This window comes from Paroedura picta, chromosome 4 (assembly GCF_049243985.1).
Source record: "Paroedura picta isolate Pp20150507F chromosome 4, Ppicta_v3.0, whole genome shotgun sequence".
NCBI classification, from domain to species: Eukaryota; Metazoa; Chordata; class Lepidosauria; order Squamata; family Gekkonidae; genus Paroedura; species Paroedura picta.
The window spans coordinates 13137932-13202472 of NC_135372.1; the positions used below are offsets into that span (position 1 = coordinate 13137932).

Sequence of the window (64541 nt, forward strand, 5' to 3'; positions counted from 1 at the left end):
GGCTGGCATTGCCAAGGAGCTCCTGCTCGGCCAAGGTGAACAGGCCCGGAACAAACGCAGGTCCCGAGTGCTCCGCTCAGAGGAGGCACGCAGGGCCAAGATCAAGGATTGGCAGGGGGAGGGGGTCACGCAGAGGTAGCGAAGCAGAACCCGGTCAAGAGCTGAGCTTGGCAGCTCGGCATCCGGTGGAGCCAAACAGCCCGGGGAGAGATTTAAATCCTGCCATGCCTTTGTGCTCTGCTTGTACCAGGCTCTCGCTGGCTGCAAGCGGGAGGGCGGGAGGGGTGCGGGCTTGCCGCCAAGGGGCGTGTGTTGTGTGTTAGTCCACACACAAGTTTAATGATTGTAGGCGCCTAGTAATGATTAATCCTCCAGCTGCCATTTTAAACGGGAACAACAAAGAGTCTGTGTGGCAAAGGTGTGCAGGGGTGTGTGTGTGTGCGGGGGGGGGACCTCAGGTAGCCCGCATCTTTGGATTGCTACATGGGAATCAGGTGCCCGCTCCAAAGTGGATCAGGAAGTGGATTCCTTCGGCCTCTGAAAGTAATGACTGCCTGCAAAATGAAGCTGGGGGTGAGGAGATAAGAACTGCTCCCGATCCAGGTAAGAGCTCTTTGTTTTCTCTTTTGACATGGGAGAAGTTTAAGAACATTCCTGGGACGCCAATTCCTGGGAGGCAGAATCTCTGGTTTTCTTAAAGGCAGGGAAGCATGTCCTTGTGCCAGGGTCAAGGACAGGAAATTAAGCCCCAAAGAGCCCCCTCCAATTTAGGGTCTGGATTCAAGTGGCCAGATAAGATATCCATGGTACACCTGGAATGGCCGCCTTCGGACAGGAGATATTCCTGTGAAGACCTGCAGCAATAAAAAGTGATGGAGCACACAGGTGTGGCGCTACATCTGGGGAATCTGGAGGACGTAGGTTGTAATCCCCACTTGGCCATAAAGGCTTGATGGGTGGCATCAAGCAGGCTACTTCCCTTCTCTCGGTTTAGCCTACCTTGCAGGGATGTTGTGATGGCAAAATGAAAAGGCGAGGCCGTAAGGTCGGTTGTCCGAGTTAGGGTGGGACACGAGCGGATGGCAGGCTGGTCGTGTTTCCTTCCGTGCCCTGAAGTAGCATCGCAGGCTGGGCCTTTGTTAGGGCAGAAGAGCTGATCTGGCTGGTGTTTTTGTTCCCTGATCAGTTGGCAATCCTATTTTTATGTATTTATTTTTAAATGTAAAGGCCGCCCCTCTCCAGGCAGTCTCGGGTGGGGGGGCTTACCACACATCGGCAGTTAAAGCGTGTACAATAAATAGTTTACTAAAGATTAAAAAATCATCAATCTAGAAAAATCAAAGCTCGCTCTGTCAAATACATTTGCCTATCGTGCCCGGAAACCAAACAGGTATTTCCCCCCTCCCTGCCCTGCAGAGAAATAGCCATTATTGCTGGTCCTCTCCTCTGCTGCCACAGGAACCTTCCCCTCTCCTTCTCTAAGTGACAACCTTTCAGATACTTCAAGAGAACCATCCTGTCCCCTCTCAACAGCCTCTTCTCCAGGCTGAACATTCCCAAGTCTAAACTCTCCCTGAACCAATGAAAGAATCAGCCCTTCCAAACTGGTGTAAACTGCTGTTACATTATACTGAGACCCTGAGACAAGCAAAGTTTGTTTAAATGCCTTCCTCAGTGGTAAAATTCAAAGGGAAGGATTGTTACCCAGTTTGCATTCTTAGGTGCAAATAAGGATTCCTTTGATGTGTTCTTAGCTTAATAAAAGGCTTGTTTCAGAATTCTGAAGGCTATTCTGTCTTTTCATTGTTGCATGAGGAAGTCGGTGTGTCTATAAAAATCTGTATCATGGCGGCAATTTCCTCTCGTCTTTAATATCTGTGGAAAAGGTAAATTTCTTTTAAAGATGAGAAGGATGGAAACTATCACCCGCTTAAAAAAAATAGAGTTTGCCTCCGTGGGTTTGCTGAAAACATCAATATCTAATTCCATACAATAGTTTTCAACATTTTTATTAATGATTTGGGTCTGGGTGAAGGGGTGGAGAGACGATTCATTCAATTTGCAGATGACACCAAATTGGGAGGACTGGCAAACACCCCAGAAGGGAAGAGTTCAATGAGATCTGAACATGCTGGGAAAGTGGGCAAATGAGAACAAGATGCAATTCAGGAAGGAGAAATAGAGTTCTACATCTGGGCCACACAGATCAGAACCAGGCATACTGGATGGGAGAGACATTTTTGGGTAGTGTGTGTGAGTGAGATATTGGAGGTAAATATAAGTAGGAAATGTAAAAAAAAGATGAATGCAGTCTTGGGCTGTATCAACACAGCCCAAGGGATCACATCAAAATTGCAAGATGTCCTAGTTCTGCTGTCTACCACAGTGGTCAGATCGCACCTGGAGTCCTGGGTGCATTTCTGGAGGCCTCATTTTAAAAAGGATGTGGACAAAATTGAGAGGGTTCAGAGGAGAGTGGCGAGGATGATCCAGGGCCTGGGGACCAAGGCGTATGGGGAAAAGATGAGGGACTTTGGAATGTCCAGGCTGGAGAAGAGGAGGTTGAGAGGGGACAGGATGGCTCTCTTGAAGTATCTGAAAGGCTGTTGCTTGGAGGAGGGCAGGAAGAGGTTCCTGCTGGCAGCAGAGGAGAGAACCCGCAATAATGGGTTTAAACTATGTATAGGATAGCTATATATCGGGGGGGGGGGACATTCAGTTTGGTGTAATGGTTAGGAGCACAGACTTCTAATCTGGAGAGCTGGATTTGACTCCCCACTCCCCCCACATGCAGCCAGCTGGGTGACCTTGGGCTCGCCACGGCACTGATAAAACTGTTCTGACCAAGCAGTGATATCAGGGCTCTCTCAGCGTCACCCACCTCACAGTGTGTCTGTTGTGGGGAGAGGAAAGGGAAGGCGACTGTAAGCCGCTTTGAGCCTCCTTCGGGTAGAGAAAAGCGGCATATGAGAACCAACTCTTCTTCTTCTTCAGTAATATCAGGGCTCTCTCAGCCTCACCTCCCTCACAGGGTGTCTGTTGTGGGGAGAGGAAAGGGAAGGCGACTGTAAGCCGCTTTGAGCCTCCTTCGGGCAGGGAAAAACAGCATATAAGAACCAACTCTTCTTCTTCTCCAGTAATCTCATGGCTCTCTCAGCCTCCCCCACCTCACAGGGTGTCTGTTGTGGGGAGAGGAAAGAGAAGGCGACTGTAAGCCGCTTTGAGACTACTTCGGGTAGAGAAAAGCGGCATATGAGAACCAACTCTTCTTCTTCTTCAGTAATATCAGGGCTCTCACAGCCTCACCTCCCTCACAGGGTGTCTGTTGTGGGGAGAGGAAAGGGAAGGCGAGTGGACTAGGCTGTGGACTAGGCTGCCTAAGGAGATGGTGAGCTCTCCCTCACTAGTGGTCTTCAAGCAGAGGCACGTATGTGGGCACTGACACTAGGTAAACTGACATGCAAAAGAAGAATTCTAAGCCAGCCAACCACTGGCAAGATTGAGGCTCTGGAAATGCACCAATTTTTGGCTCCATTAAGGCCCCATCGGGTGACTTGGTGGGCTGCCTGAATTGCACAGAAGTTTGGGGGGGGGGGTTCTATAGTTGGTCTCTGCTTGGTCTCTCTTGTTGGAGTCGGTGTTCAATAAAGAGAGGAGGGTTTCGAAGAAACTGCGCTAACCCACAGGTTTAATGTTGGCAACGGGGATGGGGTCGCTGAGCTAGGCAGCCTGCCCTGGCAAGTGACTGGTCCTGCCATTCTCGGGAGAACCTCCCCTTGCACTCAGTGCCCTGCCTGCCCAGCACAGACCGTCCAATCAAGCGCCATCTTACTCTGCCTCCTGAGGAGAGTCTATGCAGTGCCCTTTACAAGACAGGGAGCGCCGTCCCCCACTGTCTGAGAGGGATCTTCTGATTGGCTGTGGTGCCCTCCCCCCCAAGAGACCGGGCCCAGCCTGCTGGAATCACTCGGTATCCTATCACCACAGGGACCGACCCTGTACTTCCTTCTGAGGGGAACAAACTGGCTGGCTGCAGCAGCACCCCAGGTGACCGGGCCCAGTCACTGCTGAGTTCACGCTGGAGCCCTGTCGCCACAGGGACCACCGGATTGGCTAGAGCAGGGGTAGTCGAGCTGTGTTCCTCCAGATGCTCATGGACTACAGTTGGCAGGGGCTCATGGGAATTGTAGTCCATGGACATCTGGAGGAACACAGCTCGACTACCCCTGGGCTAGAGTGTCCCTGTCTGCGGAAACTCCACCAAAACATATCACTATGGCCATGATGGCCAAATTCAGAGCGTTTGACACTAGCAATCAAGCTGGCTGGGATTCCTACATGATGCCCTTGGAGGGCTACTTCGACGGCAACGACATCAAGGATCCTGTCAAGAAGGGCAGCATTCGGCTCAGTGTCTGGAGCTGACCTATGGTTGAGCTTGCCCGGGATCTCCCTACCTACCACCAGGCTCAGGGAATGCACTTACGACAGCATCATTTGTGCCCTCCGACACCGTTTGGGGATGCTCCTTTTACAGATGCAGCCGGCAAGAGTGTGAATCGGTCATCACATTGGTTGCGGCACTCCGTTTAGCAGCTTGCCATTACAACTTTGTCCACCTCGAAAGGAGCCTGTGGACTCCATGATGAGTGCCTGCAGTGTATCATAGAATCATAGAGTTGGAAGGGACCTCCTGGGTCATCTAGTCCAACCCCCTGCACTATGCAGGACACTCACATCCCTATTGCTCATCCACTGTCACCTGCCACCCCCTTGAGCCTTCACAGAATCAGCCTCTCCGTCAGATGGCTATATAGCCTCTGTTAATCTCCAAAGATGGAGAACCCACCACCTCCCGAGGAAGCCTGCTCCACTGAGAAACTGCTCTGTCAGGAACTTCTTCCTGATGTTTAGACGGAATTCCTTTTGAGTTACTTTCATCCCATTGGTTCTGGTCCATCCCTCCGGGGCAAGAGAGAACAACTCTGCTCCATCCACTACATGGCAGCCTTTTACATATTTGAAGATGGTGATCAGATCTCCTCTCAGTCGTCTCCTCTCCAGGCTAAACAGACCAAGCTCCCCCAACCTTTCTTCATATGTCTCCAAACCCCTCACCATCTTTGTTGCCCTCCTCTGGACATGCTCCCGTTTGTCTACATCCCTCTTCAACTGGGGTGCCCAAAACTGAACACAGCACTCCAAGTGAGGCCGAACCAGAGCAGAGTAAAGCGGCACCATCACCTCCCGTGATCTGGACACATGAGGCTCTTGCCGCAGAAGCCCCCACTCACAACACAAAGGAAGTGCACTAGGCCGGAGACTCCACATCAGCAAAAACTAAGTCAATAGTGAGGGCATCATAAGCAAAGTGGGGGATTCAGATGAAGAAGTCGAGAAAATTGGTTTGTCCAACCACCATGCACAGACCATCAGAATGCACAGAGGGGTCTTATTTATGGACACGTGCAGTTTGGGGTCAGTGTGGCCCTGGTTCTTCTACTAATAGCGCATGTTCTCCTCAATTCTGGGACCTTCCCTTCACATACAAAACCATGCCTCCATAGCCCCAAACTCTAGCACCCCCATTATAAAGAATAGATTTTTGCAGATTCCATCTCAGGGGAGATACTATTTGCATGGGTGTAATGTCCCTGACACACTACACCACTTAGTCTTGGAATGTCCTAAATTTGTGCTACACCGCCGTCCTTTAGCTGAACATCTGAAGACATTTGAGGTCTATCTGCGTTGACGAGAAACGTTGGATAAACAATATACTAAACGGGAAGGCCTCAACAACAATTCTAAAAGTAGCTACGTTTCTCTAGGCCAGGGGTAGTCAAACTGCGGCCCTACAGATGTCCACGGACTACAATTCCCACGAGTCCCTGCCAGCGAATGCTGGCAGGGGCTTGTGGGAATTGTAGTCCGTGGACATCTGGAGGGCCGCAGTTTGACTACCCCTGCTCTAGGCGATTTAAATCAAAATCGTTCCATTAGGGTATTTGTAACTATAATTCCCTAAAATTTTAGCGTCTATGCTTTGCCATTCTCATGCCAATAAAGGTACTCTCATTCAAAGAGGAACTGGCTGCTCATCTTGACTCCGTACTCTCCAGTTTCCAGTCCGCCGGCCTCCCTGTTAGGAGAGAAAATTGCCAGCTGGGAGTGTCATCAGTTCTCAGGTTCTTTGTCGGTGCCAAGGGCATACACCCGACCCCGCCCAAAGTCCAGGCTATCTAGGAAGCCCTGAGTCCAAAGACCAAGTCAGAATGGCAAGCTTTCCTGGCCTCCTGAAGTTTATCGTGTATCTCTGTTCAACAAAGCCAGCATAGCTGAGCTGCAGCACCACCTCCATGACCAAAGGTCCCCACAGTCTTGGCCGTCACTGCAGTCAAACAGCGTCCTGGTGCACTTCAGTGAGTGCTTTCTGATTGACCTGGCCTCTGACGCCTGCCCTCACAGCATTGGTGCCATCCTGAGCCCCTGGCTGCTAGACAGCCGGGAGGCTCCCGTCACGTTTTACGCTCGCACCTTGGCTGAGAGGAACTATGCACAAATCGACAAAGAGGCCCTAGCCATCATCGCTGGCATTAAAGAGTTTCAGGGCTTTCTCTACGGTCGGCCCTTTATGGGCCACAAACTGTTGCTGGGCCTTTCTGCTCCAGATAGACAGACTTCTCAGATTCTGGCCCCGCACATGCTCTGGTGGTCTATTATTTTGAATGGGTACTCCTACTTGCTCTTCCACCGTCCAAGCAAAGCTATGGGAAACAACAATGCCCTCGGCCACGGGCCACAGTTGTCCAGCGATGCTGACCCATCACCGGCCCAACACAACCTCCTCCTTAAGGATCTGCCTGAACCCTCACTGGACACCTCCGATATTGCTGCTGCATCATCCAAGGACAGGCTCCTTGCCCAAGTTTTGAACTGGGGCTGAAGGGGGTGGCCACAGGATCGGCCAGAAGCTGAATCCAGCCCTTTCTACTGAACCACCAATGGACTCTGTGCCAACCCCACCGGACCCCCACGAACCTTTGCCACCTCCAGCACTGACTCTGGCCCCGCTGCCTATGTCTCCAGCCTTGCTGCCAGAACTAAGGTGTTCTGGGTGCACATGGACTCCTCCCAAATACTCCCTTTCTTAGGGAGGAGGCACATGTCAGGTACTCCTTCTGTAGAGAGCCAGTTTGGTGTAGTGGTTAGGAGTGCGGACTTCTAATCTGGCATGCCAGGTTCGATTCTGCGCTCCCCCACATGCAGCCAGCTGGGTGACCTTGGACTCGCCACGGCACTGATCAAGCTGTTCTGACCGAGCAGTGTTATCAGGGCTCTCTCAGCCTCACCTACCTCACAGGGTGTCTGTTGCGGGGAGAGGAATGGGAAGGCGATTGTAAGCCGCTTTGAGCCTCCTTCGAGTAGGGAAAAGCGGCATATAAGAACCAACTCTTCTTCTTCTTCTTCTTCTTCTTCTTCTTCTTCTTCTTCTTCTTCTTCTTCTGTTCCCTCTGATCCCCTTAGGTTGCCATCCCTGCCTTTCAACTCTCCCCCTCCTCTTTTTGGATGTGAGAATTTGTGTACTCTCCTCGTGCACCTTTGAAATGTAAACTAGTAGATTTATGTAGCTCCAATGCAGCCATCTGACCAGGCTTGCTGGCAGAGGCTCACGGGAATTGTAGTCCATGGGCATCAGGAGGGCTGCAGTTTGATTACCCCTGACTAAAGTGACGTGCAAATGAAGAATTGTACAACAGCCAATTACTGACAGTTTAGAGACTCTAGAAATGGGCCAATTGTTGGGCTCCGTCAAGGGTCAATCCGGTTACCTGGCAGGCTGCCTGAACTGTGCATAAGGTTGCAGGGTTCTGTGGTTTGCTGTTTGGTATCTTTTCCTGGAGTCGGCGTTCTATAAAGAGCTGATTGTTTTGAAGAAACTGCATCTGCGTGTGCCGAACACACAGACTTAACAGGCTGGGCAGATCCTTATCCTGGATGTTTGAGGCTGATCCTGCGCTGAGCAGGGGGTTGGACGAGATGGCCTCCTTGGCCCCTTCCAACTTTAGGATTCTATGATTCATGCCTTCTTTCTTAATCAAAACATCAAAACGTTATCCTAGAAGGTTCATGTACCATTTCAAATGTAATACTCTTATGCATAGTGTTAATATACTACCCAAACTGGATAAGGAGCTCCTCTGAACCTTTCCAAATGCTGAAAATATCATCCAAATATCTTTTATATTGGATGAAGCTGTTCCTATAGATCAGTGATTCCCAAAGTGGGCGCTACCACCCCCTGGTGGGTGGTGCAGTGATCCAGCGGGGAGGCGATGGGCCACAGGTGCATTTAGGGGCGATGAATAACTATTAAAATTTTAAAAAATTAATTTCTAGAGCGCTGAGTAATATTTTTTTCTGGAAAGGCGGCGGTAGGCCAGATAAGTTTGGGAACCACTGATATAGATCAAGCTTTCTCAACCAGGGTTCCCTGAAACCCTTGAGTTTCTTCAGGGTTCCGGAAGGGTTTCCTGAGTGGGTGGGAGTTAATTATTTTGTATATATATATTTTTTAAATTTGTTAAACACATATTGAGGGATATGACTGTATATGTTCATGTAGACCTCCCCTCCCAAAATGATGGGCCTGGAGGGCATGGGGAAGGGGAGGGGCCCTGGGTGGGCTATGCTTCCCAACTATATTCTGGGGATCTGTAGCACCTGAGCCAATTTAAGGATTTGCAGAGCCCGAGCAGAAGCATCAAGACTGGGGGCAGAGGGAACCCCGCAGAGAGAAAGGGGGGAGGAGGAGAGAGGCGACAGCCCTAATCCATGCGGGGGAAAGGCACCGGAAGTTCGGGGCCCATAGCACATGCCACATGTATCACTGGCCCTGCCCCTGCGACAAAGTTGGTTAGTCTTTCAGGTGCTCCTGGACTCTTGCTCTTTTTTTGTTGCTACCCACAGACTTACCCACGTTACTCTACTTCACAGGGGGGGTTGTGTAGATAGAGTGGAAGAATGGAGAACAATGTAAGCCCCTTTACGTCCCTGCTGGGGGAAAGGCAGGGTATAAATGAAGTAAAAAATAACCATATGCTCCAGCTTGTTAAGGCAGAAACACCTCCCACACTGATAACCTTACACACCTTGGATTAATCAATGCTATGCAGTGCAATAAATTGAGAATCTACCTGGCAGCCCGCCCTGCCCTGACTAGCCCAGGCTTGCCCGGTGTTGTCAGGCCTCAGAGCTAGAGAATAATAGCAACCCACTTTCCACGAAATCCAGCAGAGAAAGGAAAGCAAAGCGCTATGCAAGCAAAAAAAAATTATTTTCTGATTCCTCCCTGTGTGGCTTCTTATGAGTTCAAAAATATAAATTCAAAAAAGGTCTACATTTCTTTCACTATTCATAATAAAGCATATCTTCAAATGAGAAAGTAATACAATCTTTAACACTTAGCCGTATAAATATTTGTGCAGAGCCCTCCTGGGCGGAGCCAGTCCAGCCTCAACTTCTGGTCCCTGGAATGTTACAGGCTAATCAGGAAGCACACAGCAAAGCTGCGTGCATCCTGATTAGGCTGGCCCTGCTCACATCCACCCCCAACAAACTGGGTGAGGAGTACTCTGGCCTGGGACCGCAGTGGGCCTCAGCCAAGACCATGGCATGGGAGGGAAGGGAGGTAAGCTCAGGATTTACTGGTTGTGTGGGGGTGTGAGGAAGGGCGCAACTCCTACCAGCATTTCCCCTGGGCCCAAAAAGGCTCTGCTGCAGCCTCTCCATGCCTTGGCAAGCCTTCCTTATACCCCTGAGTGCCAGTAAGTCATGAGCTCACCTCCCTCCCCATCCATGCCGTGGTCTTGGCTGCAGTCCTAGGCCCTCTGCGGTCCCAGGCCAGAGTACTCCTCACAGTTTATTGGGGGCAAGTGCGAGTGGGGCAGGCCCAATCAGGATGCCCTGATTAGCCCATAACATTCCAGGGTCTAGAAGCAGAGGCTTGACTGGCTCTGCCCAGGAGGGCTCTGGGCAAATAGTGTTAAAGATTGTATTACTTTCTCATTTGAAGATATATCTATTATGGATGATGGAAGAAATGTAGGCATCTTTTGAACTTGTATTTTTGAACTCATAAGAAACCACACTGAGAGGAATGTTGAGGTTCTTGATCGCTGTTCTCTATTACTGCTTGTTACTCTTGTTAAATGTCTGACATGGTTACTGAGTTATACTGTACTAGATTTAAAGCCCATTGTATGTTTAAATACAATGGGCACTAGAAAGGGAAGATTAGAGAGTGCCCGTGGTGGCAGGGTGTTAGTGGTGTTTGGGCAGAATGGATGGGAGAGTTTAAGAAAGTAAGTTTCGGAAAGCTGTCTTCCTTGTTCTCTCTCTCTTGTATGTCTCCGGCTGTGTCACTGTGCCTTTATCTCTCAATCTCCCTCGCTCTCTGTGTGTCTTTGTGTCCTCCTTCCTTCTATCCGTGCACCCATCTATCCAGGCTCCCCTGATCTCCTGTCTGTTTCCCAGCCAGCCCTGTCGCCGGTAACTAGATGGTTTTCTGTCCTGCCTTCCGCGCCTCGTTCCTGTGTATGTCTCTGGTCTTTCTTTTTCTCTCTGGCTGGATCGCTCCACCTGTGTTTCTGTCTCTGCCTTTCTGACCCCCGTGCGTCGATCTCTCCAGCCAGCCTTCCAAATAGGTCTTTATGTCCTGTCTGTCTGCCAGCCAGAACTGTGTCCTCGAGCTGTCTCACTGTCGGTATATCGGGGGGAAGGGGGAGGGAGGGGTGGGAGGGGCGAGGCATGGATTTCTGGGGCCGAGGGCTCGTTTCCTGGAGGCGCGTGGTCTCGGCGTTGTTCTTGCACGGCAAGTGGAGGCGGGCATTTTGCGAGCGGCTTGGGAAGGGGGCGGGGAAGCGTCACAGAGCTGTCTGCTGGTCAGCGGCTCCTGATTGGGCCATGCGGCCAGTGACTGTAAGTTAAAGTTATGAGGTGGCGTGAAGCTGCTCCCGACCCCACCACCCTCAGCTGTCGCCTCCGCTGCCGGCAGTCTCAAGGCAAAAGGGCAGTGAGTGGAATTTACAGTTTTAAGGCGGCTCCCTTGCCCCGCGGGCGAGGAGGAAGGGGGGCAGACAGCAAGGGTCCAATTCGCACCTGCGAATTAGTCAGTCCGAGGGCAAGGGACCAATTCGTGCCTGCCGATTGCTTCCTCCGATTGTCAGTCCGGGGGAAGGGGCCTATGAGCACCCTTCCTCATCACGGACAGGGCCCACCTTTGGTGCCCTTAACGAATTATTTTATCCGCTCCGCTAGGAGCGGTTAAAGATTGTTCCCATGTCCCTGTCCACCTGCGTTCCATGTAAACTGCCCTGAGCCCCAGGGGAGGGTGGTATAGAAGTGCAATAGATAAATATATAAATAAAATTTCATATTGGGGAGGAGCACCCTCATCTTTTCAGTGCTCTGAGTGTCTTAATCGGCCTTGGCCAGCCTCAGGCACTGGATTCTTGCAGCTGAAGGTACAGGAAGTCGCCTGACCGGTTCTCCCCCCACCCCCCTGGCTGCCTCACTTGCTCCAGGGGCATCTCCCTCTGCTAGCATTTCCGCCTCAGCCAGGGTTCCTCCCAAGCAGGGGGAGGAAATAATCCAGAGGCTGGATTATTTGTGGCAAGGTCATGCTCAAGGGTGAAGTGGGCTTGGGGAGGGGAGGAGTTTAACCCCCTCACACCCACAAGAGATTAAATAAAAGAAATACTATAAAAAGCTATTCACTGAATCAACGAACGAACTATTAACAATGGTAAGAGATAGGAAAATAATAGGAAAAGGAGTTTGAAAATGGAAGGAAAAGTGAGAAAGAACTAATGAAGAAGTTTGATGAAGGAGTTTGCAGTCGTGGTTAAGAGCAGCAGCTTCTAATGCTGGCGAGCCGAGTTTGATTCCCTGCTCTGCCACATGGAGCCAGCTGGATGACCTTGGGCTAATCACCATCCTGTTAGAGCTGTTAGAACAGAGCAGTTCTGTTAGAGCTCTCTCGGCCCCACCTACCTCATAGGGTGTCTGTTGTGGAGTGAGGATGGGAAGGTGTTTGTAAAGCCACTTTGAGACTCCTTTGCTTAAAGAAAAGTGGGATATAAAACTCTTCTTCTGGAATTTATTGTAAACCCCCTCCCCAAGGCTGTGCACATGGGGGAGGGGGAACCTCCGAAACTTTAAATAAATAGTACAAAAAGCCACTCATTGAATCAACAAATGGCAAGAGATAGAAAAACAGGAAAAGAGGTAACAAACTCAAGAAAAAGTGAGAAATAACCCAATAACGTTTCAGGAAGGTTCTGCAATTTATTGCACCCCCCCCCCCAAAAAGAAAAAGCCATGCACAAGTGGAGTTGGGGGGTGTTAACCCCCCCCTAAAAGAAATAATACAAAAAGCCTCTCGCGGAATCAATTCAAACCTTCTAACAATGAGCCCAGCGAGGAAAAATAAGGGGGGAAAGAAGTTAAAAAATTATACACAGGATCATAAACAAACCAAGAAAGAGAAAGAAAAAAGTGAGGCAGACCCAACTGAAGGCCCTATATCTCGCCCTATATCAGCCATCCTGCGCCCGTCTGGGCGGGTGGGCGGCGACTTTGCCCGGGCAAGGAGGGCGCTTCTGCGTCCTGCTGCGCCGCCGCTCCGGGCAGCCGTCGAGGGGAGGGACCGTGGCCGAGGGGGCCGGCGAGAGGCGTCTGCGGCGGACTCCTGCCGCTTTGGCCTCCAGCGCAGCCTCGACGCCGGCCGATTCCAGACGAGGAGCGGCAGGAACCGGGGAAAACGGACGGCCGGCGTCGGAGAAAGACAGCGGCCAGGCTGCCGAGGGGGTCCCGCCTCTGGGCGCCTTTGGAGCATCCCGTTTGCACCAGCTGCGCTTGCCTGGAAGCCCCCCGCCCCCAAACTGAAGGTCAGTCCCTGATAAGAAGATGGGGGTTGCTGAGGGTGGGGGGGGGGGTGCAGGGGTCCAAGGGCACCCACCCACACCCCTCCGCTTTCTTTCCACCTGAAGACAAATAGGATAGCAATGCCAGAATCTTTCGGAACTAGGGACCAACAGCGGAGTATTCATGGGCTCATGGCATCCCAGAGAGGGAAGGAACCTCCAGGGTCATCTAGTCCAACCCCCTGCAGAATGCAGGGAATTCACAACTACCTGCCCACCCACCGGGACCCCAATTCCATGCCCCAGTGATCCCCCCGATCAAAAATCTCCAGAATCCAGCCTGGCCTGGAGGAAATTGACCTCCCATCCCACAGTGGCAGTCAGCAATTCTCTGGGTATGCAAGGAAAGGTCACAAGAGACGAACACTGGCACATCCCTTCCTGCCCCCCCCCCTCACAATTTGCCCGTTCATAAAATCAGTATTTCTGTCAGATGGCTTTCTAGCCTCTGCTTAGAAACTGCCAAAGAAGGAGACCCCCCCCCCCACCTCCCAAGGAAGCCTGGTCCACTGAGGAACTGCGCTCACTGTCATGGTTTGGGCTTTTTTGTTTACATTTTAATTGCTGTTTTGAAATGTTTTGATATCAACTTTGTATGTTTTTATTGTCAGCCACAGGAAGCCTGTTGCCAGGGAGGGCAGCCAATAAACCTTTAGTAGTAGTAGTAGTAGTAGTAGTAGTTGTAGTAATAGTAATAGTATTTCCCAGGTGCCTCTAGGTGGTTTTAGGGAGGGGGTGGGGTCAGATAGGGCTTCCGCCCAGAAGGGTAAAACTATTGCCTATTGAACATTTGATTGGTGGTGCAGATTTTTTTGTTTTAGAATCCTAGAGAGGGACAAGGCCACATAGGTCATCTAGTCCCACCTCCTGCTCAGTGCAGGATCAGCCTCAAGCATCCAGGAGAAGGATCTGCCCAGCCACTGCTTGAAGACCGCCAGTGAGGGGGAGCTCCCCACCTCCTTGGGCAGCCCATTCCTCTGCTGAACTAGACTCACAGAATCCTAGAGTGGGAAGGGGCCACACAGGCCATCTAGTCCCACCCCCTGCTCAGTGCAGGATCAGCCTCAAGCATCCAGGATAAGGATCTCTGTCCAGGCGCTGCTTGAAGACCACCAGTGAGGGGGAGCTCCCCACCTCCTGAGGCAGCCCATTCCTCTGCTGAACTAGACTCACAGAATCCTAGAGTGGGAAGGGGCCACACAGGCCATCTAGTCCCACCCCCTGCTCAGTGCAGGATCAGCCTCAAGCATCCAGGATAAGGATCTCTGTCCAGGCGCTGCTTGAAGACCACCAGTGAGGGGGAGCTCCCCACCTCCTGAGGCAGCCCATTCCTCTGCTGAACTAGACTCACAGAATCCTAGAGTGGGAAGGGGCCACACAGGCCACCTAGTCCCACCCCCTGCTCAGTGCAGGATCAGCCTCAAGCATCCAGGATAAGGATCTGTCCAGCAATTTACATTAGAACCCTCGTATTGAGTCTGCCAAGAAAACGCTAGAGGGCGTCACCCCAAGGGTCAGACATGACTCGGTGCTTGCACAGGGGATACCTTTACCTTTACCTTTAAATGATACCTACAATAAATATATTGACTTTAAGTATATAACATCTTTAACAAGAACTTGCATTGTATAAAACAGTTTATAATTTAACATTCAACATTTGGTGCTCAACAATTCAATTTTTTTTTGCACCATGCAAGCAGTTAATAATTTGTCTACTGTGGATGCAGTTGATGGTGGGAGGGGCATCTGGGCTCTAGCTCATCGTTTGTTTGGCCTAATGCTTGGTGGAAGAGCTCCCTTTTGCAGACCCTGCTGAATTGCTTTAGCACCTGGGCCTATTCTGCACACAATAGATAATGCACTTTCAATGCACTTTAGAAGTTGATTTTTCTGTTCCGCACAGCTGCCAAAGCATATTGGAAGTGCATTATCCTGTGTGTGCAGAATGGGCCCTGGAAGCTCATTCCACTAGGTGGGGGCCAAGACCAAGAAAGTCCTGGCTCTGGTTGATGACAACCATGTTTCCCTGGGGTCAGGGACCACCAGTTTGTTGGTGTTGGTAGAATGTAGTGCTCTTCAGGGGGCGTAGGTAGAGAGACAGTTAGGGCCCAGACCACGTATGGCCTTGAAGGTGATTACCAGAACCTGAAGCCTGATTCGGTAGTCAGCAGGTAGCCAGTGCAGCTGTTGGAGTGTGGGCCGGATGCGGGCCCTCGAAGCTGTTCTTCCACCTCACCCCAATCTAGTGCCCACTGTATTCCTGAGTGCGCTCATATAATCCCCGAGTTGAACCCAAACGTGGAAGTCATATGGTACCTACGGAAGACAACAGCCACGTTTAACAGGCAATTTTGTGTGTCTCTTGACAGCTGATTGCCACCGACTGTGACCTTGCCAGCCTCGGAATCTCCCGACTGTCTTGAAGAATGTTCAGTAACAAGAAGCAATACGACAGTCCCCCCAACGGGTACGGGGATGATTATGGGTACGACATCCACTCGCCTCCTCCCGGCTCCTACTACGTAGAAGACGTACCCCAGTATTTCTACAAGTGGAATTCTCCGCCAGGCGTGGTGAGGATCCTGGAGGCAATAGGGATCGTGCTCTGCGTCGCCATCTTTGCTTGTGTGGCGTCCACCTTGGCCTGGGAATACGGTTATGGCTACGGTTACGGGGGCACCATGGGTGGCTACTACGGGAGCGGATACGGTGGCGGCATGGGCAGCTACTACGGGAGCGGATACGGAGGCGGGTACGGGGGCTACGGCGGTTACGGTGGCTATTACGGAGGCATGACCAACCCTCGGGCTGCGAACGGCTTCATGATCGCCATGTCCGTGCTGGCGTTCATCGCTCTCCTGGCGCTCCTCATCACCAGCCTCACCAAGTCCGACGGGTCCCGCTCCAGGAAGTTCTACTTGGTGGTCATCATTGTGTGTGCCGTCTTGGCCTTCATCATGCTCATCGCTTCCATTGTCTACGTTGTGGGAGTCAACCCCCGTGCACAGATGTCCAGCAGCTACTATTACAACCCCATGTTGGCCATGTGCAACCAGATCTATTCGACTGGGAACTACATGAACCAGTACCTCTATCACTACTGCATCGTTGACCCACAAGAGGTATGAGTAGCTTTTCTGTGGTCTTTTGTCTAGAGATTGTATACAATTTTTAATTAACAGGGCAGGGGGGGATCAGACGTCCCCAGAGAGCCAGCTTGGTGTAATGGTTTGGAGTGTGGACTTCTAATCTGGCAAGCAGCAAAAGGACTAAGGAGAGGAGACAAGCCCACACAGAAGAGGGCAGGTGAAGCATTCCAGCACACACATTCCAGCCAGACCCCTGCACAAGGTTTTTAAAGGGGTGGGGTGGTAGTGGTTTCCAATACATTCAAGAACCTTCGTAAAGCTTCTTTATGAAGCCAGTTTGGTGTAGTGGTTAGGAGTGCGGACTTCTAATCTGGAGAGCCGAGTTCTATTCTGCACTCTCCCACGTGCAACCAGCTGGCTGACCTTGGGCCCACCCAAGCACTGATAAAGCTGTTCTGATCGAGCAATGATATCAGAGCTCTCTCAGCCTCACCCACCTCACAGGGTGTCTTGTTGTGGGGAGAGGAAAGGCGACTGTAAGCCACTTGGAGACTCCTTGGGTAGAGAAAAGCGGTATATAAGAACCAACTTTTCTTCTTCAGTAATATCAGGGCTCTCTCAGCCTCACCCACCTCACAGAGTGTCTGTTGTGGGGAGAGGAAAGGGAAGGCGACTGTAAGCCGCTTTGAGCCTACTTTTGGTAGAGATAAGCAGCATATAAGTACCAACTCTTCTTCTTTTTCTTCTTCTTCTTCATTAGTCCTTTTTTCACTTTTTCTTGAATTTTAAAACTCCTTTCCCATTATTTATCTATCTCATACCATGGCCAATAGGTTTTCGTTGGTTCAATAAGTGCCTTTTTGTATTATTTCTTTGATTTAATCTTTTTTAGGGGGTTAACCACTACCCCCCCCCCAAAAAAAAAAACTTTGTGCACAGCCTTGCACACAACAATGGCATCGGGTGCTGTATTTTATAGGGCAAAGTGCTACCTGAGGGAGCATTGATGTATTTGCCCCCAAAACAATATCTTGAGCTGTCAGGAGGCGGACCATGACTTTGGGAGTTACGTGACAAGATTTTCTGAAGTTGTCTGATGGTTCTTGATGACCCCTTGATTGCTGGACAGGAAAGCTAGCAGATTTGGAGAGTTAGCGTTCAGTGTTACCTATTCATGGTCTGTGGGCCTGGGGGAAGTGAGGGAGGTGAGAGATTGAGCAGTTGATGAGATTAGTACCATTTCTTGGAGAACCTTGGCATCCCAAAGATACGCATCCTGGCTTTGGGTGGGGAGAGAATGCAAGCAGTTAATCCGCTCCCAGCCATTTTACTAATCTAGAGTCCAGGGAAGGCCAGGGAGCCTGGTAACTGGCTGCTTGAGAGAAGACGATGTACCTTTAGTGTGGAGAGCCATTTCTGCCAGACTGCATGTCGCAAGGTGACCTCTGGAGGTGTTGCAGAAGGGCATTTATGTTTTGGCTTTCTATAAACTGCCCCTCCAGAATGATAAGGGGGTCTAGCTACTAACATATGCTCTCTATTTTGGTCTCCACCTCTCCCTTGACAAACCCCACCTCTGTTCTAACAAGCACCTCCTCTTCGCGCCAAGGTACCGCCTCTGCTTCTGCAGACACCCCCCTTTAGCTCCACCCCCTGCTCTGGCAAGTTCCACCCTTTAGCTCCTCCCCCTGCTCCCTCCTTTAGAAGCTCTGTGACCCTCCATGTAGGTTTGAAAAGTCTCTTTAGCTTCTTTTCATCACTGTATTTCCAAGCTAAAACTCCACTGAAACAAAGTTTCCAAGCCAAAAGTTGCTAAATGAACTTTCAAATCATAGAGTAGGAAGGAATCATCCAGGCCATCAAGCCCAACCCCCTGCTCAGTGCAGGATCAGCCTCAAGCATCCAGGATAAGGATCTGTCCAGCCACTGTTTGAAGGCTGCCAGTGAGGGGGAGCTCCCCACCTCCTTAGGCAGCCCATTCCACTGCTGAGTGAATTTTCTCTCTGATATCTAGCCAATATTGTTCTCCATGTAGTTCGAACCTGTTACTGCGGGTCCTCTCCTCTGCTGCCAACAGAACCGCTCCCTGCCCTCCTCCAAGTGACAACCTTGCAAATATTTAAAGAGGGCCATCCTGTCTCCTCTCAGCCTCCTCTTCTGCAGGCTGAACATTTACCCCAAGCCTTTGCTATCTCTTCCAGCCTCATCGCTCAGTCCTTTAGGGATGAGCCCAAGATGGTCTTTGGGGCAGACCCTGAGTTAATGCTCTGTGCCTGGCAAGAAGCTGAGTCACACAACGCCAGCGCAAACAGTATTTAAAAAGGAAAGTGGCCTCCTTAGGCAACCAGTTTCGGGGTGGACAGAAAATAATCTGGGCGTGTGAAGGTGCGGGCTGGCATTCTGCACCACCACCCAGTCTGGCTGATAAGATAAGCCCTAGTATTTGTGCCCACTGGTGGCGTTCTCCTCTGGTGCCCAGTGATGTGCCGTGCTGGGTTCATGTATCTGAATGTACACAATTAATTTCCCCTCCTCAGGAGCTCCGACCTTTAACAAGCTCCAGCATTTGGGTTTCTTTGTACAATGCACCGTTGACACAGGGAGCTTGCTGTCACAGGACAGGACGGTGGCTTAAAAGGGGATTGGACATGTTTGCAGAGGAGTGGTCCATCGGGGGCTATTGACTATGGTGGCTGCATGTTCAGAGGCCACCTGCTTTGGTTTTGAGAAGCAGGAGCAAAAAAAGAAGGGCTGGCTGTTATTTCGTGCTCTGTTTGTAGGGTTTTGTTAGCAGTGTTGTGGGAATTCGGGTGCTGGACTGACCGGGGGCAATTCTTGCGATTTCAGGTTGATAATCCGAAAACTACTATGGTTAATGGAAGCCACCCCATAAACTCCATCTGTGACATGCCAAAGGGGGAACAATAAGAGCTCAAAGTGTATGGGGGAGGGGGCGCGTTTTTGGCTGAGGGAGATTTCAGCAGGAGTTGGGGAATGAACCAGATTAAGCTAGTGAGACACTTGTGAGAAACTTGCCTGGGTGCCCCTTAATCATAGAGTTGAATGGGATCATACAAGTCATCTAGTCCAAGGGTAGTCAGCCTGTGGTCCTCCAGATGTTCATGGACTACAGTTCCCATGAGCTCCTGCCAGCAAATGCTGGCAGGGGCTCATGGGAATTGTAGTCCATGGACATCTGGAGGACCACAGGTTAGTCTACCCTTCTGCTCAATGAAGGTTCAACATGAAGCATCCAGAATAAGGATCTGTCCAGCTGCTGTGTGAAAACCGCCAGGGAGGGGGAGCTCACCATCTCCTTAGGCAGCCAAGTCCAGTCCAGAACTACTTGGACTGTGAAAATCCCAACACACACACACACACATACTTGATACCTAGCCAATACATGTAGTTTAAGACCATCAGTGTGGGTCCTCTCCTCTGCTGCCTACAGGAACCACTCCCTGCCCTCCTCCACCAAATCACACCATTTCAAATACTTCAAGAATGGAATTTCGTCATGTCTCAACCTCCTGTTCTCCAGGCTGAACATTCCCAAGGCTTTCCTCCTAGGGCTTGGCCCCCAGGTCCCGGATCATTCTCCTCGCTCTCCTCTGAACCCTCTCCATTTTGTCCACGCCCTTTTTGAAGTGAGGCCTCCTGAACTGCACACAGGACTCCAGGTGGGGCCTGACTCATGCAGTATCCAGCAGGACTATGTGATGCCTCTCTTGATCTCACCCAAGACTGCACTTGCCTTCTTTACCACTGCATCACCCTGTCTGCTCATATTTAGCTTACAGTCCACAAGGACCCCAAGATCTCATTTGCACAAATGGCTCCCCAGCAGCGTCTCTCCCATCCAGGGTGCAGGCATCTCGTTTTGGTGACCCGGATGCAGAACTCTGCACTTCTCCGTACTGAATTGCCTCTTGAATTCCTCTCTCCCTCCAGGCTGTGGCAATCGTCTGTGGTTTCCTCCTCGTCATCCTTCTTTGTGTCATCTGCTTCTTTGCCAGCAAGACACGGAAGAAGATCTGGAGGTACGGGAAGCCTAACATTTACTGGGACAAGCCAGTATCCTTCCAGGAGGGACCCAACGTAGAGGAGTGGGTAAGTTTTGTGCCTCTTTGGATGCCAGTGCCTGCCTGCCTGCCTGCCTGCCTGCCTTTCCTTCCTTCCTTCCTTCCTTCCTTCCTTCCTTCCTTCCTTCCTTCCTTCCTTCCTTCCTTCCTTCCTTCCTTCCTTCCTTCCTTCCTTCCTTCCTTCCTTCCTTCCTTCCTTCCTTCCTTCCTTCCTCCCTCCCTCCCTCCCTCCCTCCCTCCCTCCCTCCCTTCCTTCCTTCCTTCCTTCCTTCCTTCCTTCCTTCCTTCCTTCGGTGGTTTCTGGTTGCAAACTATAACAATGGGAACAGGTTCAGAGCAGAATACATTGGTAGATTTTTTAGGAGGGAGGGAGCAGGGGCCCTGTGGATGTTTTTGGTCACTGGGTCTCAGCCTATGGATTTTTACCCACAACCGTCTCATCAGAGAGGGATTCAGCCCAGAGCCTCCAACCTCTTAGAGCAGTGGTCCCCAACCTTTTTATCACCGGGGACCACTCAACGCCGGGGACCACTCAATGCCTTTTACTGAGGCCCAGTGGGGGGGGGGTAATTTACTCCTCTACTCTCAACCACTGCCCTAACGCTCTCTGATCGCTATGGTCATGTTTAAGCATCCCTTCAAAATAAAATACAGACACGCCACAACAATGAACCTAAGGAACCTTTTATTTTCATGGAAATTTTAACTCATGACAAGGACAAATCAATGGGAACCCTGAGCTTGTTTCTCTGCAACGAGATAATCCCATCTGGGAGTGATGGGAGACAAGGACACCCAAAGTGTGTTGTAAAGGGCCGGGGGGGGGGGGGAGAAGGCGTCCTTCGCGGCCCACCTCCAATTAGCCGAAGGACCACATGTAGTCCGCAGCCCACAGGTTGGGGATCGCTATCTTAGAGCACCTTTTTTTCAGTCTTTTGACTGTGAAAGAGCCCCTGAAATGAATTTTCAGGCTTCGAAGATGGTGGAAGTGATGTCAGCTGGCCACGCCTCCCTGACATGCCACGCCCCCCAAGTGGCATGACCACCCGTACGCCCCTTTGGCCTTCTTTCACCCCCCCTACCTTTACTACTACGACAATGGCTTTGCCTCATGTAGGCCGGAAAGAAGGGCAGGAGCTGAGAAGACAGCCCAGACTCCCCCCACTTTGATTTTTATACCCACGGCCTACCCATCAAGCCTTCTGGCTGAAGGCTGCCAGTTCCCTAACTCATGGCCAAGTCATTTAGGCAGGAGGGGAAGGCTACAGACCCGCTCTTGAACTGCTGCAGACCCCCAGGGATCCACAGACCCCCAGTTGGGAAGCCCCACCTTAGAGCCCGGGTCACCTCCGGACACAGGGTGGTAGGTGCAATCACAAAATGGCTGCTGTGGTTGCTGGGAACAACTACAAAATGGTCACTGCATTAGGTACACACACACACACACACATAGACACAGGAGAAAACCCAAACACAGGGAACCAAAAAAAGTAATTTTTTTAAAATGCTCTAGTAAAAAGGGGAGAGAAAGAATAAAGAAGAGTTGGCTTTTTATACCCTGCTTTTCACTGCCTGAAGGAGTTTAACACCAGCTTACAATCGCCATTCCTTCCTCTCCCCACAACAGTCACCACAGTAAGAGAAACTGAGAGAGCTCTGGAAGAACTGCTCTGGGAGAAGAGCTGTGTGACAAGCCCAAGGTCACCCAGCTGGCTGCCGTGTGGGGGGTGGAGCGTGGAATCAAACCCAGCTTGCCAGATTAGAAGCGGCCCCTCTTCATCACTACACCAGCTGGCTCTGCGGAGGTGGTTTGTGCCAAAACAGTGTTATTCCAATTGAGATCCCCACGACCAAATAGCAGTTCTCCTGGCAGTATGCCCACCTGGCTACATCCACTTTGTAAAAACACTTGGTAGACACCAGAAAAGGCGCCCACCACCCCATAGGTCAGGTGTTTCTCTTTGGGCCTCCTTTTTCCACTCCTTCCAAAAGGGCCACGTGGTTAGCCTTTGTTATCAGCCGCTGGTGGGAATAATAAATATATACTGTGACTTTCCAAGCCCTGGATCTGATGGGCCACTGGCCCACAATCCTGAGACCGAGAGAGAAAGGGTGTGAAGCAGAGCCGCACTCCCTCCGCAGCACCCTTGACTGTTTGCTGACAGCAGGCTCTGGTTTCGGTCATATGAATGATTAATCGCTGCGGCGGTGAGCCCCACAGAGAGCTGGCGGAAAGGTCACGTAGTCATGGCTCCTGGGCACCCTTGCAAGAAGAGAAGGAGGAGCTTATCTCCAGGACGTTACGGTTCCGTGCACACCAGCATTGCTTACCAGAGGATAATCATGGTCCACTGGGGGGGGGGGGAGGGATTGCTAAAGGATGGGGAACCTCACAGTGGGTACTGACTAGCAGGACAGTCAGAGCGGTTTCTCAGTGGAACAGGCTTCCTCGGGAGGTGGTGGGTTCTCCATCTTTGGAGATTTTTAAACAGAGGCTGGAGAGCCATCTGATGGAGAGGCTGATTCTGTGAAAAATCAAGGTGGTGGCAGGAGATGAGCGATAGGGTTGTGAGTGCCCTGCATAGTGCAGGGGGTTGGACTAGATGACACAGGAGGTCCCTTCCAACTCTATGATTCTATGACTTTTTGCAAAGTTGGTTTTGAGCTACGGTATGGCGCAGCAAATAGGCTTTTGTTCTTGGGCAAGAAGGCTGATTCACTGCCTGAAGGAGTCTCAAAGCAGCTTACAATCGCCGCTCCTTCCTCTCCCCACCACGGTCACCACAGAGAGTGATACTGAGAGAGCTCTGGAAGAACTGCTGTGAGAACAGTTCTGTGACAAACTCAAGGTCACCCAGCTGGCTGCTGTGTTGGGGCAGTTTAAATTCAGGTTAGAACCCTGGTCACACACAAACAGCCATGAAGCAACTTCATGCTGAATCAGGCGATTCCCCCATCACAGTCTATTACCTTCTCTGGCTGGCAGCAGCTCTCCCAGGTCTCAGTCCAAGCCGGTTTAAGGATTCATGGGGCTCGTAGCACATGCTACAAGTGTTACTAGGATAAACAGCCGCTGCCTCAAACAGAGGTCTTTCACATCACCTACTGCCTTGTTAGGTCCATAGGTTCATGGACCAGGACGCTGGGAGTTCATTTCACCTCTGTATTGGGACCAGCAAGGTGGTACAAGAGCTAAAAAGTGAACTGAGAGAACCTACCAATAACCCCATTTTATATACAAATACAGAACAAAAGATCCTCCCACCAGTACACACTATAGGTCAGTTTCACTTTAAGCAGATAGGATCTGATCACACGCTGGCCAATCACATTTGCCGGACTATGATCTTGCCTCGGACCTCAAGATCGGTCCTCGGCCGGTCAACAGACACAACAGCCTAGTCCTTTCATCCGGACATGCCAGGGGCGGAACCTAGAACCCACCCTGTGCCAAGCAGACCCTCTGCCACCCCTGGCATGTTTTAGCAAATGGACTTACGATCTGCACAAGATTTTTCTTTGAACTGTGCGGGAGCTGCCAGCGTTCGCAGGGCCTGTAAAACGGAGCTCTTCCGCCAGGTCTATGGCTGAGGCTGGGATTGGCAAGGAAGAACATTGCCCTCCTGGGGGGTTTGAAGTAGTCATCATCACCCTCCGTCCCCCAATGCCCTTGTTCGGGTAGGGGAGAGTGGTATTTTCCGCCATGTTGGGTATTTTTATAGTCTTTTAACGGGGGGTTTAATGGGGGATTTTAAGACTATTGTTACTATAAATGGAAGAAGAAGAAGAAGAAGAAGAAGAAGAAGAAGAAGAAGAAGAAGAAGAAGAAGAAGAAGAAGAAGAAGAAGAAGAAGAAGAAGAAGAAGAAGAAGAAGAAGAAGAAGAAGAAGAAGAAGAAGAAGAAAATATTGTTACATTCAACACATAAAAAGATGAAGGAGTTTATCCTGGTTCTGCTCTTCAGACTAGAAGATGCCTTATCCTGAATAAGAAAGTGGGGATTGCCTACTCAGACAAACAGTGGATCTCAGGTAGAGGTCTTTCAGGTCACCTGCAAAATCTGTGGGTTCGTACGAAGAAGGCCAGATTACTGGGCAAACAGAAAGCTGTGTTATCCCGAGTCAGACGATGGGTTCAGTCAGACTGGTAGCAGGTCCTTCATGTCACCCTAGGATTGGACCTGGGACCTTCCGCATGCCACGCACACATTCTGCCACTTAGCCAAAGCCCCTCCTAAGACTAGAACATGAGGGCACCCGATAAATGTGATGGGCAGAAGATTCAGACCGCAATCATGCTGCTACACTGTAAGTTGCATTTAACTTGGGGAACTCTCTGCCACAGCATATGGGGACACCCAATCGTTTAGCTGATTTTAAAAATGGGACTAGACAAATCCATAGAGGAGGGGGGAGTCCATAGATGACCATGAGCCAAGAGGTGTAAATGGAACCTCCATGATTAGAGGCAGTATACCCTGGAGTATTCTGGAGAGAGGGAGAAATAACCCATGTTGCCTGTGCCCTACTGTCTGCCGGCTTGCTGGAAACACCTGGCCAGCCGTTGTGGGAAGCAGGATACTGAACCGGATGAACCTCTGCTCTGATTCTTCAGGGCTTTTCTACTTTTATCCTATGCGGACCCCCCTTGACCTCGTCCATCCTGTGCTGATTCAAGTTGCAGCAGAAGGGGCTGCAAGGGAGCCCCCCCCCCCCCGCCCCCAGCTAGATAAGCACCAAACCAGGACATCCTGTGCCTTGTTTTAAAACAGAAGCCAAGATAAGGACGCCTGCCCAGCACACAGCGATCAAAGGCACTTGGTGGCTGAATTCAAGGACGTGCAATCCAGACTCCCCCAGGAGATGCCGCCACCCCCACCCCCTTCGGCCTCCCACTTTTGCTCCTGTTTTGGAGCATGGGAGACAGCGCTGGAGCTTGGACTGCAACGCAGTCAGATTAAATTGGGACCACCCAACCCAGTGCGTCCCGATTGAGAGCCAAGCTTGCTGTAGTGGTTAGGAGTGCAGATTTCCAATCTGGCGAGCCGGGTTTGATTCTGCACTCCCCCACATGCAGCCAGCTGGGCGACCTTGGGCTCTCCACGGCACTGATCAAGCTGTTCTGACCGAGCAGGAATATCAGGGCTCTCTCAGCCTCACCCACCCCACAGGGTGTCTGTTGTGGGGGGAGGAAAGGGAAGCAGATTGCAGGCTGCTTTGGGCCTCCTTCAGGTAGTGAAAAACGGGGTATAAAAACCAACTCGTCTCCTTCGTCTCTTTGATGTCTCCCTTCCTCTCTCAGGAAGGGCTGGAAGCTGCCGGATCCGGGAGGGAACAAGGGGTCAGAGTATTTGGCCTCCTCGTTCCAGGAGCCAAGCTAGTTGCCAACCCATCCTAGCAGGTGGTAATTCCATAGATTAATGGTGCTTTGAGCCGGTTCCCCTCCTTCTCCCACCATACCCACCCCACCACACATTCCTGCACTTTCCTAGTTCTGTTCGTTTGGCTCCCATCCTAAATACTTCCTCCCAGAGCTAATTCCTCCTGCTGCTGCCCTGGTCTACAGAAGGCTCAGGAAGGAAAGGTGGCGGGAGGCCTCCCCTGTTGATGCTGCAGTCTTAAGCTAACAACCCTTCCGGCGGCCCCCCACCCCACCCCACCCCCTAATGCTTCTGAGGCTGTGATTCCCTGTGCTTTCTCTGCCTCACCAAGGGCTGCGCACACTCAGAAAACAAAAGTCCAGGGTTTTTTTTACCCAGGAATTGCTGGCAAAGGGCGATAAGTTTGGGGGAGGCGGGAAGAGAACTCTCAGAGCACGTAGCTGCAGGGGTTTGGACGGAAGCCCAAGGGGCCTTGAGCACGGAGGTTGCAGCAGATGGAGGAAGCCCCGCACTGCCCCATGCTACACACACGCTCTCTCTCTCTCTCTTTCCTTCTCTGTCTCTCTCTGTCTCTGTCTCTCTCTCTCTCTGTCTCTCTCTCTCTCTCTCCTGCCAGGATGTCTGCAGAATCTTTAGCAGGTCTTGCTTCGTCGTTTCTCTTTGAAGTGCAAGAGATAGCCTCTCGGCATGAGAGAAAAGGAACAGAGACTGATTTTTCACTCTTGCCTGTGAGGTCATTCCTCAAAGAAGGCAGTAGGTCTTTCCTGCCTTCTTTGTGCATTATGGCATAAGATTAACCTGCCTCCTGGAAGTTCTCCCAGGAATTACGCTTGATCTCCAGACTACAGAGATCAGTTTCCTTGGAGAATATATGTGCTTTATAGGATGGACTTAGATCTCACTGAGGTCCCTACCCAAATCCTGCCCCAACCCCCAAATCTCCCGGAATTTCTGCGCCCAGAGCTGGCAACTTAGATTCACTGCCACAAGGTATACGGGGCATTCCGAGGCAGAAAGGCACTATAAAGTGTGCAATTCTGCTTAAGATGGTCCTGTTACAGACAGCTGGGCTCACAGAAGGGTTTGAAAGGGATCAAAAGAATATGTTGAGAACTATCACCAGCCACCATCACTTCATAGAGCCTCCAGGTTTAAGGGCAGTCTACCTCTGAATACAAAATTATATGTATTAAAAAGGCAATTGGCTTTTATGTTTTTTTTGGGGGGGGGGGGCTTTCCTCTGAGAGGCCCGGCTGGCCAAAGCGGGATGTGGTGGTCTATAGATTCAATTTAGAGCAGTAGGCCTCTTCTAAAGGAAAAGTCTCCCAAAAGCAGTCAGCTGGGGCAGTTAAATAGAACCTCCATTTTCATAGGTTATGTACCTTTGAATATCAGATGTTCAAGTTGTGCTTCCAGTGCCCTTGGTGAGCGTGTTCAGCGACTTCATGTTATGGTTCGTAGACCGAGGATCTGCGACCAAAGTTGCTAACTCTTTAAAATAATGTTTCCCATCTCCATTTAAATGGTTTCTCTAGGGAGAGAAGGGAGTGATTTTCACGCCCCAAACAGGGCACCTTCCAAGGAATTCCTATCCACCAAGCTCTCCCCCCCCCCCCCCAATATTTTTGCAGGTGAAGAATGTTGCCGATGTAGCTAGCACCCACGATGACACAGCTACTCTGGCCTACTCAGAAAAGCCCACAAGCCCCGTCCTGGCTCCAGCCAGTCCATATAGCTACAGGACCTCTGCAGATGGCTACTACGCAGCTGAAAACAGAAACAGGTGAATAAGAAATATTTTAAAGACGCTTACATCAAGGGGTTGTTTTTCCCCCCTTTTTAAAAAAATCCTGCCTGATTGATTGACGGCAGTTCAGGAAAATGAACCTCCCTACTGTTTGGCCTCCATCAACCGGTGCACAGAAATACTGCCCCTGGACATGGAAGCTCCATTAGCTGTTAGCCATCTCCTTCCTTCCTCCATGAATGTGAAAACAGACTAAACTGGTGGGCATCTCTGCTTCAAGTTGGATGAAGGAGAGCTTTCTTTTTCCTGCCCTGAATCTGCTGCTCACGAGGTCTAGTTTAAATGATAAGGTGGGTGGTTTGAACAATGGTTCCAGTGTTTTAAAGCCTATTTATTTAAAAATTGTTTGTTTATATGTTGTACTGCACTGTGTTTTACTCTGATGTTACCCACCCTGAGTCTATTGAGAAAATGGGCTGCAAGAATACATTTATCATCATCAGTAGTTAGAGCAGGGATAGTCAACCTGTGGTCCTCCAGATGTTCATGGACTACAATTCCCATGAGCCCCTGCCAGCGTTTGCAGTCCATGAACATTGTAGTCCATGAACATCTGGAGGACCACAGGTCGACTACCCCTGAGTTAGAGAACTGGTTGCAGGCTATGGACCCCTCCTGGATCCATCTAGTGGACAGCCAGTGAGTTGGGAGCCATCCGTGGCTTACAGTGAGTCCTCCCCTAGGACTCACACAACTTCTGATTGACTCCCGCTAGAGCTTCGTATTAAAAGCCATCGGTGAAGCCTGAGGAGCCTGAAGCAAGCTTTCTTTCACACAAGTCCAAGGAAATCCTCACATCTGATTTCCCCTTTTTCATTGGCAGGGATCCTCCTCCTCTCTTTAGAAGAATTCTCACTTCTTTTGGCCTGAATTGGATTTATCACCTCGCTACCGAAATTCCCACTACCAAAATATCTGTCCACGCTACCAAAACTTACCAACCCTGGCTCATGTTTTGCTTTTCTCTCTCTCGCTCTCTAGCACACCTCTACGCTCATCTGCAGACCCTCCTGCCAGGACTTTTAGCTCCAGCACCTTAGAAGAGAAAGTCAAAGAGACTCCCAGCAAGCTTTCAGCCCGCAGGGGCCGGCGGCGACGGAGAAATCCTGAACTCGATGAATCCCAGTATGAGACTGACTACACCACAGCTGTGGAGTCCAGTGATGAACAAGATCAAGATGAATGGAAAAGGTGAGGAGGAAGTGCTGCCATCTTGGACAGGAAGTAGCCCAAGGGTGGCAGGGAGACGTATTAGGATGGTGGCACGTGCCCAGTCAAACCTTGATTTGATTCAGAGAGATTTAAACTCCTTAAAAAAAATGTTTAACATTCCCGATTTTTCTGCCAAACTAAGGAGCCCCTCAGTTTTGCTGAAAAGTCAGTTTGGGGCAAGGGTGGTCCTAATCTGTAGGTTTAGCTATCTGCAGTTGTGGGCCACCCATGGGAGAGATATATAGATTGCTTAACAATTAAAACAACTCTGTTCTTCTGTGCCTGTTTCTAATCTCTCAAGCACCGGGAGAGGGAGCGAGCAGAGCGACCTCAACAGCCCCAGATCGAGGAGTGGGGCTTCTATAGGGAGGCCAGTTTTATTTGTCGGTGTTGATTAGGCCTCAACCATAGGCTCCCTCCTGCCTAGGGATAATTTTGGAACCCTTTGCTAAAGAGACTGTTGGGAGCAAGTTAGATTCCAGGGGCACCATCAAGACCAACACGAATTTCAAGGGATCAGCTTTCGACAGTCAAATTTCCCTTTGTCAGGCATGTGTAGGAATGGAGATCCCCGAGACTTTTTATCCCAGTTAGAAGGGAGGAGGGTTGTTGCAAAGCACACAGAGGGTCCCAGGCTGGATCAGAGCTGGGTAGGTGGGCGTGTGCTTTGGGGGCCGAAAATTAGTGTCTGTAGTCCCAAGAAGTCATTTCCTTTCCCTGCTGAACCCCCCGCCCCCTCTTCCCACTCAGCCTGTACCCGCCCATTACGTCAGACAGGATCCGGCAGGACTATAAGCAAGATTTCGCCTCTGACCTTAAGCGGTACAAGCAGCTGTGTGCAGAGATGGACAGCATCAACGACCAGATCAACCAGCTCAGCAAACAACTGGATCACTTGCCCGAAGACAGCCTGCAGTACCAGGTAGTGGAGAACAAATGGATAAGTCGGCCGAACGGTGGAGACGGAAGGAAGGAAGGAAGTAAGGAAGGAAGGAAGGAAGGAGACTGAGACACGAGAGAAAAGGAAGGAAGGAAGGAAGGAAGGAAGGAAGGAAGGAAGGAAGGAAGGAAGGAAGGAAGGAAGGAAGGAAGGAAGGAAGGAAGGAAGGAAGGAGACTGAGACACGGAAGAGAGAAAAGAAAGGAAGGAAGGAAGGAAGGAAGGAAGGAAGGAAGGAAGGAAGGAAGGAAGGAAGGAAGGAAGGAAGGAAGGAAGGAAGGAAGGAAAAGGAGAGGGATATAGTTGTTCAAATTGCCAGTTGTGCACATTAGCGTACAAGACCAGACAGGTTGTTTTTCCTGAACTAAATTTTGATTTGGAACAAGGATTTTTCTCAAACTGTAATGCCAAATTGTGTGCATATTTGGTGATATGTCCCCAATGTGTCAAATACGTTTACAAATCTATGAGACCTATTGGAAAGCATCGTTCTCACATTAAAAATCATATATTGGAAGTTTCCCTTGTGACACGCTATTCTGGATAGGGCGGTTCTCCTCTTGAAGGAATAGCTCCAAAGTTTGGGGGCATTCCTGGACTGGGTCCTCCATCTGAAAAAGTAGTTCGTAGTATTGGTCAAAAGCACCTTTCTCCAGCTTGGGATGGTGAACCATCTGCTGCCTTTCCTGGGCAAAAAGAGATCTGGCCAGTGTGGCACATGTCCTGGGAGCATTGAGATTAGACTACTGCAATGTGCTCTGTATGGGGCTGCCCTTGAAAACTGTTCAGATGTTCCCATTGGTGCAGAATGCTGCGGCCGGAATTATAACTGGAGTGGGTCATAGGGACCATAACACTCCAGTCTTATTCTACCCCCAGTGCTGTTTTTTACCTTTAAAACCTTACATTCCACCTATGCCTGTATGAACTTACTTGAGTTCAGAGGCCCTGCTTCAGGTATCCCCGCCATCGAAGGCTAGACAGGGCCTTCTTGCTTAAAGGTAAAGGTAAAGGTATCCCCTGTGCAAGCACCGAGTCATGTCTGACCCTTGGGGTGACGCCCTCTAGCGTTTTCATGGCAGACTCAATACGGGGTGGTTTGCCAGTGCCTTCCCCAGTCATTACCGTTTACCCCCCAGCAAGCTGGGTACTCATTTTACCGACCTCGGAAGGATGGAAGGCTGAGTCGACCTTGAGCCGGCTGCTGGGATTGAACTCCCAACCTCATGGGCAAAGCTTTCAGACGGCTGCCTTACCACTCTGTGCCACAAGAGGCTCTTGCTTGTGGCACCTCAATTATTGAATTCCTTTCCCGGAGAGATTTGCTTACTCCCTTACCTCCTGCCAGCGGGTGCTCTGTTCTGTCTAGTATTCTATATGCTTTAACGATTTTAGATATATCTCTGTGTGATTTTAAGGTCGCTTTTAGCGTTCACCACCTTGAGACATTCAAGAGGGAAGGTGGCACTACATAACCTGATTTTGGAAGCCAAGCAGGATTGGTACTTGGAAAGGGAGGCCACCAAGGGAGACTCTGCAGAGGCAGGCAAGGGCAACCCACCACTGCTTCCCACTTGCCTCGAAACCCCCTTGCAGGAGTCACCGTAAATGAGCTATGACTTCATGGCTTTTGCACCCACAGACCTCGGGATGCTAAAGAGTTTTCAGCAAGTAAGACAACTGCGGTTCGGGCTTGTCCACAGTTCGACCCCCAAGTTAACCCTGCAGCTCTGGGCTGTCCATTTCCATTCAGGTTTCCTAGAAAGTAGCTAACATCCTGCTTGGTCCACAGACCAGGCAGGTGACCACCCAGCTGGCTCAGGGGGGCGGTGCCAGCGGAAAACTAGAAACCCTGAAAGGTCTGCATGGGCCCCTGGGTGTCTCATGGTTCTCTGGCCGCATTCCACATTTGTTGATTTCTGAGGTTTCTCAAAGGAGTCTCTGGTCACTGACCACGGCCAGCCCTCAATCTTTTTTTCTCTCTCTCCTGCAGGGAGTGGCAGAGGAATACAACCGGCTGAAGGACTTGAAACGCGTGAGTAACCTCCCCCTCCACACACCCCGGTCTGCCCCTGGGGGGTCACCCATCAGGAATTTCCGATTTCCCATCTGACCAGATGTGCATTGGCCGGTTCTGTTGGTCCCTTTCTGGCATCTCCAGTTAAAGACTCTCTGGGATTGGAAAGGACCTCTTTCTTCTGGAGCCTCTGGAACGCTTCTGCCAGCGAGAGCAGGCAATGCTGGGGCCGGCAGACCTGTGCTCTGACACAGACAGAAGGCGCTACGTGAATTAATAATAAATAGTGCCAATAAGTTTTATTCTTGCATCCCGTTACTGAAATGTGCAAAATGCACCTGTGAGGCCGTATTCAGTGTCATGCCTTCGGGCATACCAAAATGGCAGCTATTCTGAGCAAGTGGAACAAACCCTAAACTGTCCAAAAAGGAAGACAAACCCAGCCAACAAAGCCGTACCTTCGTTGCTAGAAATCCATCAACAACTCTTCGCGAATTCTTGTTTCACTCCCCGTTTCACTTCTGTCCTGAAATCCCCAGGCTCTTTATTTACTTTGTGTGTGTGTATCCTCAATGGTGTGTGTTTTCCCCGTCCTCCCCTTTGTTAATTTGCCAGACTCCTGACTACCAGAGCAAGAAGATGGAAAGCAAGTCCCTTCGGAGCAAGCTCTTCCACATCAAGCGGATGGTGAGCGAGTACGACAAAAGCCGGGGCTAAGTCGCCAGTGGGGACCAGGGCACAGCAGGAGTGGGGTTGGGGGGAGCAGTCCCCAAAGGCCACCCCCCTCCTCGCTCTCTCAAGGAGCCCTTTCTGTTTCGAGTCCTACCTTGAAGTGGGGTCGTCGATCTGTCGGGGAGCCAGTTTTGCAAGCCTCAAGAACTCTTTGGACCCGCTGGACTCCAGTTGTTCAAACTCTCCTTTTATATCTAGAGTGATGATGGGGGGGGGTGTTGGTGTTCTCTGAAAACTGAATATTGCAAATATTGTTTTTCTTTTGGTGCCAAAATGATAGGCAGCTGCACTTTGGGGGGGGGGATCACACAGTGATTGTGGACATGCAAAAAAAAGAAACCCAGATCAACATTTTGTACAGTTTTGTTTGTTTGTTAATCACCTTAGCGTTCTGTTCTCTACTTGAAGTTCTGTGTTTCTTTTACCTTTTCTTTTTTTTTACAAAATTGTATTGTCAGCTCTCCCCTCCCCTCCCCCACCCCCCACTGCCCTCTGGTAAAAGTGGCACAATCTATTCGTCCATATGTGGAAAAGGGGAAGGGGAGGAGAAATGGAGTTAAGTACCAAATCTGTGCCTGTAATAAATATGAACATGTTTGACTACGTAGATCTGTGTGTAGCTATTTTGGCGGTCAGTTCCCAAGAAGAATCTCTCCTCCTTCGGACACGTTTGCACACAGATCCGCAAGGCAGACTGGTCAAGCTGACCGCAGATGTGCCGGACCTTGATCTGATTCCAAATGTCACGTGAGAACATCTCTGGGTGAAAATGCATGCTTGCTTCACAATTAACAAAACATCATGAGCGGGTTAGAATCTGGCTCCAAACAGCAGCAGAGTCCAGCCCAAGAGACGTTCTTTCAGGTGGGTGGCCTAGATTAGCTCAATTGGGTTAGATCTCAGATAGCTAAGTAGGATCAGCCTTGGCTAGTCTTCGGATGGGAGACCACCAAGTGGCTAAAAAGGCAAATGGGATTTTGGGCTGTATCAAACGGAGTATCGTGTCCAGATCACAGGAGGTGATGGTACCGCTTTACTCTGCTCTGGGTCGGCCTCACTTGGAGTCCTGTGTTCAGTTTTGGGCACCCCAGTTGAAGAGGGATGTTGACAAACTGGAATGTGTCCAGAGGAGGGCAATAAAGATGGTGAGGGGTTTGGAGACAAAGACGTATGAAGAAAGGTTGGGGGAGCTTGGTCTGTTTAGCCTGGAGAGGAGACAACTGAGAGGGGATCTGATAACCATTTTCAAGTATTTAAAAGGCTGCCATATAGAGTAGCGATCCCCAACTTGTGGGCCACGGACGACATGTGGTCCTTCGACTAATTGGAGGTGGGCCTCGAAGGACACCTTCTCCCCCCCCCCATCATGAGTTAAACTGTCATGAGTTAAAATTTCCATGAAAATAAAATGTTCCTTATGTTCATTGTTGTGGCGTGTCTGTATCTTATTTTGAAGGGATGTTTAAACATTACCATAGCGATCAGAGAGCGTCAGGGCAGTGGTTGAGAGTAGAGGAGTAAACTACCCCCCCCACCGGGCCTCAGTAAAAGGCGTTGAGTGGTCCCCGGTGATAAAAAGGTTGGGGACCACTGATATAGAGGATGGAGCAGAGTAGTTCTCTCTTGCCCCAGAGGGACGGACCAGAACCAATGGCATGAAATTAATTCAAAAGAAATTCCGTCTAAATATCCGGAAGAAGTTCCTGGCAGTTAGAGCGGTTTCTCAGTGGAACAGGCTTCCTCGGGAGATGGTGGGTTCTCCATCATTGGAAATTTTTAAACAGAGGCTGGAGAGCCATCTGACGGAGAGGCAGATTCTGTGAAGGTTCAAGGGGGTGGCAGGTTACAGTGGATGAGCTATAGGGTTGTGAGTGTCCTGCATAGTGCAGAGGGTTGGATTAGATGACCCAGGAGGTCCCTTCGAACTCTATGATGCTACACAGAAGCAGGCAGTGGCAAACCATGTCTGAATGTCTCTTGGCATGAAAACCCCACAGGATCGCTCATAAGTCAGCAAAACCGCAGAAAAAAAGCCATTAAACAGAAGTCATCTTACATTATGCCTACCGATTACAGTAAAGAGCCAGCTCAGTGTTGTGGCTTCTAATCTGGAGAGCTGGGTTTTGATTCCCCACTCCTCCACATGCAGCCAACTGGGTGACCTTGGGCCCGTCACAGTTTTTTCACACCCCAACATTTCCAAAACAGGATGCTGGGCTATTTGCGTGCGTGGTCAGATCTGCTCTCAAAGTGGGAGTGAAGCTGCCCCCTTCCTTTCCCAAATAACACGCCCCACAAGTGCGATCCTTTATTCTAAGAAATATCTTTATTGGGTCATTGGTTGAGCAATCAGATAAGGAATATATTTGCCAAAAAAAAAATCATTTAATTTACAAATTGCCCCACCCACCCCTTCCCCGTTCATCCCCCTTCTCTTGCTCCGTGGTCACCTTGTCCAAAAATCCAATTTCTCCTTGTAGCAACGGCGAGCTGAGAGATCCAGAAGGATCTCCTGGGGCCTGGGGCCAAAGGAATTAAAGAGCTGAGCATAATTAAGTGGTCGCTTTGGGCTCGTCATCCGGGCCTTGATAACGGATGCTAAATATGTGCAGATCAAGAGTCCTCAACCCTTTGGAGCCCGGGGGCATTTTTGGAATTCTGAACTAGCATGGTGGCTACCCAAGGGCTAGCCCCAAAAGCCAACTGCCGCTTACTAGGGTTGTGTGTTCTGGTGTGCTTCGGCCTTGCCGAAACAGCCGGAGCGCCAACCCTATCGCTTACCTTCCGCCACCCAGTACAGAATAGATCTTTCCACTATTGTGGTCCCTGCTGCCAATTTTTAAAAAACCTGCGCAGCCAACCGGCTCTCTAGTAGCTAACCAGGAGCCCCACTGGATTTCCAGATGCCCCAAATGGTGTTACTGGGTGCCCACAAGGCATTGTGTTGGAGATCCCTGGTCCAGATGATGGGAGCTGCTTGAATATGCCTGCTGGGGGGTGTCAAATAAATGTGGAAGCTTGCAAAACAACCAAGGAGAATTCAAACAGTTTGCAACCCAGCCGAGGGGCCTAAACACGGGAGGGCAGACAGCAAGGGACTCAGTGGCCAAACCTCTCTTAAGAAAGCATTCCCCTATAATGCTTTCAATCTTCTGCGGATTCAAAAAGCCTGTAGGACACAGAAGATAGAGGCAATCCCTGGGGAAGAGCGCAGTCTCAAATCTGTGGGGCAGTGGGAGCCGCTAAGCTCACAGAAGGCCCCAGGTCCAAAGTGCCCAGGGTCTCCAGTTTAAAACAGATCTGTCTCCCAGTGGGAGGGGTCGGGAAAGACACGTTCCCTGTCAATCACTCCAGCCAGGTTTTCGTCTCTAAGCCACCCTCCAACCCGCTTTCTCCCAATGCCCTGGGATTTTACTGAGGCTGAGGTTGCCAACTTCTCCTCTGTCCCTGCTCCTGTGTTCATCAACAGCAGCTCAACACAGGGCCAAAGAACAGGAGAGAGCTCCTTCTGAGCCAGGGGAAACTGTTAAATGCTTGAAGCTAGGAAACTAAGTCAGGGCAATCTCTCCTGCATCGGATACCCTTGCTTCGTGTCTGACAAGGCTTTCTTGGCTGCACAAGGAGGCAGATTCGGGCTCAGTCTTAAGCGTGGATCCCTCTTCTGTCTTCCAACCAGGTACAGATTCACCAGGTGGCTTTCTGACCATCCCATGGTCCCCAGTCAAAACAAAAGGCAGCTGCGGTCTTCCGAGGAAGATGGTTCTTATGGGAGGAGTGGCAAAGGGCGTACATAAGAGAGAATCTGCAATGAATTTGCAATGAATTTGCCCTCCAGAGTCACAGAGGTTTCTGGTGAGCAAACTAGCTTCTGGCCTGCCAAAGCTCTTTCGATGTTCCTAAGTCGGAAAGCCTTGGGGTGGCGGAATGAGCACCTCTTCCGCATTTTGTAAGCGGCCAGCCCTTTTGTTCACCCATTTGGTACCTGTAGACCAGGGGCTGATGGGAATTGTAGTCCAGGGGCATCTGGGGAGCCATCATTTGGAGACCCCCTAGAACTTTGGCCTCTGCCAACCTGCCCTGAATTTTGATTTATTTATTGGAGCATTTCTGCTTCTCGCCGCCTGAATTCCTTTTGCATTTAATGTGCAGCCTGATAAATACTTCTGTGGAACTGAGCAGCTTGCTGCTTCGAGGATTTCCTCCCCCCCCCCCCCAATTGGATCAACAAAGCCACCGGCCAGACATTTGGTTTGCTTGGCTCCCAAATCAGGAGAGGGTTGGGTAGGGAAGTTTGCATAGATTTACAACCAGTTAACTTTGGCCCTGGTAGACCTGCACAATTGCTGCTGGGCCCCTGGCCATCTTCTTGGCCTCAGCTGCCCCCCCCGCTCCCCCATTTGTAAAATAGGATTCATGGCGATTTACATTGCAGGGCTGGTTGTGAGGTGTGCAGATCTAAAGCCCTGGAAACCTTTTTTTAAAGAGTGATTATAAATGAGGAGAGCCTCTTGTGGTGCAGAGTGGCAAGGCAGCAGACATGCAGTCTGAAGCTTTGCCCATGAGGCTGGGAGTTCGATCCCAGCAGCCGGCTCAAGGTTGACTCAGCCTTCCATCCTTCCGAGGTCGGTAAAATGAGTACCCAGCTTTGCTGGGGGGTAAACGGTAATGACTGGGGAAGGCACTGGCAAACCACCCCGTATTGAGTCTGCCATGAAAACGCTGGAGGGCGTCACCCCAAAGGGTCAGACATGACCCGGTGCTTGCACAGGGGATACCTTTACCTTTACCTTTTATAAATGAGGAACAGCAAGAGGAGTCGGCCAAATCGATCATCCGGCGTACGGTGCTGGAGGTCCAGCGCAGGAACTTGGTTGGCCGCGATCAATTAATTGGTATATCTCATTCTGCATACAGTTAACTGTTTGCATAGCGTTTGCATAAGAGTGGGGGTAGGGAGAGAGCAGTTGGTTGACGAGGAATTTTCCCACCACCACCTCTTAAGAGAAACTCTCTTGTCACATAGGAAAACACGAGGGAGGAATATATTATCTTGTATAAGAAGGTGCCCTCTTTGGAGAAGCTAAGTCTGTGTGCTACGAATGGGAAAACCGATACACTGGTACACCAAAATGTCCCTATTTCGCTAATGTGAAATGTCTGTATATTATTCCGTCCCTAGGGAGGATGGTAAGTGCATCAGTGGGAGAAGAATTGGGGAAATTTCTGGCTGGGGTGGGTTCAGGGTGACTTTGGCTATTAAGAATCCCCCCCCCCCCCATGTTATAGCGAGTGGAAATTATTGTTTAGTCTGGTTTAGGTGGATTCTACTCAAAACCTATAGGTTAAAGGAGTAGTATTATTTAAGTCATTTAATATCTTGTTATAGGAAGATAGCAAAAAAAATAAGACCAAGAGATTTGGAAAGGGGCAAAATCCATAGCAAATAGGAACAAGTATCATTGGTTTAAGAAATTGGGGCCAAGACATATTTTGAGCGATTGCGTTTGCTGGTTTGCAAACAAGGAGGGGTGGGAGTTTAAAACTCTAAATCGAGCTTTAAATACACAGTAGCTCAGTGAAACCTTCAGGTTTAGAAGCAGAGAACTGCTACCCCGCTGGACAAAATTCAAAACCTACCAAGACTCCAAGAGTTTTAAGAGAATGCACCCTGATTTCTGGCTTGTTCCCAAAATAAAATTACTTTACCAAGCATCATTGATATAAGCAGTCGTTTGGCTCCCGACGGAGAAGGTATCCCCACACAAACCTGGTTCTAGAAAAAGGAGGCGGGAAAGAACGTAACGAGGAACACAAGATATTTCTGATCCAGACTATGGCGGCATTTCAACCTGGGAAAACCGGCCCTTGGTTCTTCCAAAACATGCATAGAGGGCAAAGTTGGCCGCCCAGAAGAAAAATTTTTAAAAATCAAGTCAGGGAAGCCCTTGGCTAGCCATTCGAAACATCACAGGGAAAGGAATCAAAACCCCCAAAAGAAAAAAAGAAGAAGAAAATTAAGGTTCTCTTCCCCTCTCTCTGTGGAAGAAGAAAACTACCAAGCCGAAATCCAGCCCACCTTGGTCCGTCTCGGCACCCGAGAGACAGGACTTCCCTTGTTGCCACCAAAAGGGGAATCCATATCCACTTTGTGTCTTCCAAAGCACAGTTTTGGATGACTAAAATCCACAAACGAGAAGCGGCAGCAAACATCCAGACTGTCGGCACGGTGGCAGCGGCAGGAAGCCTGGGGCGGCATTGAGGGACATGCGCCCCCCCCCCCCAGCTTGTCCTCACTGCCCTGTCCCATAAGGCCAGTTGAAGGTGCTCCCAGAGAGGAGCATGTCTCTGATTAGTGTTTCGATGGGCGTCTTGCCAACCAGTCTCATGAAGAAGAGCTGAGAGATGAGAGAGGCGGGGACGGCCCGGAGAGCCGGGAGGCGCAACAAGAGTCTGCCGAAGCGCTGGGGCTGCGAGGGGTACTGCGAGCGGACGTACTCGGTCAGGGCCACCTGGGCTTTCTCCTGCAGGCTCTCCACGTGGGCCGGGTCCGAGAGGCCGCAGGCGTCTGGAACAGAAAAGGGAAGAGCTGGATTTTGCCAGGCTAGAACCAATCGGCTTCTTTTGAGTGCTGGACTGAGGACAGCTAGCAATTTTACATCATTTTTCTTCTAACAGGCCAGGTGCATCTCTTCTACTTAGCTTTGCTTTCACACACACACTGAGTAATGCATTTTCAGTCCCCTTTCAATGCAGAATCCAGAAGATTGGGTTTTTAGACCCCGCTTTTCACTACCCAAAGGAGTCTCAAAGCAGCTGGTACAATCGCCTTCCTTCCTTTCCCAATAGACACCCTGTGAGGCAGGTTGGGGCTGAGAGCGCTCTGGTAGAAGTGATCTCTGAGAACAGCTCTAATGGGACTGCAGCTAGCCCAAGGTTACCCAGCTGGCTGCATGTGGAGGAGCGGGAAATCCAACCGGGCTGTCCAGATCAGAGGCCGCCGCTCTGAATCACTAGTCCAAGCTGGCTCTCCATTTGCAAAAGATCACTAAAATGCATTGGGGGGGGGGAATGGGCATCTTATTTATTTACTTTATTTCTTCACAATAGGTACCCAAAGCAGTTTACAACTGTATGACCTTTATATCTCGGAGTCATCTTGATAATGAGGGTATTACACACTTTTCTATGCTGCTTTTCCAGTCTATTGGTTGCTTAGAACAACTCACAATTAGCAACAGGACAACTAAAAGAAAAAATGCAGAAGAATTTAGAGCATCTTGCAACAAAAGGGTACCTCCAAATTCATGGAGAAGGGAGTTCCAAAGATTAACAGCAGAAGGCTGAAAGGCCTGCATATTTCCCCCCCCCCCCATCAAATCACCCTCTGCCACCATGAGTACTCAGGGTCTCCTCAGGGTGCAGGAGTTTACTCTTCCTTTAAAACTGCCATTGCTTTTTTACTGCATTGGCTAAAAACTTTACTTGATATTTACAAACACATGGGGATTCCTTACAAAGATCACAAAGGGGAAGGAATTCATTGTCATGAACTCTGCTTTTACATAAATAAGATGATGCAGCTTACGTGCGTATGCATGCACTTATACCGCAGTCGGTCCAATTTGCTCACTAAAACTTGCAGCTTGTCACAATAGTGAACGCGCTATCCGCATGCATGGGGTCCATCTGACCACCAGGGGGCGATGCAGGCATGCACAAGGAACAACCTCTTTGCTCAGTGAATCATTTCAGGTGCTATTTAGGGCCAGATGAGGCAGGGGTGGCCACCAGAAAGTGAGTAGAGAAAAGTCACGGAAGACAGTCCGTCAGAAAGGAAGGCAATGGCAGGTCCCCTTTGCTTCTCACTTGCCTTGAAAGCCCCTTGCTAGGGAATTAAGCTCTTCTCACCCGCAAGCAGCAAGAGAACAACGCAGCCCGCTGGGAAGCAACTCACCTGGCGTGAAGAGCGCTATGGCTTTGAGGCAGCTGTATTCGGCCGAGTCCACCTGCAGCCGGTTGAGCTTCTCCACCTGGTCCTGAAAGATGCGGATCTGGTCCATGAAAGACACCACGCGGTCCGCGGACATGGGGGAGGCGTGGAAGCCGGCCGCCGCCAACAGCGGGGCCATGTGGAGGGGCAGCGCCGACTGGGCCGCGTTCAGGACAAAAAGCTCGCTCCAACTCAGGCGAAGTAAGGCCACCTGGTCCGAGACGGGCAGGTCGGGGAAGAAGGGGATGTTCCGGGCCCACTCCACCGTGCTGAAAAGCAGCCGAGCGGCCAGCTCGCAAATGTTATCGATGCCCATCACGCTCCCTTGCTGCGCGTATTGGGAGCTGAAGCGGGCCGTGGGGTACGGCTCGGCCCGCAGCAGCTGAGAGATCAGTTCCGAAACGGGCTGGCCGTTGTAGTACTCCCCGCTGGGCATGGCATTGGGGCTGGCACTGGAGTGGGTGGGAGGGATCCGGCCTCTTTGGACAGCTGCAAAGGAAGAGTCACAAGATTGAGATTAGGGACATGGCAAAAGCTTGCGCTGCTCAAGATGGGAACCGGAGGGGGGGGGACATCTCCGATTTGGACTGAATGTTTGTTTATATTCTATGTCATGGCGTTTGATTTCAAGTTTTCAGGGTTTCGGCCCCCTCGACCCCCCCAAAAATTAAAATGATGCTTATTTCGTTTTTTGCATTTATATCCTTCCCTTCCCCAGAGCTTTTTATACAAAAAAGGCACGGAAACCTAATGAAAAATGTATTGAAAAGAATCCACCACCTCCCAGTTCTGAAACTTATCAACCAAACGCCACTCCCTTTCTGCCCCCAAAGGACCCAGTCCCAAACACAGGGAACCTGCAGGCCCCAGAATCTCCATCTGCTGATGGTTTCTGCCCAGTTCCTAACCCCAGACACGTCCCTTCCACGCCCTGGCATCCTCTTAAGTGCTAGAAGCTTGGATTTCAAGGGAATCGCACAAACCATCTCAGGGTGCTCAGATTGGCTGTGCAGCTCAAGAGAGAGAGGAGACACGGGCTGTCCGATTTAAAATGCTTTCAAGAGAAGGCAAGACTTTGCAGCGATAATCAAAACGAGTCGACCCACAGCTAGCGGCACGAGAAAGTTTACCAATCCCAAGGAGACCTTTGGGGGACCACGGTCCCCACTTGCAGCAGGGGATTCTGTCTGAGAGAACCCCCTGGGGAGAGCATGTGGTTAAAAGTAAAGCCAGTGTGCAGCCCCCCTTCTCCCCCCATACACTGCGTTCTAAGCCACCAACAGTAATTTCTCAAAGATCTGCTCCAAATCCCATTAACTGGCTGGGCCAGGTAATTAATTTATGCACTGCTCTCCTGTGCAGTGTAAATTGGTGCCATAAATCACACAGAGGAGCCGAAGGGACACGTCACTGTGTCTCCAGAAGATGGGGGAACAACTGCCACAAGGCCCATCACAGGCGTCTGTACCGCCACCAGGCCTTCTGGATGGACGTAGGCCAGAGACCAGAACGCAAAGCGGAGAAAGGTTTCCGTGCTGCCTGGCATGGGGAGCGGACTTCTACTGGAGCCAATTCACATGAGCTTTGGAAGCCAAAGGCATTCTGGGAAATGAAGTCAGTGATTGGGAGAGCTGAGGGAAATTGAAAAACTGCCTCAGGGAGGGGAGGGGAGGGGAGGCAGATACCAGAGCACAGGGCTCCTGCAAGTCCCAACTGCCACCAACCCTGGCCTGCACATCTCCTCTGCTACCTCCCTGCAAGCAAGTGCTCCACCTATGCTCCTGATTGTCAAGAACCTCCAGGGATCAGCACCTGCATGCGCCAGACAATTTCTTCCACCCAGCCACACTGCCTGGGGCCACTGAACATGGCTAGCAGGAGAGAACATGAAGGAGGGGGGGTGCAGAAACTGGAGAGAAGGGCATAGAGAACAAGTAGGTGGCGTGAGTGGGTGTCCTGGTGGTGGTGGAAAAGGAGAGGAGGGGCTCCTAGTTTGCCCAAGACCCTCCAAACCTAGAACTGGGCATGGGAAGAGGGATTGAGAAGAGGGCTGTTCAGGCATGGAAGAGGTCCCTGCTCTAGCGCAGCAGTGGTCACAAACTACGGGGCTCATGGGAATTGAAGTCCATGGATGTTTGGAGAGCCACAGTTTGGCCATCCTGTTCTACTGGATTCCCTGCCCTCCAATGAGAGCTTTGGCGAGATTTTCAACATTAAAACCAAGTCTAGGTCTAAATGCTACCATAAGCCCTTCTGTCCTATTTCTGGGCTTCTGCTTTGGGGCACCTGACCAGCCACGGTTGGAAACAGGATGCTGGGCTGGACAACCTTTGCTGTCCGCTGTTCCCAAAGGACCCAATGTCCTAAAATGTTTTAAACAGGGCCCTGGCACAATGGCAGCAAAAGTAAAACACATTCTTGGTGCAGGTTTGCAAAGGAGCTCAGTGCAAACCACTGGGAATTGCTCCTCAAGGAGAGACTCCCCTGTCCCGTCTTCTACCAGCGGGTAAAGAGGTTTTGTTCATTTGTTTAGTTTGGTGTTCCATCCATCCTACCCTGCTTAGTGCAGCAGATAACAGTGGCAGCTTCTAATCTGGCAAACAGGGTTTGATTCCCCGCTCTCCCACATGCAGCCCACTGGATGACCTTGGGTAGTGGTCAACCACACCAACCCCCCCCCCTTCAAATTCGAGTCATTCAAAAAGGAAAAATAAGCCCTTGTAAGAGTTTTTAGTGCTGCCCCAAATGGGGGGGGGGATACAAATAATTTCAGGCAGCACATCTTAGTAAGTAAAACCCCTTTTCTTAAACAGCATTTCACTGATTCAAGAAATATTTCATAATGTGCTTTTTTCCCCAGTGCTCCACAAAATTTCCCTTTTTTCATGAGAACAGCTGAACAGATACTATATGCTCAGGACTGGAAAACTACAAATATATCTATGCTAGAGCACTGGTCCCCAATCTTTTTTGGGTCGGGGACTGGGGGGGGGGAGAGGTGCGGGCGTTCTACCAGGTTGGGGCCAAGGCTAAAAATGCCCTACCCCTGGTCAAAGCCAAACAGGCATATATCCCAGGAGCCCAGGACCACCAGTAAATTCATACCCGCAGAGCGAAGAGCCCTGCAGGGGGCATAAGCAGATAAGCGGTCCTGCAGATAAGCAGGACCCGGGGCACGTATAGCCTTAAAGGTTGAAGCCAAAACCTTAAACTTGATCCGGAAGCAGACTGGTAACCAGTGCAGATGGCATAGCACTGGCTGAATATGGGCCCTCCGCTATGTTCCAGTGAGGACCCTTGCAGTCGCGTTCTGTACCAACTGCAATTTCTGGGTCAGAGCCAAGAGTGAGTTACAGTAGTCTAATCTGTTGGTGCCTGTTGTGGGGAGAGGAAAGGGAAGGCGATTGTGAGCCGCTCTGAGGCTCCTTTTGTGGAGTGCAAAGCATGGTATAAAAACCAACTTTCAATAAACATTTTAAAATAGAAAAATGGCGGAGGGAGGTCTGGAGGGGCAGGAAAATCAAAGGGTCCCCCCCACACACACTTCAATTTTTTTCTAGGCCTCTGAACCTCTAGGTCAGGGGTAGTCAAACTGCGGCCCTCCAGATGTCCATGGACTGCAATTCCCAGGAGCCCCTGCCAGCATTCGCCAGCGAATGCTCCTGGGAATTGTAGTTCATGGACATCTGGAGGGCCGCAGTTTGACTACCCCTGCTCTAGGTGGTAGTGATTGAAAATGGCTGCCAACTTCTGGGGACCTCCCATAGGGTTTTCAATGCTAGACACATCCAGAGGGAGTTTCCCCTGGCCTGCCTCTGCGTGGCAACCCTGTTCTTCCTTGGTGGTCTCCCATCCAAGTACTGAGCACGGCTGACTCGGCCCCCATCCAGGTCGGCTCCAAAAGGTATTGAGCATAAGCCTCACCAGGTCTGGACATCTCTCGGCAGGACCGTGCCCATTGTTAAGAGAAGCCAAAGGGAACAGCCCTGCAGGCACAGCCACCTGGCCTTGTTTTGCAGAGACGACCTTTATCACCACTGGGCCACATGACCTCCGAGCCCTGCAGATATAACTGCGGGGGAAAAAAGGTCGAGGCTCTCCAAACAAACACCACCTTGTTCTACCAGTTCATCCACTAAGCCCTCGGGCGGCTTCTTGCTGAAGCGTTAGGGGTTCGACAACACGCAGCCACCTGCCGAGGTCGAGGTGAGCGCACCTGCCCCTTTTCCTTCTTTGCCATGCTCCTCCGGACCTCGCAGGCCAGGCGGCAGGCAAAGCGAGAAAGGCAAGGGGGCGATTTCTGGCACTTCTAGAAACGTCCCTCGATCTGAAGCCAGAGCTTGTTGAGTGATTCCTGTCGTCTCAAATGGTTTTCGCACGTTGGGACTCTCTAGGCCGCCAAGAGATCTCCTGCAATTCCAGCTGATCCCCAGGAAACAGATCTGTTCCCTTGGATAAAATAGCTGCTTTCGAAGGTACACTCTTAGGGAACTATGCCTCACTAGGGGCCAAGCCCATTGCATTCAGGAATACAACGGATGCTAGATTGGCGGGGTGGGGGTGGAAGGGAGTGGAAAAACTCTGCAGTTGGCCTCCCTCTCCCCCCAGGACCTGGAAAGGCTGCAGGCAGCTGTTCGGGAACTCCCCGGCAGGGGCAGCTCTCGTGCAGCAGGGATCTGCAGCCTCCGAGCCTCAGATGGAAGTGAAAGGAGGAGGGGGCAGTCAGGGGAGGGGGAATGGAAGGCGATTGGCTGGCCACTGGACAGACAAGCAAGCCAGCTGGAGGAGGAGGCACTCAGGGGTAGGAAGGCTGCCCTCAGTGGGCATTAAGCACTGAGTGGCACTTGAGTGACATGAGACACGCTCCTTCTCCAAGCTCTTACCAGAAATATTAAATGGAACAGATTAAAGTTGTCATCACCCCTTCCACCCGAGAAGGCTTCGGTGATCGCCGAGGCGGCCGAACCGAGCCAAAGTGTTCAACGCTACTCCCACCCGTGAAGCCTCAGGGCAGTCCCAACATTCTCAGAGTTTTCTCTGCCCCACCCGATTCACAAGTTGCCTGCTGTGGGGAGAGGAAGAGAAGGCAATGGATTGTAAGGCACATGGAGATTTCTTAATAAGGTATCCAAACCATCTCTTCTTCTCCGAATTCTCATGACCTGGACAAGGAGTCTGAGCTTCATCCTTTCTGCAACTGGTGCAGCGTGGCTGGGGATACCAATTCACTCAATCCTGACTCTAATGCCACCCTCCAGAGACACTGTGCCCTCACATGCAACCTGAGCCGTCCGTTCAGCCACACCCCTAGGTAGGAAGGCCTATGGCCAAAGGTGCCCAAGGGCACCCAGATCCTGGAGCTCAGGACCAAAGTCCCAAACTGATTCAGATCTGCCTTGGCAATGCTCCAGGTTCCTCCGCTGCGGGGCAGAACTCCTCTGGGCTGCCCATAAGCGAATGGCATCTCGATGGCACAGACTGGCCCCCAGAAATATGGAGATGCTTTGAACACCCGCTGCCAGCTCTCTGACCTCACAGCAAAAGTGAATCTGTAGGAATTCTCTTGCAAAAATGTGAACGGATGTCACCAGAGTAAGCTTGCAGGGCTTTGGGCACCTGCCTGAAGGGTGAAAAAGTTTTAGAAACTTCCATAACCAATGTAGTACATTTTTATCCCATTCCTCACGGCAGTACATGTTGTTCTCCTCTTCCCTGCTCTTTATTCTCACAACAACCCTGGCAGGTAGGTTAGATGGCCAGCATGAGATTGGCAGAGTCAGAATTTTAACCTAGGTCTCCCCAATCCAAGTCCTGAAAGATCTACCACTACCCAACTGCAACATGTGCAGTTAACCTTGGAGCGTGCCCAATTGCCCACAGTAGTCCTGCTTTTCTAACCGTCAAAGCTTCGATCCCTTTTGCCACTAGGGGGTTATAGAGCTAGGCATTTCAATGGACTTGGCGCTGCTCAACTACCTCCACTGCAATCTGAAAGAGCAATCAAGGCCCCGGGTGGACGGGGAAAGGCACATTACCTTCTTTCCTCATGCCGACACGGAAACACTTCTTCAGGCGGCAATATTGGCATTGGTTGCGGTGGTGCTGGTCAATTTGGCAGTCTCGGTTCGACCTGTGCAAATTTAAAAACCAAGCATTGCAGGAGATCAGCTTTCCGTGATCCGGACATACAAAGCAACCCCCTGTGTAGGCACCAAGCACGGCCTCTGAAGGCAAAATTCTATTATGGAGAGGATGAAAATCCAAAATAAAACTTAACTAAACATATATATTTTTTTGCCTGCCAACAAATGTGGTTCTCATTCCGGGGGTGGGTGGGGGGAACTTCCTTTCTTCTCAAAGAATACGCTTCACCCTGTCCATTCTGATGGGCAGATCAAAAGCTAGACGCTTTGTAGAGGGCAGGGGTGGCCAAACGGCAGCTCTTCAGATGTCTGTGGACTACAATTGCCATGAGCCCTGCCAGCATGGTGCCGACAGGGGCTCATGGGAATTGTAAGTTCTTGGACATCTGGAGAGACATTTTGGACACCCCTGCCATAGAGTTTTCAAGGCCAGTGGTGAACACAAGGGGGTTACCCTTACCTGACTCTACATAGAAACCCTGAACTTCCTGGCTATTCATCCATCCAAAAGGTAATCAGGGCCAAACCTACTTAGCTCCTGATGAGATCAAGTCCACTGGAGGACCCCAAATACTAAGATTGTGGGAAGGACCATCCCTCCCCCCAACCACCACCATTCTCTTTACACTGTGCGTGATTTCGTAATTCTCTTTCACAACCCCATTCAAGCTTTCTTGAAAGGTGCACTACAGCTGTTCAGTTAACAGTTATACAGTTACAAAATTAGAAACTGTGTTATAATGTTAGAATTGCTATATGTTCAGAATTAGAATGCTTGTTCGGCATTTGTACTACGAATTGTTCACTGTAAACCAGGGGTAGTCAACCTGTGGTCTTCCAGATGTTCATGGACTACAATTCCCATGAGCCCCTGCCAGCAAAAGCTGGCAGGGGCTCATGGGAATTGTAGTCCATGAACATCTGGAGGACCACAGGTTGACTACCCCTGCTGTAAACCATCCTGAGCTGCAAGGGAGGGCGGCACAGAAACATCATCATACATCAATAAAATAAATAAAATCAAAATCCTCCAAGCGCTTCTAAGGGATTCTATGCATCATTAGCTTATACCCCCCCCCCAACTGAGCCTGGCTCCTCCTCTCCGTGCAGCATTTGCTCACATACGCAAATAAGAACATGGGTACGATCCTTCCAAGGGAGCGAAGCCCATGGAACAGAACAATGAACTGCCTTATAAGTTGGGGCCAGCAACTGGTCTCTTTTAATTATTTCTTTTCACAACTGGGCAAGTGACCAACGTGGCCAGTTTTGTTTCTCCGATGTTTTTGTGAACTACAGCTGAACTCAAGGGGACTGATTGGCTGTTTTGGCAAGGAATGATCCTTTAGCATCATATGGTTTAATTTGGATGTTATGACATCGTTTACAAATCTGCCACCATTTATTTTGCCTTATATCTCTACACTTACGATGGCGGTTCACTTAGTCTAAGAGGGCATGCGCTCGAAAGCTGACCCCTTGTTGGTCTTAAAGGTGCTACTGGACTCAATTTTTGTTGGACTTTATGAGATGCTTGGCATTATATTAGCTCCATGAGCAATCTCTGGCCAAGGGACCATTCAAACCAGGGACTTCCTAAAATGTAGGTCAATCCCTTAGCCCAGTGGTCCCCAACCTTTCTGAGGCTGGGGACCGGCAGGGCATCGGGCCGCACCCGCACAGACCATGCCCGCGCATCGAGCCGCGCCCGCACGGACCACGGCCGCGCATCGGGCTGCGCATGCGCGAATGCGCAGCCCGGCCCTGATTCCCTCTCCCCGCCCACCCGCAGTAAGAAGCTTCCTGGGCTGCAAGCTTGTGGCCTGGGAAGTTTTTTACTGCGGGGGGGGGGGGGAGAGGGAGACGCCTCCCTCTTGCTGCATTCTCCACCAAAATTGTTTTTCTTTAAAAGTGAGTCCTGGCAGAGAAGCCCCCAAGGTCTCCGCCCCTCCAGGACTTAATGGCCAATCCACCCTGCCTTAAACCAGATCAACTGTGTACAACATGCGCAAATGGAGAACAGAGATTCCAAATGTGGAATTAAGGTGTATTCAAAGTGACTCTGCACCTGCATTCCAGCTTAAGGAGTGCAAAGACTCACCTGTTCCAACATCCTGTTTCCATATATACATACATACATACGTACATACGTGCATACATACATACATGCACACACACACACATATATACATATACAGAGCCTCTTGTGGCGCAGAATGGTAAGGCAGCAGACATGCAGTCTGAAAGCTCTGCCCATGAGGCTGGGAGTTCAATCCCAGCAGCTGGCTCAAGGTTGACTCAGCCTTCCATCCTTCTGAGGTCAGTAAAATGAGTACCCAGCTTGCTGGGGGGTAAACGGTAATGACTGGGGAAGGCACTGGCAAACCACCCTGTATTGTGTCTGCCATGAAAACGCTGGAGGGTGTCACCCCAAGGGTCAGACCTGACCCGGTGCTTGCACAGGGGATACCTTTACCTTTACCTTTACCTTTATATACACATATACACATATACACATATACACATATACACATATACACAATATATTTATATTTATATTTATATTTATATTTATATTTATATTTATATTTATATTTATATTTATATTTATATTTATATTTATATTCATATTCATATTCATATTCATATTCCTCTGCTCTCTGGGGGAGGGAATGGCAAAACCACCCTGCATTGCATCTACCAATAAAACGCTGGAGGGCGTCACCCCAAGCGTCAGACATGACTCGGTGCTTGCACAGGGGATACCTTTACCAGGGGATACCTTTACCTCACCGCTGCTCTCAAATGTCTTGCGTCTGTTTACAAAATCCACGAATACAACAAAATCCCCTAAAATCACGCCTTAAAACATAATTAGAACATGACACTGCCTTGCACTGAATCAGACCCTTGCTCCGTCAAAGTCGGAATTGCCTACTCAGACCGGCAGCCACTCTCCAGGGTCTCAGGCGGAGGACTTTCACGTCATCTATTTCCAGATCTTTCTACCTGGAGATGGCAGGGATTGAACCTGGGATCTCTGGCATTTCAGGCACATGCTCTACCACAAGCAAGGCATTCTGCCCTGGAGCTTATTCAGTACATGCTGTTGCAAAGTAGCCTTCCTGTGCACATAGGCCTCCGATTATGGGCAAAAGCCGACGGAAATTTTTCTTCACCATTTTTTCATATGATCGTCATTTGTTATGTTAGTCTACAAAGGTCTCGCTGATCCCTGTGTCCAAGAGCAGCCCCACTGATGCTCCCCCCCCCCCAGGAAATTGATGGTCCATTCCTGGTTGTTTCCCCACCACGTCTGGCCTTCAGAGGTAGACTGCCTCTGAGTATGGAGGTCCCCTTTAGCTAATATCTCTCCTCTGTGAATTTACTTGGTCCATAGAATCCTAGAGTTGGAAGGGGCTATACAGACCATCTAGTCCAACCCCCTAGTTTCATAGAATCATAGAGTTGGAAGGGGCCAAACAGGTCATTCAGTCCAACATCAATGCAGGATCAGCCTCAAGCATCCAGGATAAGTCTCTGTCTTGCTGCTGCTTGAAGACCACCAGTGGGGGGGAGCTCCCCACCTCCTTAGGCAGCCCATCCCACTGCTGAACTACTTGGACTGTGGATCCGAATGACCTGGCATTCATTACAAGCATAGCCGGTAGGCTCTAAGCAATCTGCAAGAAAGCAGCCAAAGGAAAAGCACATCTGAGGCCCGTGGGCACGAGGTCATAAGCAAGGTTGCTACACAGCAACACATCTCTGTGTTTTCCCAAAAATAACAAGACAAGACTTGGCCAGCCGTTACAGCTCCAAACCCTGAGCAAATCCCCACAGACACCAACCTCAGCAGACCAAAACTGGCTAGTGTGGAATCAACAGTAGGCATTGAGCATCGTGGTTCTCCTCTCCCACCCTTATTCCAAGTCTTATGCCCCCCCCCTTTTTTTTTCTGCTGACACAACACCTACCCGGCTTCACTGCTCGCCTGCCCATTCAAATCGCTCCCTAAACCCGCCGAAGACAGCCTTAATACATGTAAACAGGTAGCCTTTTAGGATATCTCCAAGCCCTTGCTGAACACATGGGGACCTAAAGTACTCCCCCATCCACCCTTTTCCTTGTCAAATAGGCTTGCAGGAATCTCCCCATATTGCCTTTTAAAACGCACACACACACACCATCACCCCCCCCCGCCAAATGGCACTCCTCCCCCCCACCCTTCGTTCATGCCACAGCGCATGAGCAAACACATCGGAAGGGGTGAGGAATTCCAGCAATTTCCTCTGAACATCCATCACAGACTTGGAGTGGTGGAGGAGGGGAGGGGGAGGTTAAAGGAGAAGTATAGTGTTTTTTTTGGGGGGGGGGAGATTCCACATCCTGCTTCAAAGCATCTTTCACCCACACTTCCCGCCCCCTCGTTTCACCTGTAATATTCCCAGAGACTGCTTCACCAGGTAGCTAGCAAACATGTTATGCATATCAAATAACCCAATTAACACAAACCTTTTTGTGTGTGTGTGTGGGGGGGGAATCAAATTCATTCATTTTATTTAATTCATTTATATCCCACCTTTCTTCACCAGGGGAGCCAAAATATTACTCCCCCTCTTCTCCATCTTACACTCACAACAATCCTGTGAAGTAGGTTAGGTTGAGTTTGTGACTGACCAGAGGTCACCCAGTGAGCTTCCATGGCATGAGTGGGAATTTGAACCCGGATCTTCCAGATACTAGTCCAACACTCGATCAATCGCATTTGTAGACCGCTGTTCCTGGCCCAGCCATCTCACAGTGGCTAACATCATCACTACCTTAAAAATGCAACAAAATCAGAGTCCAGTGGCACCTTTAAGACCAACAAAGATTTATTCCAGGCGTGAGCTTTCAAGTGCAAGCACTCTTCAAACTATGAACTACCACCATGATGCTGCATTTGGATGTTGCGGCACAGTTTACAAATTTAACAGAATTAACTTTTGCTTTATATTCCCGCTGCCATGGTGGTCGTTCTTAGTCTGAGGAAGAGTGCTTGCACTCGAAAGCTCACGCCGTGAATAAATCTTTGTTGGTCTTAACGGTGCCACTGGACTCTGATTTTGTTGTGCTGCTTCAGACAGACCAACACGGCTACCCAGCTGAATCTAACCTTAAAAATACAACAGTCTAAAACCCACTGAAAAACAATCCCACCCTCACTACAGCCATATTTCTCAGGGTTTGGTTCTTAGAGGAGGAGGGGCCCGAGATTTTCCCTTGCCCCGGCCTCAACTAAACGCCTGGCATCAGAGCTCTGTCTTGCAGGCCCTGCGGAACTCCGTGAGTTCCGTCAGGGACTTAGCTCTTCCGGAAACACATTCCACCAGGTCGGGGCGAGGACCGAAAAGGCCCTGGCCCTGGTTGAGGCCAGGTGCCCCATCTTCATCACTATACCACACTGGATCTTCAAGTGATTTTTAAAACACTCTTTGCGTGCCACAAAGAGGGGGGGGGGGGCATAACCAGATACCTTACCTCAGGGAAGCCAAAACAGAGAAGTCCCTGCTATGAAACAGCCATTTCCCTACAACATGGAGCTTGGCAAAGGGACTTTCACAGCTCCCACCCTAGCTCTCCGGATAGGAAATACATTTCCTTTGTCCCAGGGTTGGTGTGGATAATGACAATTGGGTTGGCCTCACTGATTTTGGTGTTCACTTCGTCTGTACCCCACCCCACCCCCTGAGAATTCGCTTATAATACTTGCTCCTCCTCCACTGGATCCTTACAGTAACCCCGAGTGGGTGAGGTTGAGGAGAAAACCCGATGACTCCTAGAGTTCTCCTTCAGGCAAGCACCAGAGAACACGGCGTAACTCAGGCAGATAACAGGAGTTGATGATCGGAGGCAGGGTGCCAGAGCTTAACAAACAGAGCTGGTAAATTATAGAGGAGTTGTCTGGGCAGGTAAAGGTCAGTTTCCTGAACAGCAAGCCACAGCAAGTCAGAATCTAAAGCAGAAGTGGGCAAATGCTGGCAGGGGATCATGGGAATTGTAGTCCACGGACATCTGGAGGGCTACAGTTTGACCACCTCTGTTCTGGATAATACTTAGGGCCATTTCGCACGGCTTCAAAATAGCACAATGGTTGCTAATTGAAAACGCTACTAATTTGCCTTAACGCACGACGTCGCAGACAATCTGCAACACTCCTGAAACCAATCAGCAAAAAGCGCTTCGTTGTAGCGCTTTCAGGGGAATCCAGAAAAGTGGATTCACCCTCCGGATAGCGATACACTCCTGCAACCAATCTGCAACACTAGCGCTAAAGACCTGTGCGTTACCATTGTTGCGGGTTCTTCAAAGTCCCTCCTCCTGAGCCTGTCCTCCAAACTTCCGGCGAAGCGATCGCCATTTTTTTTTCTCCGAGCGAGCGGGGATAAACGCACCAGCGAGCCTCTTTCTGTTTAGAGGCTTCCCTGGCTTCAGTCCTTCACCTTTAGTCACTAAGCACAAACCACATAAAAGCCCGTTTGCTGAAATAAAGTTCCTTTATTTTTTACACATTAATTCAGCCGAAAATCGGGCCCGTGAGAGGGGGGGGGGTTTATCACTCGAGGCAGCGTGCCAACGATCATACAATCAAACGACAGCCCACATTAGGCAGCTGGATGGGTCTCTCCGTTGCAACGAATCTACCTAGATTCGTTGCTATGGGTCTGTTTTTTTTTTTAAAAAAACCTTTCTTAAAGGGAAAGGGGCTGTTTGGGAGCATGCTAACGGCTGCCCATTGGCTGCTTGACGGCCAGGGGCGGGACGAGCTTGGCAATAGCGCTTCCTTTCTAGCGATTTCTGCCGAGACCGGAAGCCTGTGGGAAACGCTAAAAAACGCAACTGATTCCACTACAAAGGCAGGTATGCATAACGACGAATTCCACTATTTTAAATGGCGATTTTTCATTCCGCAAACAATTTGCAACAAAGATCCCTGTGCGAAAAGGCCCTTAGCTTTGGGTTGTCTGATCTTCAATGAAATTTGGCCCAATTAATAAAGACAGGGTTGCCAGATGCAGGCTGGTAAACCCCTGGAGATTTGGGGATGGAGCCTGAGCAGGTCAGGGCCTCAGTGGGGTACAATGGCACAGAATCCACCCTCCAAAGCAGCCCTTTTCTCCAGGGGGACTGATCACTGTAGTCTGGAGAGGGGCTGTAATTCCAGGGGATTCCCAGGTCCCACTGGGAGGTTCAATAAATCCTGTACGTTTCAGAAGAATTCGTGTATTTCCACTGGAGATCAACCTCCTACTCTGTAACCCAAGAGACTTTGAGCTCTGCTTGAATGTTTTGGTCACGTGCAATTGTAAAAGTAAAATACAATCCCCTAAAAACCCCACTAAAACACAACAGTTAACAATACAAAACCAGCAAGAACATGATGGCAGACCAACCTTCCACCTCCCCCCGTTGGGAAACTAGGGGGGGGGGGGGACTGCTGGCCAATATTGTTGGAATAAAGATGCTATTGGACTTTATTTTTGTTGTGCCACTTCAGACCAACATGGCTGGCTACCCACTTGAATCTATCCTCAGGATTTATTGAGTTAGAAGAAGAAGAAGAGTTGGTCTGCTTTTCTCTACCCGAAGGAGGCTCGAGGTGGCTTACAGTCACCTTCCCATTCCTCTCCCCACAACAGACACCCTGTGGGGTGGGTGAGGCTGAGAGAGCCCTGATATCGCTGCTCAGCCAGAACAGCTTTATCAGTGCTGTGGCCAGCCCAAGGTCACCCAGCTGGCTGCATGTGGGGGAGCGTGGAATCGAACCCGGCTCACCAGATTTGAAATCACACTCCTAACCACTACACCAAACTACACGGTTTCCAATGTGAAAACATCTTATGCAGCAGCCATGGGGAAAAATCTTTAAGAGATCGCCAAAAACCTCCATATCGGTGATCCCCATCTTGAAAGAACCGCATCTGGCGTCAACCAGGGACAGGACCTTTTTGGACATTGCCCCAACTGGGTGGAACGAGCTGCCAACCGAGACCCGGGCCCTATTCCACAGGGCCTGCAAAGGGGCCCTCTTCCGCCAGGCATCTGCTTGAGGCCAGAACAAATCAACAGCTAGCACAATGAAGTCTTAGGGTCCCACCTCCATTCACTTCCAATCATTCCTGCTCTTGACAGCATGGGAAGAAGCGGGCTCAGAAACAGACAAGAATGGATCTTTTAGTGATGATATGTTTTTATTGTGGTTTTATAATGGATAGTGTATGGGAGGCATGTGGTAAACCATCCCGAGCCTGTTTGTGGGGAGGAGCAGTTCAGAAAGAAGAAGAAGAAGAGTTGGTTCTTATATGCCGCTTTTCCCTACCCGAAGAAGGCTCAAAGCGGCTTACAGTCACCTTCCCTTTCCTCTCCCCACAACAGACACCCTGTGGGGTGGGTGAGGCTGAGAGAGCCCTGATATCACTGCCCAGTCAAAACAGTTTTATCAGTGCTGTGGGGAGCCCAAGGTCACCCAGATGGTTGCATGTGGGGGAGCGCAGAATTGAACCTGGCATGCAAGATTAGAAGTCCGCACTCCTAACCACTACACCAAACTGGCTCTCCAAAAAAGCCAACAAATTATTTATTTTTGTACTGCATTTCTATACCGCCCTTCCCCGAGCGCTCAGGGTGGTTGACAGCATGACAGTACCTTCAGTAAAGCCATAATACATGCAGTCCAATATTTAAAATTGCTAGAACCAATTTATGCTAAAAGTAATATTATTTAAAAGCCCAGGAGTTTCCGCTCTTTCTCGGATAATGTGCTATACGATGTAGCTCAGTGGTGACCAGATGTTATTTGTGTATCCACATCTGCGTAGGGAGGCCAGTTACGTTGATGTTTTCAACCAGAGGCCTGGCGGAACAGCCCTGTCTTACAGGCCCAGCAGAATTGCTTTGAGTCCTGCAGGGCCCTGATCTCTCTCGGAAGAGCGTTCCACCAGGCTCGTTCCACAGGGCTTTCTCCGGTTTCACCTCTCTGGAGCCAGGGAGCTTCGGCAGATTTTGTGCACAGGGGAGAAGGCAGTCCCACAAGTACGAAGGTCCCAGACGGTTTAAAATCAATAGCTAAACCGGAAGGAGAAGGTCAGCCTACAGGTAGGCCCACCCCAGGCCATTTAGGGCTCTGGAGACACAGAATCATTATTTCGCATTTTTCCTGGAAGCAAATCGGCTGTCTCAACAGACAGCAGGGGGCATGCATCAGATAACCCCTGCACAGATCGCGGGGAGCTGGCAGTGTGACAAAGGTCTCCTAGAGAGCAAACGAAACAAGAATCCGGCTAATCTTGTCTAGGCACATTCCAGCCTTGGGGGAGCGAAAGGCTGACTTGGAGGGACTTGCCAAGGACGGGCCAGTGCTGGAAAACTGCGGAAACCAGAAGGCCTCTTCAGAAACATATCGGATCGGTTTAAAACATGTCCTCCAGATTAACCAGGCCGTCAATTTTATTCAATTTCTTAAACTGTTTTAAACTACAAGATCAGATGCTATTTGTTTTCCTTCTTCACAGCTGACTTGTGGCGAGGGGAGAGGCAAGAGCCATAACGGGTGGCTTGCCGTCACTTCTCTCCTTGTCGTGACCCTGGTATTTCTTGGAGGTCTCCCGTCCATTTCGTGAGCAGGGCCAAACAGGCTTGGTTCCCGAGATCTGAAGAAATCAGCCTGGGCTACCCAAGTCAAGGAAGGACACCATCTAGGACAGCAGTTCGGTACGGAAACCTGCAAGGCCAAATTTACTTGGGCACGGTGGCCCAGGCTGGTTTGCTGGCTGGCCCAAGGTGTTTTGGCACCCTAATCCAACTATGTTCCTGGCACCCACCTAGTTCGGCATTCCATTTTCTCCAGTGGCTAATCCAGAAGTTTCTGATGCCCCCACTATGAACCCTACACAAACAGCATTCCACATGCACAGCATTTGCTCATGAAGGTGACATTCCAATCCCCCCCCCCTCAGCCCTTCTCTGTTACTCCTCCTAACCCGTCCCCCAACACCAACTCCAAGGATGTCACTCAAGTAACCGTCAGGAGACATTTTACTTAAGCAAAGGGAAAATACCAACTAATGTATGACATGGAGGACAATGTTTCCGGTGTCAGCTCTCAGTTTCCAGAAGGCAAAAGGGAGCTGGGCAAAAGCCATTAAGAATGGACCCATATTTCAGGCCAAAGTAAAGAGGAACAGATGCAATAAGGGGGTGGGGGAAGGAAGTGGATAAGAGAATGAATTTATATTGTTTTTCTTTTATGTTGTATGTTTTCATTAATATCATCAAAATAAATAAAAAAGAAGAAGTAGTAGTAGTAGTAGTAGTAGTAGTAGTAGTAGTAGTAGTAGTAGTAGTAGTAGTAGTAGTAGTAGTAAACACTGATCTAGGATGCAGAAAATCAACTCTGGCTGAAATGGGGCCGCTAAACTACACCCATCAAGTCAGACATGTGATGTTCCAGTTTTCAGACGTGTAGCCAGTGATGACAGAGGGAATCTGAAAAGCGCTATGGGGGCAAAATCCATTTTGAGCTGCTAACATTTCTAGAGACTCACAAACGTAGGAACTTTGAACCACCCCAAGAATTTATTGCATGAGTTTAGGTATTCTTAGGCCCTTCTCTGAACACGCTCCAACTCGCTACTCTGAGCTGAGAAATGGACAGTGTGGCGACAGATGTTAAGACCGTATGGAGCTCTTTATTGTTGTTGTTGTTGTATTTAACTATCCATCCATCCATCCTTCTGACCATAGAGGAACCCCCCCAAATATTCTTCAGGCTTCAAGTAAGTCCAGAAGTGGTTTTAGCTGGCCACACCTCCCAGCCACACCCCCAGGAGTCACATGTTTCCAGGGTGCATGGCATCACTCATTTAAAAAATGTTTGTTTAATAAGAAGTTAGTTTCATTTTTGAGTGTGCAATCCCTTGCCTGAGTGAAACAAGGAAGCATTCACATCAGCAGCCATAAAGCCCACCATGCAAAGCAGCAATTTCCCTCAAGGGAAATGACCGGTGTGATTTGGAGAACGCTTGGAACTTTGGAAGCTCTCCAGGCGCCACCAGGAGGTTGGCAATCCTAGAAAATGAGAACCTATTTTTCCAAGCTCAGAAATGTCTTCAAGGTCAAGGAGAAACCTTGGAAGAAAGGAATCCTTATGCAGGCTGCGCACAGTATAGTATAGCATAGTAGCTCTCAGCTAGGGATGCCAGCCTCCAGGTGGGGCCTGGGGATCCCATGGAATCACAGCTCATCTCCAGACTACAGAGGTCAGTTCCCCTAGAGAAAGTGGCTGCTTTGGAAGGTAGAATCTGTGGCATTGGATCCAGTTCTCTCCTGCATGAATATCCGCATCCCTTTGCTTCCTCCAGCCCTTTTCTGCCAACCTGGGACTCCGAGAAGAAATTCTGAGAGGGGGGGGAATGCGAGGAACCGATGCAGGAAGTGCGGCAGATCCAGCTCTTCCCTCCCACCGTAGAACAGACAGATGATCAGAAAGCCACCCTTGTCCTCCTGACTCCTCCCCCAGTTAATGTTTTTATTAAGAAAATATAGTTTACACATTAAACCTCTCCCCTCTGGAGTAACTCTGGTTAAGAACGACTGCATTAACTGAACGTGTAGCCATGGATTGAACCAGGGCCCTTCTGCTTCTCAAAGACTTCATTAGAAAGCTCGCTTCCAGCATCTCTTGAAATGCATCCTTCTATGAAATGTTCCAGTCAGGCCAGCAAAGCACCATCAATGTGGTAAGGGGGTGGGGGGTATGCGTGGAGTGGGAAGAAACATTCCCAATTGTGCTGGGCACGCTAATTGCATCATTAGTTTGGGCAATTCTTTAGCCACAAAACATGGACACACAATCACGCCCTCCCCACACACACATAATCACCTCCCCCCCCCCACACACACACACTGCATTTCAAATTAGCTCCAATTCTTTGGAGCGCCTTCAAATTCTTTTGACTCGGCAGACTTCAGTCAGCCAAGAGGGGAAACAAGAGGAAAGAGAAGGGAAAGCTCTCTTTTAAAGGGGAAAGCGTAACACACACACCCCACTTTTAAAGTCTGGCATTCATTATTTGGAGGGAGTACAAGGAGCAAAAGCTGGTCGGTACAAGGCAGACCGCATGGAAGGAGCTACAAGGAATGGCCGTCCGCTGAAGCCACCCCAGTTCCCAGTTTTTCAGCAACAATCCATCCTTGGCAAGTCACTCCAAGTCAGCCCTTCTCTCCCCCAAGGCTGGAATGTGCCTGAACCAGACCGGCCGAATTCCTGAGAAGATCTCCGTTGTTCCTCCAGCAGCCCCTGTACACAGGAGTGGGCATCCACCTTTATGGACTGTGACCCCCACCGGATGGCAGGAAGTGGCCCTATTCTCAAGAAGGCTGGGGACCCAAACGTTGATCAACAAACCAGATTGGAATTAAAAATTATAAAGTGCACATTAAGATTAAAAACGACATTGGAACTGAAGAATCAGAGTCTGTACTGTATTGCCCGTGCGACAACCGTAGGCCAAATTCATTTCAATCCAGAGGGTCAGCGGTCAGACAAAATATACCCACCCCTATCACCATGACATGATATTACAATAAGACCTGGTTGGGGGTATAAGGATCATCAACTGTGATGCTCTCAACCAATTATAGTAACTAAGGGCCAAGCCCTTTGCATCCAGGAATACAAGGGATGCTAGATTTGGGGGGGGGGGGGGTGGAAAAACTCTGCAGATGTCCTCCCCTTCCCTCCAGGACCTGGAAAGGCTGCAGGCAGCTGTTAGGGAACTCACTGGCAGGGGCAGCTCTCATGCGGCAGGGGCTGTCTAACCCCTGAAGAGCTCTCAGGAAACCCCACAGCTCCCCAGAGGAATCCCTGCTCTGCCATCTTGATGGGTTAAGCAGTCTGGTGCCCAAACAATGTGAATTTGCCCCAGATTGCCTCGACTCCCCCATAATGGAAGGGGAGTTACTGAAAAGCAATAGTGAATAGTTATCAAACAAGGGAAAACAGCTAACAAGGAAATAAAGCTAACAACAGAGCATAATGAAGCCCACGGTCAGGCTCCAACAAATAATGCGGGGGGGGGGGGAGGTAGAAGTGAAGTCTCAGCTCCATGGGGCATACAGTCCAACTTGGGGCCCCTGGGCATGATGGCTCCTGCTGATACCTTTTCGGGTACTCTTAGGAAGTGTGTGGGGCCAGTTAGGGCTTTTCGCTTCTGTTATATTATTGGAGAATACACATAGCAGTGCAGTTTGTTTGTTCAATGCTGCTTCGGCAGCAGACCCAGGGGTCCACACTGTATTGCAGTAGACCCCAGAGGGCTACCCTTTGGCAATCATTCTGTGACTAGCTCTGCCTGCTGCAGAAGCCATCTTGTTGCTGAGCCCGCCCCGCCATGCCCGAATTCCAAAAGTTCCTGCAGGCTCAAAAGGATGGGGATCTTTGGTCTCAGTTAAAACGGGGAGGGCGAGATAGGAGGACAAGTGGGGGATGCCCCCCGCCATGCTCTGCTGCTAGAGGTCACTGATGCAGTGCCATTCAAACCAAGCTCACCCTGTTTTCCGAAGACATTTACAAGATCCCTCTTGCTTCCGTCAGCACGCTTGGCCTGCCGTCACCCGTTAGGATCTCTCTGCCTTCAGTGCAGCTTTGAAACTGATTGGCAGTAGCTTCAACCTCAAACAAAAAAAGCAGGACTGCCGCTCACAACTTACAGCCACCAGTTACAGGCTTAGACGAATTTTTTAGGGCAAGGGCGGACTTGGATGGATTCATGGACGACAGGGTTATTGTTCAACCCTGTCAGAGACAGCGTGCTGAACTAGATGGACTGCTAGTCCGATCCAAGAGGGCTACTCTTATGTTTCGCCGCGTCACAGGTACTAGCCAATACCACCCTGAGACTGAATTCCGACACAGTCCCACAGCTATCCCTTTATCTAGTGCAAATGAGAAAAAGTTAGGGGGGGCGGGCGGAAGCCTTGATAGATTCCACTTGCTCCTCAGCTGTCTCTGCTTAAGCAGGTCCACACCAAGCCCAAACAATAAGGGGCAGAACTCCGGCAAGCGAAGGAAGAATGGAAAAAACTCAAGGATTACAAGCCACAACGTAATCCAGATAATTCAGTATTCATGACTGGCAAATAAAGGTATATTTAACTGACTTTTTAGAATGACCCCCTTCTGAAAAGGCAATGATAGTTCAAAACAGATTTGTTTGTTTGTTTGTTTGTTTATATGCCGCCCTCCCCAGAGGCTCAGGGCAGTTTACATAAGAACAAACAACAATACATAAAACAGTCTATAAACATGTGAATAACTTTACAGTAATAATTAACGGTTGTAACTGTATAACAATGTAACAGTATAAACAATATAGACAATACAACAGTGGAACAATACAAACAGGTCCAGAGCATATTGGTGGAATTCTGCGGGGGGGGAGCAGGGGCCCTTTGGTCGCTGTTGATTACGTCTGGTCTCAACCAAATGCCTGGCGGAAGAGCTCCCTTTTGCAGGCCCTGCGGAACTGTTTAGGCTCCGTCAGGGCCCTGATCTCCTCCGGGAGCTCGTTCCACGCGGTGGGTGCCAGGAGAGAGAAGGCTCTGGCCCTGGTCAAGACCAGGCGGACTTCTTTCACATAGGAGGCCCACATGGGCCTGCATTTGTAGGGAAACGGCTGCATCAGTAGCTGCTCCCTTTGGGGGGGGGGGCAGAAGTAGCCCCCAAAACCCCATAGCAGTGAGGTTAGGTGGGCAAAGACTACTTCCAGTGGAATAACAAGAATTTCTTAGATAGCAGCAGAGGATGGCTACGGAATGGAGATGTAAGCCGCTCCCAGTCTCCCATAAGGAGAGAAAGGCGAGATTTAAATGAAAATGAAATGAAATAGGGGAAGGAGAAAAAGTAGGTTGGGGCTGGGAGCATATGAAATACAGAATCCATGGGAAGAAGAGGAGAAGTCGCTTTTTATACCTGAAGGAATCTCAAAGCAGCTTGCAATCACCTTCCCTTACTTTCCCCAAAACCGACAGCCTGTGAGGGAGGTGAGGCTGAGAACGCTCTGACAGAACTGCCCTGTGAGAACAGCTCTAACAGGAGTGTGGCTGCACGGGGAAGGGGGGCGAAAAATCAATTCCAGCTTACAGGCCGCCGCTCTTAGCCACTCCCCCAAGCTGGCTCTCCACACTGTTTTAATCCACCTTCCCGCATGGCTGCCAATCTATTTAAAAACCTGATCCGACAGGGCTCAAACTTGCGTTTCGGCATTCAATCCTGGGTGTGAGGTTGTGAGGTTGTTCCAGTTGCATGTGGGAAACCTGTCAATGGAGCATGCAGGTGCAACTTTGCACAGTCTAATTCTGTAAAATGCAAGGAGGGGAGGGGAGGCACGCACCCACACCCCAACCACGTTCAGGGGGACTGCCTTAAAATGTCTTCTCCCCCCACTCATCCCCAAACGATGCAAACCAAGGGCTCGGCTTCAAGCTGACGCCACAGTGCCTTTGCAAGACTCTTCTTGCTCGGGAACGGAGACTGCCTGGAGCCACCTCCCACGTACGCTAGAGACGGCCGGAGTGGGAGGCTCACGGGCAGAAGACCAAGGACTTCCCAGTGCCGGACCAGCTGTATGGAGTTTCAGGGGCTTGTTTTTACTATATGCTTTACACGTTCCTTACCCCTGCAGTCTATCCCCTTTTAGTGGTTTTGGCAAGCCACGCGTGACCCTACTTACTTCCGTTGCAAGAGCTTTTGAGATGGATGACCGGAGAGCTTCATTGCCGGTTCCGTACCTCCTAATCTCTCCTGTCAAGTCAAGATTTGACAAGATGACTGGTGAGGGCTAAACCAGGAAGGCCTGAAGCAGGATCGCAACGGAACATCGAGAAGACAAAAGCAGAGAGTACTGCGGAGTTTCGCGGTGAGGAGGCTGATGACGAAGAAATGGAAATTGTTCAAAAGTCGCCCTGAAAAAAGTGGATTTCTTTTGAAATGTGGTGCCGGAGGAGAGGTTTGGGGATACCACGGACTGCCCAAAGGACAAATGAGTGGGTTCTGGATCAAATCAAGCTAGAACTCTCCCTAGGAGCAAAAAGGACTAAATACCCCAGAGGAGTGATCCAGCAGAGTTCTTTTGATATCTGGGGAGCAGCAAATTTCCCCCACTTTGTCATCTACCGAGCTTCATTCCCCTTCATTCACAACAACCCTAAGAGGTAGGGCGAGTTGAAAATGACCATCCACGGTCATCAAGTAAGCTTAATGGATCTGTGGGGGCTCAAACCCAGGCATTGTCTGGCACAGCCCAGTGCTAAGCTCTACATCCCAACGGGCGCCGACATTTCTTGCAACCAGACACAGGGCCATCAAGAATATCGAGATTCACAGAAGTCTGCAACGTTGCATGCTAAATCCACTCCCATCTCTTTTCTTGCCCACACAGAGAGTCAATGGACCACATCCCGTAAGTCAGGGGTAGTCAAACTGCGGCCCTCCAGATGTCCATGGACTACAATTCCCAGAAGCCCCTGCCAGCATTTGCTGGCAGGGGCTTCTGGGAATTGTAGTCCATGGACATCTGGAGGGCCGCAGTTTTACCCCTGCCGTAAGTCAAGAATTCTGTTTCTTTACGTATCTGCTGCTAAGCTAAGAAAGCCACAGTCCCCCTACGCACACACCAGTACATCCATGTGCATTAACCACAGACATCATAACAGCCACAACGCTCCAGGAAAATAAAATAAAATCAGATGCAGAGCAGAAGAGCCCAGCAGGACCAAACCAAGGTGACTCCGTCTAAGCCCAGCATTTTGCCTCCAGAGGTGGACAGCCGGATAACCCTGGAAAGATCCCCACCCTCCACATTTTGGCCTAGCAAGTCAGACAGAAGTATAATGCCTCTGAGCGCTTAGGTTCTGTCTTGCTCTCACATGCAAGCTTACTCGGGAGCTACTGCCGCACCTAGCAGCCACGAGTCTGAAGATGTGGCAAGGAGGACCATGGTGAAAACATGACCTATGTGCATGCACTCAGACACACGCCCACACAGAACAAAGCATTTCGTGCTTAGCCACAGATCTGCGGCTGCAATAGACCGCCTGCTGTGCGCAGCACGCTGAGGGAGCAATTCATGCCCACCGAAATTCACAGCAGTTTTGCATTTTCATGAGGACAGCTTGCGAGAAGCCTTAAAAAAGAACACCCCCCCCCAAAAAAAAGAGGAACAAGATTAGATTCCCCACTGGGCCACAAAGCTTCCTGGGTGGCCCAAGAACAGCCTCTACCACTTCGCCTAACCTGCCCTCCCGGGCGCAGCGTAGATTTGGCACCCAAAATAGATCAAGATTCAGTACTTGGGAAAGCTGTTTTTTTTTTGCAACCTGGTTAATTATGTGGGTTTGCAAAACATCTCCTCACTCATGAAATTATTCCACACTTTCTCATGGCTGCCATAATGCCCAGCAGCTGAGAATTTGCAATAAACACTTCTTTAAAAAAAATATCACAATTCTTACGCCATACAGCCATCTCAACTAGCAGTCAAATTTACAATCAGCTGTCTGCCTCTCTTTTAAGGTGCTAGATTACATAAATGCCCAGCTGGCCCCATTCTGTGTGACCCTCAGGAGTAAACTGATCGGTAAATATGTTTCGAATGCCCCAGATCAAGGTAGATGTTGGTGTATGTTAGGAATGGGGAAGACCCCATTTCAAATTCTTCCTTAACCATGAAACAGACTAACTTAGCTGCTCCTTCTCCGCCTGACTTCATTACAAAGTTGTAAAAGTAACACAGGGGAAGAGCAATCTTGCAAGACCCTGCTCAAAATACCATGGCCTAGATCAGGGATTCCCAGCCAGGGTTCCAAAGAATTATGAGGTTACACAAGAGTTCCCCAGGGTTTACGCGGTCTTTCTCTGAAGTCCGGGTGGCCACTGACATCACTGGAGCTCCCTTGGCCTGTTGCTCTACAAGGCTAATCTTTTATTCTCCACAAGGGAAACACTAAATGATCGATCGATCTCACATCTTCCTTCCACGCTCACTTCTCTGAAGGGGCAGGGCACCACTTCCGGGGTTCCTTCGAAACCTGAAAAACATTTCAAGGTTTCCTCCAGCGTC

At 50.1% G+C, this 64541-nt stretch overlaps 2 protein-coding genes across 3 annotated transcripts in view; one reads left to right on the forward strand and one right to left on the reverse strand.

Annotated features, from left to right (window-relative positions):
- Positions 1–371: 371 nt before the first annotated feature.
- Positions 372–33676, forward strand: LOC143834970 (occludin-like). 2 transcript variants are annotated; one of them, XM_077331964.1, is made up of 8 exons: positions 372–603; positions 15359–16111; positions 20030–20188; positions 27172–27323; positions 28329–28538; positions 29310–29481; positions 31492–31533; positions 32131–33676. In XM_077331964.1, exons 2-8 carry the CDS (start codon positions 15416–15418, stop codon positions 32230–32232), a joined length of 1533 nt encoding a protein of 510 aa, XP_077188079.1. In that variant the 5' UTR covers positions 372–603; positions 15359–15415; the 3' UTR covers positions 32233–33676. The 2 variants fall into 2 exon arrangements, with proteins under 2 accessions (XP_077188079.1, XP_077188080.1); XM_077331965.1 differs by lacking the exon at positions 372–603 and adding an exon at positions 12660–12950.
- A 3883-nt stretch (positions 33677–37559) lies between these two features.
- The window catches only part of NR2F6 (nuclear receptor subfamily 2 group F member 6), a 36964-nt gene continuing 9982 nt past the window's right edge, over positions 37560–64541 (reverse strand). Inside the window, exons 2-4 of the mRNA XM_077331966.1 lie at positions 46273–46367; positions 40202–40726; positions 37560–38812 (exon numbers count right to left, since the gene is read on the reverse strand). Of these exons, the coding sequence (XP_077188081.1) occupies positions 38538–38812; positions 40202–40726; positions 46273–46367 (895 nt within the window). The 3' untranslated portion in view covers positions 37560–38537. The remainder of the gene's footprint in view (positions 38813–40201; positions 40727–46272; positions 46368–64541) is intronic.

What these genes read in the sequence shown, in the direction of transcription:
- LOC143834970 (XM_077331964.1), top strand. Translation starts at nt 15,416, where the DNA reads ATGTTCAGTAACAAGAAGCAATACGACAGTCCCCCCAACGGGTACGGG. An exon ending in GACCCAACGTAGAGGAGTGG is followed by an intron (nt 20,189 to 27,171) that starts GTAAGTTTTGTG and finishes ATATTTTTGCAG; the next exon opens with GTGAAGAATGTTGCCGATGT. An exon ending in GATCAAGATGAATGGAAAAG is followed by an intron (nt 28,539 to 29,309) that starts GTGAGGAGGAAG and finishes CTTCCCACTCAG; the next exon opens with CCTGTACCCGCCCATTACGT.